This window comes from Malania oleifera, chromosome 5, assembly GCF_029873635.1.
Source record: "Malania oleifera isolate guangnan ecotype guangnan chromosome 5, ASM2987363v1, whole genome shotgun sequence".
NCBI lineage: Eukaryota > Viridiplantae > Streptophyta > Magnoliopsida > Santalales > Ximeniaceae > Malania > Malania oleifera.
This window is the reverse complement of record NC_080421.1, coordinates 98,066,951-98,139,039: the sequence shown is the minus strand read 5'-3', so window position 1 is coordinate 98,139,039 and position 72,089 is coordinate 98,066,951. Positions and strand designations below refer to the sequence as shown.

General features: G+C 36.6%; 1 protein-coding gene across 1 annotated transcript; it reads right to left on the bottom strand.

Moving 5' to 3' along the window:
- Positions 1 to 48,138: 48,138 nt before the first annotated feature.
- LOC131155717 (homeobox protein LUMINIDEPENDENS) lies at positions 48,139 to 71,566 on the bottom strand. Its single transcript, XM_058109067.1, has 13 exons — positions 71,099 to 71,566; positions 66,511 to 66,538; positions 65,752 to 65,882; positions 64,949 to 65,298; positions 64,768 to 64,861; positions 64,583 to 64,676; positions 60,558 to 60,687; positions 60,429 to 60,480; positions 60,303 to 60,346; positions 60,124 to 60,209; positions 52,926 to 53,357; positions 50,081 to 50,676; positions 48,139 to 49,574 (listed from the first exon to the last, which is right to left on the bottom strand). The coding sequence occupies exons 1-13, from the start codon at positions 71,273 to 71,275 to the stop codon at positions 48,600 to 48,602; spliced, it is 3,189 nt and encodes a 1,062-aa protein (XP_057965050.1). The 5' UTR covers positions 71,276 to 71,566; the 3' UTR covers positions 48,139 to 48,599.
- Positions 71,567 to 72,089: the final 523 nt, after the last annotated feature.

The following is a 72,089-nucleotide window of genomic DNA, read 5'->3' as shown; positions in this document are numbered from 1 at the left end:
GAGTTAGTGTGTGTAACAATGTGTTGTGTGTGTACTATTTGTGTTATTTCTTCTACAACATTTGATGCTGAATCCAGGACATTTTCAAACGGGTATGCTCAAGCAACCAAGCATGTCCATGACGCAGATCATCTGTGAACAACCAAGCACTTGCAACTCATTTTCAGACAACAAAAATACGATCATCACTTCATTTTTGAATTTGAATGTGAGATAAAGAAAACCCAAAAAATTCACATCATGTTCCTGAGAGAATATTTGCACTTGCAGAAGAAGTTTGGTATTTTGTGATGACCAGAGCTGTAAGTAACCACTTTTAAACGCATTAAAATAAAACCCATACCATTGAAATAAGAAAGCTAAGTGGTAGGAGATAACAAGTGTACAAAAAATGGGTGCAGTACACAAGGAACGGGGGTACATGCATACGAGTATTCCAAAAAAAAAAACCAATGCCAAACAACCTATATAAAGGCAGGCCTGGGCACACACATGGGGGGTCCTTTTCTTCACTATTCACTCGTCACCCCAGACAAACATTCTAGAGTTTTTTTCCTGATTTATCTTTTTAAAAATATATATATATATATATATATTAAATAATACCTTTTTGAGAAAATAATTACTGGAATGACTCTGACGTAATCTCGCTATTTAAATCTCGCTACTTTAAATAGCGAGACTTAAACAAATCTTGCTACTTCAAATAACGAGATTTAAACAAATCTCGCTACTTCAAGTAGCAAGATTTGCCACGTGTCACTCCGAAAATTATTCTCCTAAAAAAGATATTATTTAATATATATATATTTTTTAAAAATCGAGAAAAGATATTATTATTTAAAGTGCTTTTTGGAAAGTGCTTTCATGTGTTGCGTTAATGCACTTTGGCGTTTCCCGATGCAGGAGCAAGCCAGATTAGACCCTTCCACTCCCTTTGCCATCCCTATATGTCAGCCACCCCCAGGTGCATTGGGAAACGTCAAAGTGCATTAACTCTATACATGAAAGCACTTTCCAAAAAACACTTTAAATAATATCTTTTCCCCGATTTTTTTTAAATATATATATATATGTATATATATATATATATATATTAAATAATATCTTTTTTAGGAGAATAATTCTCAAAGTGACATGTGACAAATCTCGCTACTTGAAGTAACGAGATTTGTTTAAATCAAGTAACGAGATTACGTCAAAGTCATTCCGGGAATTATTTTCCCAAAAAAGGTATTATTTAATATATTTAAAAAAAAAGATAAATCACGAAAAAAACTCCAGAATGTCTGCCTGGGGTGATGAGTGAACAGTGAAGAAAAGAACCACCCTTGTGCGTGCCCAGGCCTGCCTTTATATAGGCTGTTTGGCATTGTTTTTTTTTTGGAATACTCGTATGCATGTACCCTTGTTCCTTGTGTACTACACCCATTTTTTGTACACTTGTTATCTCCTACCACTTAGCTTTCTTATTTACATGTATTTTAAAATTTTGTATTTTGGTATTTATTTTGTTTCTTATTTTTGTGTTTTCTTTGTTGTGATAATAATAATAATAATAATAATAATAATAATAATAATAATAATAATAATAATAATAATAATAATAGTAAACTAATAATAATAATAATAATAATAGCGCATTTGCCATATTTGGCCCAAACAAAATGGAGTGTCTACAAATAGTATCAACTTCAGTTTTATGAAAGTTCAAATTGCAAGATCTCCTTTCATTTCATATATCAATATATCAACATATCATTATATCATTCTCAATTTTGCTTATATCAACATATCATTATATCATTCTCAATTTATATCAACATATCATTTTATCATTCTCAATTTTACTTGCTTTGCAACTTTACTCGCAATTTTGCTAAATCCTTCTCCTCCTTTTGACATCAATCAAAAATAGAAAAGTAATAACAAGGTAAAGTCCAAAGTAGACACAAAAAGATATTCATATAGAACCATAGGTGTACATAGAGTCATAAGCAATCGTGAGATACATACCAAAACAAAACAAATGGAGATACAACCTGACACATAAACAAACAGAGTACATATAACAATGAGATGCACAACAAAAACTGATATATAACTGAAATACACATCATAGAAACAAAAGAAACGCCGTTGCTGCTCTCGGCCCTTCTGCCCTGCTGCGAAACCCCCTGAAATAACCACTTCGTAAGCCCTCGTCAAGGAAGAAGCCCTAAGGGCCGCTGCTGCCGCTGCAACCAAGCCCTTTGCCGCACGAGCGGTGCCCAACCGCCTCAGCTCTGCCATTTTCTACAATGGCGATGAGAGCAGAGTGGTTCTTTTAGGGGGTTTCACAACAAGGCAGAAGGGCCAAGAGCAGTAGCGGCGTTTCTTTCTGCCGCATCTCGTCTCTAGCATTTCTAGCAGTGGCATTCGTTTCCAGCGTTGCAGCAGCTCTCATTGGCGGCGGCGACGAAATCTGCAATGGCGAGGCAGTGCTCAGTTGTGGAGAAGCAAATAGGAGGGTTAGGGCTGCAAGAAACTGAGACAGTGACAACGACAAAGCTATGACGGTGAACTTGTGACGGCGACATATGGTGACGGTGAAGACGTAGTCCAACGGCGTTTAGTGAATTGTCGGGAAGCGACACCGCACGCTAAGGAGTTTGCAGGCGACATCTTTATCCACAAAAGGTTTGTTTTTGTATTTTTTATTTTTTGGTGTTCAATATGGAAAATAGGTAGCCGCTAGCCATGGCCGCGCCGTCTACGATAGCTATTACCGGAGAGTTGAAGGGAGGTGTCGACACTAGTTTATGGGTTGTTGGGAGTAGTTTTGGGGGATGATAAGGTCGAAAAGGAGGAAGGTTTCGCTGGGGGAAAATCATTTGTGAAAGCTTTGAAGAGGCCAATTCCATCTTCAAAATTCAAAATTCCTTTGAGGAAACCGGAACTGATTAATGGGGAATTAGGTTTTGTTTCCTCGGATGTGGAGATGGAAAAGGCTGCTGAGGATCTGAAGTTTGCGTTGGTGCTTAAATTTCTTTCTGCAAGGATGTTTATCGATGTCCTTTGGAGGCATATTATCCAATACTGGGGTCTCTCTAAAGTTCCAATGATAAGCTTTATGGACAACTATCATATTTTGTTGCATTTGGTAAATGAAAAAGACTACATTCATGCATAGGCACGAGAAGGAAGATGGGTGGCAGGGTGCCAATTTTGGCTATTTAACTGGTCCATGAATTTTGATGTCAACAAAGAGCCATCGATCGCACCTCAATGGATTTTATTACCAGGTCTGCCTTTACATTTATATAGAATGGACTGTTTACAGAGTTTGACCACTAGAATTAGTAGATTTTTGGGGACGGATAATGCCACATTATATAGAACACGAGCCACTAGTGCAAGATTATATGTTGAAGTGGATTTGCAGAAGGATCCTGTGGAGGGTTTTCCGTTGGTGGTAGGACAAAAGCAGAGTTGGCAAAGGGTAATAAATAAGAAGAGGGGTTTCTATTGGAATAAATGTTGTAGGCAAGGTCACACTGATGTGGTATGCCGGTTTGGAGTTAAGCCTAAAGATAAAAGGAAGGTAGGTATGAGGAAAGAGGGAGATGGGATTGTTTGGAAAGAAGTGGGTAGAAAAGAAAATATGATAGTTGAAAAGGAAGGTCCTGTTTTGCAGATTCAGGATTAGAAGGTGGAGGAGAAGAAGGATGGAGACATGAGTGGTCCTTTGAATGTGAATAAGAAAAATAAAGAAGTTGTGAATGAGGTTAGTAATGCGGGTACTCAAAAGGTGGATGAAGTTAATTTGGTAGAGAAGAATAGTGGAGAGAAATCCGAATGTTTTCAAGATCATAAGTCAGGGGTGTTAGGGGTGCAGGTAGAACTAGGAGGTTGTTCTAGTACTGCCTAGGAAATCCGAGTTGTTTATGAAGGGGGGGAGAAGTTGAAAAGGATAAGGATGAGGAGGTGTTTTTGTGGAGGAGGTGGATAAAAGAGAGGGGGATGAGGAGGGTATGGTGTGTAAGGATAATTATGGTGTGTTATTTGAGAGAGATGTGGAGGTTTGCATTCATACTCAAAAAGAATATTACTTTGATTCAGGTAATGTGACAGTGGGTGGATCGGAAGGAAGAAATAAAGATGATGGACAAGTGAGTAAGTCTAAGAGGGCTAAGGCAGTGCCTCAAAAATTGAACTTATGATTGACAAAGTTATGTTTTGGAATATAAGAGGGTTGGGCACGTCGAAGAGAAGATTGAAACAAATTATGAAAGATCAGAAAGTTTCAATTTTGGCTGTTTCTGAACCTTTTCAAGATGTAGAGAAGATACGAAGGTGGGCGGTGTATTTGCAATTTACTAACTTTTGTTCTAATGTAAAGGAAGGTGGGAAGATTTGGCTATTATGGAAACATGATGTTCAAGTTGATTGGGTGGGTGCTTCAAATCAATGTTTGACAGTTTTGTTAACTGAGGATAGAGGCTCTCTGCTTTTTACTTTTGTATATGCTAAATGTTATCATATTGAGAGAATAGAATTATAGGAACAACTTCAGGGTGGGAGGTTGACCTCGCTTGGGTTCGTCTATGGCTGAATTCAATGGTTGTATTGATAGATGTGGATTATTGGACCTTAGATTCGAAAGAAGTCAATTTTCATGGTGTAATGGCTATCAAGGATTAATGAGAAGTTGGGCAAAACTTGATAGGTTGCTGATTAATAATGCTTTTTCTGTAAAATACGGTGAAGCTAAGACATCATTGTTGAAAAGAAAAACTTTAGATCATTCTCCTATCATATTACAGCTGGGTGCAAGTATAGCGAGGTATGGGCCAGCGCCTTTTATATTTCTACACATGTGGACGTCGCATGGAGATTTTTTGAAAATGGTTGAATCATATTGGAGAGAACACATTGTGGCAGATTCAAGATTTTGTAAATTGGTGGGTAAATTGAAAGGCGAAAACAAAGGCTTAGGGTGTGGAATAAACAGACTTTTGGTCATGTTGGTGATATTATTCAAGAGTTGGAGAATATGGTGGAAAAATATGAGAATTTACTGTAGACAGAGTACTTAGAATCAGCTGAAGAAGAGTTCCTTGTTTCTAAGGCTAAATTGGAGGTATGGTATAGAAGGGAAGAGGCTAGGTTGGTGCAGCAAGCAAAGATGAAATGGTTGACTGATGGTGATCAGAATTCAAAGTTTTTTCATGTGGTGATTACACAAAGAAGGCATAACTGTTGTGTGAACTCAATGGTGCTTCCTGATCGTTCGACGTTGGAAAATATGCATATGGTCCATGACGAGGTTGTGAATTATTTTGAGCAATTCTTGAGGCAGAATAGTTCAGTGCAAAGGTCAAATCTGGACGGTATTATCCAATCAGTGGTTTTTGAGGATTCTATAGGACAGCTGAAGGAAGAACCGACTGAGGAGGAGGTTTATGCAGCTATTTCTTCTATTTTTGTGAACAGTAGCTCGGGAATGGATGGGTTTGGGTCTTCTTTCTATATTAACTGCTGGAAGATTATTAAAAATGATGTGATGGATGCGGTAAGGGAGTTCTTCAAAGGTGATATGTTACCTCGGTATTTTTGTTCATCTTACATAGTTCTTATTCCAAAAGTAAAGGATCCTCAATCTTTTGATAAATTTCGGCCGATAAGCCTTTGTAACGTAATTTATAAAATTTTCTCCAGAGTCCTTGTTGGCAAGCTTTCATTGGTGATGGGTGATTTAATATCTTTTGAGTAAGGTGCTTTTGTGAAAGGGAGATGTATTTTTGAAAATGTAACGCTTGCTCAAAAATGACAAAATTATTACATAAGCGGGTGAGAGGATGTAATATAATGCTAAAGCTTGACATGAGCAAAGCGTATGATTGAGTGGAGTGACAGGTGGTAGATCAGATTTTCCATGCTCTTGGTTTTCCAGATTGGTTTTGTAAGTTGATTCAAAATTGTATTTCTACTCCATGATTTTCTATTATGATGCATGACACTTACAGAGTTTTTTTCAAGTCAAAAAGGGGCTTGAAGCAAGGGGATCTGTTGTCGTCGTATATTTTCATCATCGTGGAAGAAGTTCTTCCTAAATTAATCCAAAAAAAAGTTGATTGAGAAGCAAATTTTACCGTTTGCGCATCCGAGTGGTGCACCTATTATATTGCATTTAATGTATGCGAATGATGTTGTTATATTTGCTAATGCTGGTAAAAACTCTGTTAGACAGTTGATGGAGGTGATTAAAGAGTATGAAAACTGGATTGACCAAAGGGTGAATAAAGATAAATTAGTTATTTTTTTTCTCAAAGAAGTTGGGTGCTTAGAGGAAGGGAGAAATTCTTCAAGAGACTGGTTTTATTGAAGGTAAATTTCTTTTTACGTATTTGGGTGTACCGATAATGAATGGTAAATTGGAGGGCTGTCATCTTGACCATTTAATTCAAAAAATCAGTAAAAGAGTTGAGGGCTGGAAAAGTAGACTATTGTCTCAAGGAGGTCGTCTAGTTTTGTTAAGACATGTGCTTTCGAGCGTGTCATTGCATTTGTTAGTTGTTCTAAATGTCCCTAAACTGGTGATAAAAAAGAAACAAGGTATGTTTGCTTCTTTTTTTTTGGGATTTAAGGATGGAAAAGAAAAAATGAAATGGAGGGCTTGGGAAGAAATTGTGTGTTCCTGTGAAGGAGGGGGGCATAAGAGTAAGACATTTCGGAAATGCAACGGTCTTTGTTCATGAAGTTTGGTTGGTAGTTATTAACATAAAATTCTTCATGGGTTAGATTTTTTAAAGCTAAATATGTTAAAGGAGGACATATTGCTCTTTGCCGACCACATGGATCGGATTTTTCTTTTGGAGGAAAGTTCTGCAGTGTATGTTTGAGCTGTTAAGTAAATCTAAATGGAAGGTTAGAGAAAGAGATGTAAAATTGTGGTATGATAAGTTTCTAGATTTGGGACCTTTGTTTTCAAAATGTCCAGATGGTGCACCACATATCAGATTAAAAGATTTGGTAATTAATAATGCATGGGATGTGGAAAATTTGCAAAGGGTTCTAGGATTTAATAAAGCGGAAGAAGTGATGGAAAGAGTTGGAAAACTTAGAAACTCTTCATACATACTACTATGGCTCCCGGAAAAGGATGGTTGCTTTAATACAAAGTTGGTATGGGATGTTACCAGAGTTAGAGCTCCAAAATTTGATTGGGCAAAGTGGGTTTGGAATAAATGGTTACCGAAGAAAATTATTATCTATATGTGGAAGGTTGCTTTTGAGTTCTTAAGCATTGATGAAAAGGTGAGAAAGGTGGGGGTATCACTTGCTTCGGCGTGTAATTGTTGTGAGATGAGGAAACCATAAGATATGGAGGACGTTTTAAATAAGGGAGATCTTGCTGCTGATGTATGGAGGAAGGTTTCGATGGAGGTAGGTGTATCTTTCTTTAAGCAACAAAGTTGGAAAGAAAGAGTCCAAATGTGGTTTAATAGGGCTTCCCGATACTTTGAATTGAGAACATTGATGGGTTTGATTCCTTATTTAGTAGTTTTGAGGTTGTGGAGAAGCATATGTGTGGCTAGAATGGAAGGAAAATTGGAGAGTAGGACAGATGTGTGGCTGTCCATTAAGTATTGGGTAGGGGTTTTGAGTAAGAACATGACAGAAATAACTCAGTTAAAGGATGCTGATGTTCGGATATTGCAGAATCTAGAAGTGCAAATTGTGAATAAAAGAAATAAAACTATGCAAGGTGTGAGATGGCTAAAATCGAGTCAAGGGAGGTTGAAACTATTTTTGGATAGGAGTAGCTTGGGGAACCTAGGGCTGGCGGGTGGTGGTGGCATCCTTAGAGACTGTACAAGTTCTTTTATTTTTGGTTTTTCAAAATATTTTGGTTCTTGTTCAAATAATGAAGCTGAATTTAGAGTTGTGATGGAAGGTGTTAGAATTGGTGCATTCCCAAGAGGGGGGTGAATTGGAATTTTAAAATTTCATCTCCTAGGTTAAACGAAATACCCGTATAATACAACCTAGGGTCTTTCTATGCAATTACAAATGCGTCAATAATATAATATGCGGAAATTTAAATCAAGCACATCATTCACACCATAACATACATGTGCGGTAAATATTAAGTGTAGAAATATAAACAAGCACACAATATGTTATCGAGGTTTGGCCAACTGTGCCTATATCCCCGCCTCTAGCTCGCAAGTTCGAGGATTCCACTAAAGGCTCACTTAACGGGTAGAGCGCCACCGATTACAACCAGGTCAATTAGCATAGGGTTGACCTCAACCTTTACACCTAGGTCAATTAGCGGGGCTGACCTCAACCTACACCTTAACAGGATGGTGCACCTAACTTTCCTAACCGGGTCTAAGCCAATCCGGGAATATTTCACATCGCTAGTCTTCCTCTTTAGGCCCGTGCTGGAAACACAATAGTATGTTGACAATCAACAAAATGGTAGAGTGATTATAATTTCAAGTAAAGCAGATGTATACCCAATTACGTGCAATTACATACACTACCAAATGATATAATATGTAAGCTCAATGTGGTTTAATATATCAACTCTCAAATATATATTTGCTATCAATGTAATCAGTGTGTGAGAGTGCAAACCAGTATGATCTTTGTATCACAATATGTATTCAATTTAAATGCTCAAACAAAGATATCAATCTACTCTCAAATATTTCAATCAGCAGAATATCTCAATTATATAAAGCTTAAGCAACGTATAAATTTGGTTTGCAAAAAGGGATTTAATCTTTGTGTTCAACAGAAGATATAACTCAGAGAATATTGCAACAAATATTTTTACCTCATAAACAAATATCTCTCCAAATATTTCTCAAGATAAAACACAATTGATATTTGAAAATGATTTAGAAAAGATTTTGCAACCAAAATGAAATACGAGCTTGTCAAGATATTGCAACGAATATGCAATCTCAAAAGATCAAATGAAAGTCTCCTTAGGAGAGACTTATTAGCAAAGTCCCCTAAGAATACTTAGGTTTGGCTCTCTAGAACAATTATATCAAACAATCACCAACCAAGTGAGAGCAAACCCTTTTAGAGCAAACAATCACTCAAAAAAACTTACAGAGGACTTAGGTAATAGTAGGAGGTAAGTTTGAGTGAATGGAGCTTAGATATGAGTATTATGGATATTGGGAATTTTAGAGAATTTCTTGTAATCAAAATTTCTAATCACTTGCTAATTATTTCAAATGAGGGGGTATTTATAGACATCCCCTAAATTATAACCGTTAGGGACATAGTTGGAACAATTAGAAAAGATATAATGATATTTAATTATTTTAACCCTATTTAACCGAGTTAACTGTGGTAAAAAAATAAGTCCAACCCGAGAGCATCGGTTGACCAGGATAAGTTTGATCAACCCAAGTTCTTGGGGTTCAGTCGACCGGGCCAAAAATGAACTGCTCGTTCGGTTGACTGGACATGTATGTCCGAGGGAGATTTTTCCAAATTTGCAAGGTTCGGTGGACCAGACCCAATTTGAACTAAATTGGTAGATCGACTAAACTATGGGTTCCCACATGTGGGAACTCGGTCGACCAGTTTGGTCGTATACAAAAAGTTCTCGGTCGACTAGGAAGTCAAAATGTTGACTTCCTAGGGAGTTCGATCGACCGAGGCCAATTGAACTACAAGAGTTCAGTCAATTGAGCCGTAGTCAACCAGTTGACCCGGACTAGGGTCTGTGTAATGCCCTGGAAATTTAAATAATTAGAAAATATAATGAATAGAATGGATTAAGGGATAATAAGGGGAAAAGGGATGATTTTTAAAAGGAACAGCAGGCCTCGTCAACGAATGTCCTGTCCTTGTCGATGAGTGTCCTTCTAAGCTCGTTGATGAATCCAGTTCCTCATCGACAAAGGAATCCTAAGAGAGTATATTTTGGAACTTTGAATTTCGTTGACGAAGGTATCTTCTCGTCGACGAAGTCTCTCTAGCGCCTCGTCGACGAATCAACGTGTCTCGTCGACGAAGTCCTGCCTATAAAAAGGTTGTTCTTCATTTTCAATGTATATTCATGAACTCCCTCTCTCCTCTTTCTTTCTTTCTCTCTCTCTCACACTCACTCTCTCTCTCTCTCTCTCTCTCTCTCTAAAATGGTTTTCCTACCTTCTCTCTTTGATTTTGGGCCGGATTTGACTCGATTTGATGATCTGGAACCGCCACGAGGTTCATAGGATCGTTCTCTGCAAGGTTGTAGGAGTTAATCGTTGGTTTGAGAGGTTTGGGAAACATCCCAAAATCATGGCAAGTGAATTATTTTGGGATTTCCTTAATGAATAATGTTGTATGGAGCCTAGGAAATAGTAAATAAATGTTTTCCTTAAAATTTGAGTTAATTGGAATTTATTTTAATTAAGTTAGGATTTTTGGATTCAGGGTCCAGGTGAACAATGTGGGTGTCGGTTTGGGGATCCTACAGGCGTAGTACGAATGTAAGGTAAAGGGGAAATTTATATATTAAATCAGATTTTTCATGAATTAAAAAGAATTATGTGTTTCTTACGTGTATATATATGCTTTTATGTGGGTTTAAAATGCCAACCATGAAATTTATGTTTTCTGAGCCTAGGATTGTTTATATAGGTACATGTGAAAGTAAACGAATAAAAGTCAAAGAAATTTTTTGAGGAATTAAGTAAGAAATGAAATGTATTTTTAGTACATAAATGTTAATTATGAGTTGGCTTATTTTGTAAGAATGTACATGAATTTTACTGTTAAATTGTGTGGCATAAGACTCTATGCAAATATATGTAAAATGTATGAGATTCAGGTTAAATAAGTAAGTATTGAGAATAAAATAAGATATGGACAATGTTGCTTGTGTATGCTAAATGCAACCAAGTAAATGTAAGACAACTGAAAGACAGCTATGTTAGCAGATTCTAGCGCAGTTCTATGTGGACTAACTGATGATAGCTAAAGACCAGTTGTAGTATGAAGGAATGAAATGAAAATGTTATGCAATGAAATGACAATAGAATGACAATGCAATGAAATGAAATGACAAATGTGAACGATACAAATGGGAAAGAGTCACTTAAAGTGAAATGAAATGCAATGTTTAAAGTTATGAACATGAACAAATGTGTATGAATGAATAATGACAGAAAGGAATAAAGTATTATGTTATTAAAAGTATTTATATACGTAGAACATGTTACGATTAGGCAAGGCAAACCCTTCGCTTGAGGGCTTACTGAGAAAGGTGAGTGCACTAGTAGCTTCAGATGTGGCAGTAGCTGCATAACGTACTAGGGCAAAGGGAACCTATTTGTACGGGCGGGTAGATTTCCTTATCCTTAGGGCCTTTTCCGGTAAACTATTGTTGAATGTGTGAGTACAAGATCAAGTTAACACTTGAGGGCTTACTGAGTAAGGTGAGGGCCCTGGTATGGTTTAGTTGTGACCGAAGGGTTTACCTATGTATCAGAGCAAAGGGGTGCTACTTGTATGGGCGGCTAATCACCCCTATCCTTGGGTAATCTCATGGGTTAAATACTTGCATGTGATTGTTTAGGTTTAGAAAACGATTTCAGTGTTATAATAATGATTTATAAATGTATTTAAAATGATATCTTTATACCTCATGTTAGCCACACATTGTTTTAATATGTATGCTTCTTCCCTTACTAAGATGTGTCTTACCCGAATATGATTATTTCTTTTTTAGGACATCCTCGAGGTCGAGCTTGAGGAGCTCGAGCGTATTTAGTTTTTTTTAGGAATATAAAGAAACAAGGTGTATGTTGATACTATTCTGGGGATGTAAATATTTATGTTTTATGTTTTATGCCGTTATGTTTTAAGGATGTTGTGAGAGAAATGGTTGTAAATATACTGAAATGTGTTGGAGATGTATGTAGCTATGGAAAATGCAGGTGATGGATAAATTTAATGGATTTCTAGTTAGGAGATAGTAAACTCTAGTATTATGGTATTGTGGCATTATTGTATTATGGATTATGGAGATTATGGTTATGTTTTTCGCTGCGTATGTTATGGTTTATGATTCATCAAGATTTTATCAAGTATAACACGCCAAATCCGAGTTTAAGGGTTTGGGGTCTTACATTTTGGCATCAGAGCAACACGCCAGATCCGAGTTTAAGGTATGAATGATTTATCTCAGAGTATAGGAATAAGTTAGGATGAAAAATAGGAGATGAATAGGTTAGGTATTGAGAAATAGGTTTGATGTAAGGAAGTATAGGATTGTGTTTTGTAATTTAGAGGCGAAAATACGTTGACGACTTCCTGTGATTTTTCTAAAGCAGTCGAAGGCCTCAAAAAAGCCACGGTAAACCTCATATGATTTTGTTTCTGAATTGTGAGTCTGGTCCTTATATGGACGTTTATGATTTTATTGGATTTAAGTTATGATTATGATATTTGGAATTTTGATATGGAAATCTTATCTCTTCTCTGTCCTATTTTCAGGATGGATTCTGGAGATGAGAATGTAGAGGCTGAAGGAAGGGAGGATTCAGTGACCTTTAGCGTAGAAGAAATAGATACCTCTAAGGTATCGTGGGGTATCGTTTGTCAGGTTAAAGCAGAAATGAAGAAGGATCCAAAGGAACAGAACTGTCCACCTACAGGACAGGGTTGCAGCATAAAAGAATTTATGAGGATGAACCCTCCAGCCTTTATAGGAGGACTTGATCCTGTGGTAGCAGAAAATTGGGTACAGGAGATAGAGGAGATCATGGCTGTGCTCAACTGCACGAATGAACAGAAGGTTTACTATGCCGCTTTTAAGATGATAGGAGAGGCGAAGCGTTGGTGGCTTTCTGTGAAGCTGCTAGAGGATCAAAGGGTCGTAAAGATTGCTCTTACCTAGGAAAGATTCAAGGAGCTGTTCTTTGACAGGTATTTTCCTCCCTCTGTTAGAGAGGAAAAGATTGAAGAGTTCACCAATCTGACCCAGGAGGATATGACAATTGTGGAATATGAGCTAAATTTGTAGAATTGTCGCGTTTTGCTCCATTTCTGGTCCCAAGTGAAGTAAGGAAAGCCAGGAAATTTGAGAAAAGCCTGAGGCGTAGGATCTACGAGCTGGTGGTTGGGTTTCAGGTCCAGAGCTTTTCAGAACTAGTTTATAAGGCCTCGGTGTTGGAAAAGAGTATCCAAAGCAGCACTAAGCCTTCAGAGCAGAAGAAGAGATTTGTACCATCTGGTTTTCAGTCTGAGGCCAGTCAGGGATCAGCAAAGAAAGGGAAGGAAGCAATGGGCTCTGTATGCCCGAAGTGTGATAAGAGGCATAGGGGGGAATGCTGGTATAGCACTCCGAATTGTTACAGGTGCGGTAAGCCAGGGCACCACAGGAAGGATTGTCAAGAACCCTTGCCTATGGTAGCTGCTCAGAATCAGGATTGAGGAAAGCAGCAGATACCACTTGGAAGAGGCAGTCCACCTCGGCTGTATACACTTCAAGCTAAGGAGGATGCCATCAGGGAAGCAGGTATGAATTTGTATATAAGATAGTGATGATTTAACTTAATGAATGATGATTGAATGATTTATATAATGAGATATATGTTGAATTCTTATGATGGTAGTTAGCAAATGAATTCAAGTAATGCGAAAGCATGATTAGTTAGTAAAATTTCTAGGATGAAATTTCTTAAGGAGGGGAGAACGTAATGACCTGGAAATTTAAACAATTAGAAAATATAATGAATAGAATGGATTAAAGGATAATAAGGGGAAAAGGAAGGATTTTTAGAAGGAACAGCAGGCCTTGTCGACGAATGTCTTGTCCTCGTCAACGAGTGTCCTTCTAAGCTCGTCGACGAATCTAGTTCCTCGTCGATGAAGGAATCCCGAGAGAGTATATTTTGGAACTCTGAATTTCATTGACGAAGGTATCTTCTCATCAACGAAGTCTCTATAGCGCCTCGTCGACGAATCAACGTGTCTCGTCGACGAAGCCCTGCCTATAAATAGGTTGTTCTTCATTTTCAACGTAAATTCATGAACTCTCTCTCTCTCTCTCTCTCTCTAAAACAATTTTCCTACCTTATCTCTTCAATTTCAGGTTGAATTTGACCCGATTTGATGATTCGAAACCGCCATGAGGTTCGTAGGATCGCTCTCTGTAAGGTTGTAGGAGCTTATCGTTGGTTTGAGAGGTTTGGGAAACAACCCAAAATCATGGCAAGTGAATTATTTTGGGATTTCCTTAATGACTAATATTGTATGGAGCCTAGGAAATAGTAAATAAGTGTTTTCCTTAAGATTTGAGTTAATTGGAATTTATTTTAATTAAGTTAGGATTTTTGGATTCAGGGTCTAGGTGAACGCTGTGGGTATCAGTTCGGGGATCCTACAGGCGTAGTTCGGAAGTAAAGTAAGGGAGAAATTTATATATTAAATCAGATTTTTCATGAATTAAAAAGAATTATGTGTTACTTACGTATATACATGCTTTTATGTGGGTTTAAAATGCCAACCATGAAATTTATGTTTTCTAAGCCTAGGATTGTTTATATAGTTATGTACATGTGAAAGTAAACGAATGAAAGTGAAAGGAATTTTTTGAGGAATTAAGTAAGAAATGAAATGTATTTTTCGTACATAAATGTTAATTATGAGTTGACTTATTTTGTAAGAATGTACATGAATTTTACTGTTAAATTGTGTGGCATGAGACTCATTGCAAATATATGTAAAATGTATGAGATTCAGGTTAAGTAAGTATTGAGAATAAAATATGATATGGATAATGTTTCTTGTGTATGTTAAATGCAACCATGTAAATGTAAGACAGCTGAAAGACAGTCATGTTAGCAGATTTTAGTGCATTTTTATGTGGACTAACTGTAGCAGATTCTAGCGCATTTCTATGTGGACTAACTGATGATGGCTAAAGACCAGGTGTGGTACGACAGAATGAAATGAAAATGTTATGCAATGAAATGACAATGGAATGACAATGCAATGAAATTAAATGACAAATGTGAATGATACAAATGGGAAAAGTCACTTAAAGTGAAATGGAATGTAATGTTTAAAACTATGAACATGAACAGATGTGTATGAATAAATAATGACAGAAAGGAATAAAGTATAATGTTATTAAAAGTACTTATGTACGTAGAACATGTTATGATTAGGCAAGGCGAACTCTTCGCTTGAGGGCTTGCTAAGAAAGGCAAGTGCACTAATAGCTTCAGATGTGGCAATAGCTGTATAATGTACTAGGGCAGAAGGAACCTATTTGTATGGGCAGGTAGATTTCCCTATCCTTAGGGCTTTTGCCGGTAAACTATTGTGGAATGCGTGAGTACGAGATCAAGTTAACACTTGAGGCTTATTTGCATGTGATTGTTTAGGTTCAGAAAACGATTTTAATGTTATGATAATGATTTGTAAATGTATTTAAAATGACATCTTTATACCTCATGTTAGCCACGCGCTGTTTTAATATGTATGTTTCTTCCCTTATTGAGATGTGTCTCACCCGAATATGATTATTTCTTTTTCAGGACATCCTCGAGGTTGGGCTTAAGGAGCTCGAGGGTATTTAGTATTTTTTAGGAATATAAAGAAACAGGGTATATGTTGATACTATTCTGGGGATGTAAATATTTATGTTTTATGTTTTATGTCATTATGTTTTAAGGATGTTATGAGAGAAGGTGCACATTTTGTGCATTTCGGCCCCGGGTTTAAGGGTTCGAGGCATTACACGGTTGATTGGAGGCAAAATGAACTTGAATTTTCGGTCGACCGAAGGTGCACATTTTGTGCATTTTGATCCTGTTTCATGCAACAAACACCCTATTCAAAAGTTTAACACATACAAGTGAGTGTGTGAGTGTCCTAGGGTCTTTTGAAAGTCCAGTTTTATTTATGATTTAGTTTGAGCTTACCTATCAGACCATGCATATGATGTGTGTGAGATTATTACAAACCAAAATCCCTAATTACTATTAAAGATCCTTTACATAAATAAAATATATTACAACATATAAAACATTGGATCTTCAATAGAATTTTTGTCTTCAATCTTCACTCTCTCCTTGTGCGTTATGATCTGTCAAATTAAGTTCCGATACGTAACCTCAAACACCCATTAAATATAATGAGTATTTGTCATTATCAAAACCAGGCGTGACCTATAAGATCAACAAAAGGAATAAAGATTTGCAAACATTTGGGACATACCAGTATTGATATTGAATGTGATTCAAATATTGTAGTAAACTGGATAAGATCTAGTAAGTGCTCCTTGTGGTATTTGTGGGATTTTTGGGAGCAGCTTATTGTTTTATTGGAGGGAGTAAAATTTTCTATAAATCATTTGTATAGAGAAGGGAATAAAGTGGCAGATGTTTTGGCTCGACAATGTGCTATGGGGAGGAATAGTTTGTTTACAAATAGTAGTCAACTTCCTAGAGTTATCAATGGTTTGTATAAACTGGATAAGATGGATATGACTTATATGAGGTATGTTTAGCTGGTTTTCTTTTGGTGTTGGTATATGTTTGCTTTTTTATTTTGTTTGGTTTGATGCGTGGGATGTTTTATTGGTTAGTAGGTCCTTGTTTAGATTTGTTTGGACTTGTAGTCCTGTTTTGGTTAGATGTTGGTGTTGTTTTTGGGAGACCTTTAAATTTTTGTTCTATATGTAATCTCCCATTGCTTGTCTTGTAACCACGGTATTCCTTCGCCAAAAGTGAGGGTATATCAATAAATAAATGGAGGTTTCGCCCTTCTTTAAAAAAAAAAAAAAAAAAGCATCATAGCAACATCAAGCATCAGCATCAGCTGCATTATCACTAGGATAATGTGAGGAACTAGCCTGATATTGTTCTAAACGGCTAAGTCTTTGATCGATTGAAGAAATACTAGACCGTAGTGAGGTATTACTTTCCTTAAAAGACTGAAGTCCTAAGCGTACGTCACTACTAAAAGTAGTAAACTGATGATGAAATGGTATGAACCACGAAGAAGCATCAATATGAGGTTCTGACTACTGATCAGGAGATGGAGCTTGCTCAGGAGCTGGCCTAGGTGGTCTTCTTCCTATCAGAAACCAACCCTGCTAATGTTTCTCATGTCCCATCTGCAAGTTGTGGAGTGTAAAAGATCATATCTAGCTCTCTTTATGATCAACTCATTTGGACTGATGATACTAAGATGAGAAAACAAGATATTGAGGATGCCTCCATATGGAAAAGTAACCTGTCATGCTTCCAATCTTGTCCACATCCATTTCAGAATCAAACTAGACAAGTCAAGTTTCTTTCTTTTGAAAATACACCACATGATGAAGCGGTCCACACATATGACATGTAATCGTGTGATCTGGCCTGGGATGTGATATTGTATGTTATGATTTTTTGAAGTATCTGTGCTTGAAGGTTCAACTGTGTATATTTAGGAGTCATAAATTGGTCTAGTACTTCTACCATAATTAATGGTAAAAATTCCTTGGGAGTGAATCCTTGGTCCATAATCCAAGTACGTGAGAATGCATGACACTCAAAAATCACCTTGGTCAATACAAAGAATGGGGGCCAAGGTTTGTGGTGTTAATGAAATTCTTTGTCCTCTTACTTCGGTAGTGAGTACTGCTTGACTTTGAACCATATTTGTATAAAATATCTTAACGAGATTTGGGTATAGGCCCTTTGCTCGATAAACCACAAGATTTTTCCAACCTATTTTTAATGACCTACCTAATTTACCAACTTAGTTTTTTTCTCCTGATAACATTCTATAAGAACTCGAACCATGATATAGGGGTTAATTATGTAAAAGAGTGGTAAAAATGGAATTTGCACAGACTTCGTCGACAAGGCCTAGTTCTTCGACGAAATTCAGAAGCTTGTCAATGAGTAAACGCCGAGAGGGCCAGGAAAATTTGGAATATCTAGCTCATTGATGAGGCCATCGACTCGTCAACGAGGCTAGTGGAGAATTCATCGACGAGGAGGCCATTTCGTCGACGAATCCACCTAGGTCAAAGTTCCTATAAAAGGATATTTTGGTTACTTTGGGGCTAAGTTTTCCCCCAAACTCCCTCTCTCTCTCTAGAACTCCCCCTACGCTCTCTCTCTCTCTCTCTAGTTTTCTTTGCCGATCGTTGCCTGATTCGCAAATCCAAAGTTACTGCAAGGATCAGTGAAGGATTCTCTACGTTTCTAGTGGATTGGAATCTCGTTTCAAACGATTTCGGGTTTCGGGTCAAAATCGAGGTAAGGCTCGGTTTTCATTTCTGATTCAGTATATGTGTAGTAGAAAGAGTTGTAAGCATGTACTGTTCTGTGGTTTGTAGGTTTTGGAGTCTCGGTTCATAGTTTTGAGGACCGTAGAGTTCGTAGTTGGAATTCGGGTTAAGGTAAAGGGATTCTATTTATATCACTTCATTTTCGAAATTAGGATCGGTAAGCCTGTAGGCTACGATCGTATGTATGTTTCGATAACTTATTTGGGAAAATCTATCGGGTAAAAATGCGGGATCTTCGGGTTATAGTTTTTCGAGAAAATTGGGAATTTCCGGTATCATCTCTATTTTGTTTGGAAAACTGTTGGTTGTGTTAAAATTGTATTATTGAGGTGATCGTAATCCATATTTGCATAAACTGTATACTTGAAATTGTAAATGATATGATTTTCCGTAAACCAAATAAGTGTGGTATATATGATTGTATGTAATTGTTCCAGGTATTTGTAAAACAGCTATGTGGCGGCTAATTACCGTATGCTAAAATGTATAGGAACGTGAGTTCCAAAAATGATTCTAGGGATTTGTAAAATAGCCATGTGTCAGTTAAGAACCGTGGGCGAGAGTGGCCGACTCTATATCCAGGGTGTGAAATATCACCAGTATGATCCGACTGGTCACCAAAGGGTGTGTTCTACACCGTATGTAGCAATGCAATCACTGTGGGCCTAGGTCGTTGCAGCGTAGTTGTGCATGTGGCAATGTAATCGTTGTGAGACTAGGTGACTTTGTGTAGTTACGTATGTAGCAATGTAATCACTATGGGCCTGAGTTGTCGCTTCGTAACTGCGTGTGTAGCAATGTAATCGCTATGAGACTAGGTGACCTTGTGTAGTTACGTATGGAGCAATGTAATCACTATTGGGCCTCAGTCGTCACAGCGTAGTTGCGTATGTAGCAATGTAATCACTGTGAGACGAGGTGACCTTGTGTAGTTGTGAACTAGTGTGACGACACTGACCGTATGTTTTGGGTATCATATGTACTGGAATGGTTTTTGTGGAAATAATGGAACTGTATGGATATGTATGAAACTGTATGTAAATTTTTCGAACTGTATCGTATTGTATAGTGTTATGAAGTATGTAAAATAACACTGGTATGCCACACACTGATATAACCTGTTTTCTCCTTTACTGAGAGGTGTCTCACCCCGAATGTATATACAATGTTTTTCAGGTCCCTCAAGTAGCCGTAAGTAGCATCCTAGCATCTAGGAGCAAGGGTGTTGTAGCTACTGCTAGTACCTACTAGGTACGAGTTTTGCTATCCAGGTTGTCAAGATGCTTTTGTAGACACCTGGGGTATGTTTTGTATTATGGGGATGCTTATCCTAGCTTGTATAGACTCTGGTATGATATTGTTTATATATAAAATACTGTATTTCGCTGCGTATTATGGATGAGTATGGATGTTTGTATGTATGTATGTGGGCATCCGTTCACCCCACGGGGTCGGACCCTCTATTCGTATTGTATCATGTACGTTTAAATTGATACAGAGACAAGTTAGGTTACTCAAATTCACACCTAGGACTCACCTGCAAGTTCGGGGCGTGACACATTCAATATAATAAACTTGTACTACTGAATAACATAATCATCCCGGACCCATGGGAATTAGGGATATCACCAAAATACAACTCAAATACCTAAACAGCAGGAAACGTAAATTACAACATATCATACAACCAACCACAATACCAAAGTCCTACTAAAATTGTTATATATATACAATCATCCACAAAAAGACTAAAAGTAGCCTAGGGTCACTTCTCAAAAATAAATCTAACCCTAGCTCATCAACTCACCCTTCTGATAGGGTAGCTCAATTGGACTCTACTGTCGCGGAGCTCTATCTGCTCCTCTACCTGGATTTCATGAAATGTTTGTATAGCCAGGGTGAGACACCTCTCAGTAAGGGAAATTAATTAATATTTGTGTGTAACAACATGAGTATTTCCATGTTATACATATAACAGTACATAAATCTTATCTAGCAAAAATGTCTATATCATATCTGTTTAAAACATAATTTATCATAACATGATATAACATGCTAAGTTTCTATACATGAAATCATCATATATAATCGTACATAAAATAATAACTGGTTGGTGTCATGTCTTACCCCCACATAACTAGGTTGTGCGGCCCAAAGGCGAGGCGTAGCAATGACTAGCCGACCACGCTAGATCAACATAAGTCTATAAGTATGATGGGTCTTCCCCTCCTGGTCTAAATGCCAGAGGGACGCTTGCACTAACATATACATGATCATGATCATATAGCTATGGTACCGTACTTCATGAAAGCCTAAACCAAGTCATCCAAGTTCTACTAATATATAGTATATTTCCAAATAATGATACATGGTTATTTCATAATAATATCTGTTATGATAATATTTCATAAAATTTTGCATAACATATCATATAAAATTCACGGCCCTTGCGCCGACATTTTGTATCTTGTAAATCACGACCCTTACACCGGTATATCATATAAAACTCATAGTTTGTAATCCTTGTACCCTTTTTAATATTTTCCTAAAAAACAATAATAATATGCTTATTCTGAAAACATAATATTCCAATATTACATAAAATCATAGAATTCCATACCCATGCCACACAAAAGTGAATATTGTTCCATTCATAAAATTTACACAAAAATATAATCCTTGTTGAATTGAGTTAAAATTGTTTTCTTGTTAACAACAGTATTTCCAAACTCAATTTTATAACATACATAATTTCTTTGAAAATAAAAGTTGAATATTAATGAATAATTTCATGGAAATTCTAGCTTAGTTTATCCCCTTACCTGACTTATGGAAAAGCCTATAAATTACTCCAAAATTACACTCGTGTGGTCCCCAGCTCAACACCCTGAAATTGATATTTTCCCAAAAAAACTTCAGTATTATCTTCCCTAACATATTCTCCTTAGTCCAGAAATACCAAAAACCTAACAAAACTGAAATTAACTAACTTACCTAAATTTTGGGATGGTTCCCAAGTTGGCCTGACCTACAAATCACTAGAGCAGATGTGAAGAGAATCTTCTCAGGAGTGACGTGGCAGCTTCGGATGGTCAAATCGGAAAAAATCCAACCCAAAATCCTAGAGAGAAGGGGTGGAGGACGAAGTAGAGAGAGAAAAGAGGTTAGGATGCCATTTTCTCGCTAAAAATCTGAGTTAAGCTATTTATACAACTGGCTTCGTCGACAAGGCCAAGTAGAGAGTTCGTCGATGAACATTTATTTATTGTCGACAAATTTCAGACCTTACAACAACCCTCGCGGTAATTTCTCATCGATGAGACACATGGCGTGCGACGAATCCAATAGGGAGTTCGTCGATGAAATCGGAGGGTTCTTCGATGAACCCTGCTTTTTCCTCTTTTTGAATTTTCATTTTTCTCTAATTTCTCTTATTATTTAATTTCTATAATTCATTGGATCTCTACACTATCGCCTAAACATTAGTAGAATATTCGGAAAATCTTCTGTGAAGAAAGTTGTATCTATGATCTTACCAAGTATTGGAACAGTTGCTCGAAGATGAATCCTATATCTTTGTTTGGCTTAAAGAGCGAAAAGTCAATGATCAACGTTGTCTTCTTCTTGTCCAGAGGTAGAACCTCGATTCGCTGCACATTTGGTTCATGAGGAACACACACAACAAAAAAACCCTAGAAATTCAAATGGGAAGATGATTTTCCACTCTTTGAAAGAAATATTTTGGGTAGAAGCAAGGGGAATAGAAGATAAAGAGTTCGGGTGAGTTGAGAAGCCAAGTCCAGTTGACTAGAATGAAAGAAATTAGGATTTCGTGCTCAAAATTTATAAATCCCCGATGATCCAGTCGACTGGGTCTTAGAAGTCAGTCGCATGACTAACAAAGACTTTGAATTCCTATAAGTCAGTGGCCTGTCAGTCGACTGGGATCACTGAACTCAGTCGCCTAACTTCTCAAAAATTTCAAATTTTCTTCTTTTCTCTTCTTATATTCTTTCTAAACCACTTCCCTATTGTATAATAGGCCAAGTTCTCTTCTTATTGATATAAACTTATCTTCTAGAAGAGGTTTTGTGAAAATGCCCACCCATTGGTCGTTTGTATTTATAAATTCTATTATGATGTCTTTTTTTTGCACATGATCTCTTAAAAAGTGATGTCTTATGTCTATGTACTTAGTTCTTGACAGTGATATTGGATTTTTAGAAATGTTTATCGCACTTGTATTATCACACATTATTGATATGGCGGAGTACTCTAAATTAAAGTCTTTTAATTATTGTTTCATGTAGAGAGTTTGTGCACAGCAACTACCTGCTGCCACATACTCAGCTTCAACGGTGGATAAAGCTATGGAATTTTGTTTCTTAGATAACCATGATACTAGAGATCGTACTAGAAAATGACATGTCCCCACTTGTACTTTTTCTATCGATCTTACAACCTGCATAGTCCCCATCTGAGTAACTAATCATTTCAAAATCAGTGCCCTTAGGATACCATAGTTGTAGTGACCCGAAGAATAATGGTATTTAAATGATAAAGAGAGAGGGAAATGGAAACAGAAGCAGAAGGAGGCAACAGGCTTTGTCGACGAACGCGCACTTTGGATGTAATAACTCAGAAAAAATTAGAAGGCTCCTCGTCGACGAACACAGGGGATTCGTCGATGAGGATATAAGAGGAGCTCGTCGACGAGGATAGGTTTCGTTGATGAGAAAGTACTGAGAGGGGTTCTTGGGGTAGTCTGAAATTCGTTGATGAGGGAGGAAGTACATCGATGAAATTCCTTAAGGACTCGTCGACGAGATGACGTGTCTCATCGATGAATCCAGCTCTATAAATAGTGAAAACTCATATTTTTGGATGAATTTTCAGTGCGAACTCTCCCTTTCTCTCTCTAAAACACACCTCAATCCTTCTCTCTTCGATCCTAGCTCCGTTTCTCGTCGAATTGAAGATCTGAGGCTACCACAATGCTCCTGGCAAAGTTCTCTACAAGTCTACCGAAGCTGATCGTTTGGGAAGTTGGTTTGGAATTCATCCCAATATCAGGGTAAGGTGTTTTATTCAGAATCTACTTGCCCTGCAACTATAGAAAATGTTATATGTAGAAAAATACTGATGATTTGTTCTGGGGGATTTCGTTTTCAAGGTGTTGAGTGGAGAACCCTACGGGTGTAGCGCCAGAGTCCAATGAGGGCTTTTCAGGAATTAGGTAAGGGAAATATGCTCTACTAGGAATTTTTATAATATTATCCGAGATTTTACACATATGTATATACCAGCTTATTACCCAGATTTACAGAATATGAGTTTTAAATGCTTGTGTGGCCTGAGTAGATATTTATATGATGAAGAACTTCTGTAGTTTTTATAGTATATCATATTATACATAATACATATATATGGACAGTATATCACAGATATTTATTTAGAACAGTATATTACAGTTTTACTCAGATCAGTATGTTATAGTTTTATACAGATCAATATATCATAGATATTTATCCAGAATATTATATTACAGTTTTACTCAGATCAGTATATTACAACTTCACTCAGAACAGCATATACAGTATTTACAGTATGCCATGTTACCTATTACCATAACATTTAGAGTATACAAACAGAGTATATAGACAGATATACAAAGATAGCATCAAGATGCTACAGCTACAGAATACAGAGATTACAGTATTTACATTACAAAAGATAGCATTATGGTAATTTTGGAAACGTGATGAAAAATAGTAAAAGAGTATATATGTATATATATAGTATCAGATCCCTGAGGAATGATTACAGACGGATACTGATAAAGAATACAGAGCATGGTACCGTTGCTATATACAAATAGAGTGCAACCACATATCTCAAATAGTGTGTGAGTACCGTCAACTGTGCTCAGAGAGTATGCAACTCCCCAATTCGCTAGTTTGAGGGGGCCAATTTGACGAGGTAGCAACTAGTCCCGCGCCTAGGAAAGTATGCAGTTTGGCCAAACTGAGGTAGTGTAGAGTATAGTGACTTACCTGGAGGGTCGACAGGCACAACCCTGTCATGAGGGGTCAAATCATGACATATAGAGTTCTAGGGATAAAAGCATACTTATGTATATGTATACAGTTTTACAGTATCTGATGAGTATAGTATGATATTAGCAGTATGAAAAGTAGAAAATACAGATGATACAGTTATATTTTAAATTGTGAAAAAAAAAAAAAGATATGCTTTACAGATTTACTATTGTATTATAGTTCAGTTGTTATTTAAACAGTATTCGTAACTTAGTAGCCACATACTAGTAATAGCATATTTCCACTTACTTAGCATCAGCTCACCCCATTACTTTATCTTTTTCAGGTGAGCCAACTAGGCGAGCAGATCAGGCTCGCGGATAGGGAGTTTATTTGATTACCCTAGTTGTAGGGTGAGTTTTTGATAGAGTTTTGTATTTTTGGGGTAGATGATACTGGAGGGAATTATTCTGTATGGCTATGGTTTGTATATACTAAATTCTGATATTGTATAGTATATGTGGTTATATGATTTATGTTTCTACTACGTAGGTATGAATACTGTATACAAGATTACCCCGGTGCCTGCTAAGGCCCGAGTTTCATAGCAGAGGGTATCAGAACAATATATATATATATATATATATATATATGTATATAATAGGGGGGAAATGATGATGATGATGTAAATTTTAAGGTCTTTACAATAGTCCTAGGTTAATAGTACCTATCAAGTATCTTAAAATCCTTTTGGCGGCTATATGATGAGATTCCTTAGGAGCTGATTGAAAACAGGCACACATGCATATGTTAAACATTATATCAGGTCTACTAGCTATCAAGTATAACAAATTTCCTATCATACCTCGATAATATTTCATACCTACTGGTTTTCCTTTTTCATCCTTATCAAGGCTTATGGAGGTACTCGTGGGAGTTCCTATGGGCTTGCTACTTTCCATGTCAAATTTTTTTAAGCATGTCTTTTATATATTTGGATCGATTTATAAAAGTGTCATTCTTGGCTGGCTTAATTTGTAGTCCTAGGAAGTAATTCAATTCTCCCATCATGCTCAGTTCAAATTCCTCTCGCATACACTTAGCAAATTCCTTACATAAATCAATATTTGTTGCACTAAATATGATATCATCCAAATAGATTTGGATAATAAGCATGTCTTCCTTCTTAGTTTTTATAAATAATGTGTAGAATAACAACACCAAGATCTATTTTGAAGAAACAATTGAAGAGATAATACACATTTTTATTACATCAATCGTATCACAACAATCTATCCAACCATGCACTCACTAAATGAGCTTCAATGGAGAAAGGACAACAAATAGAAAAACAAAAAAGGACACAACCTTGCAGTCGAGATGTGTGTGTTGCTCTGGTGGGGGGGGGTCTTTTTTTATAGCCTCTAGTCCATGGAAGAAGCACATGGGTGGCTCACCTACCATGGTAGGTGGTGATAACTCACCTACCATGGCCGACTTTGACATTAGTGGCCACTTTGACATTAGTGGCCGTTTTGACATTAGTGGTCGACTTTGACATTAGTAGTCGTTTTTGACATCAGTGGTCGTCTTTGACATTAGTAACCTTATTTGACATATTGTTCCCACCGTTCACACTAGATAGGCTATATTGTCTCAGGGGTCATTACCCCTCACACACCCCACTGAAGGCGCTGCCCCCATACCCCCCGTGTCTCAAAGGGAAATGTCTTCTATCTTTGTAGTACCATTGCGGTCTACCGCTTCAACCTTATCTGAACCATATGTCAGGTAACTGTGCCAATTAACTCGTGGGAGGTGGGCATTGGACACATATACACCAACACCCCACCCTTAATGTCCACTTACGCTCTTGAACCAATACCAAAAGCATCCTAATGCTTCTGGAAGTCGGAACTACCTAATGCTTTGGTGAAGATATCTGCATGATTATCTTCTGTTGGGCAATACTCCATTTCAACAACCTCATCCTCAATGAGTTCTCGCATGTAGTGATATTGAATCTTAATGTACTTGGTTCTTGCATGGAACATCGGGTTCTTACTGATAGCTATGCAACTTTGATTGTCACAGTGAATCGGAGTTGCATCATTTATCGTTATCCCAATATTAGTAAGAAGTCTTCTTATCCAGATAGCTTCACATGAGGTGAGACAAGTTGACTTGTACTCAGCTTCTGTGGATGACAATGACACCGTTGGCTACTTCTTGCTTGTCCATAAGATAATTCCATTCCCAAAAAGAAAACAATATCCGAAAACTGACTTTCTGGAATCAATATCTCCTACCCAATCGGAGTCACAATATCTAATTAGGGAGTTCCTTGATGTATAAGAGATGTCAAAATGAGGAGTCCCTTTTATATACTTGAGGACCCTCATTCCAACCTTCCAGTGAATTTCTCATGGCTTATTTGTAAATCTACTCAGAATACCAACTGCAAAACTGATATTGGGCCTTGTGTTGCATAGGTAGACCAAACTCCCAATTAGGCTTCTATACCTCTTTGTATCAACACGTGGAGAGGGATCTTCAATGGAGATCTTAATGTTTACCTTCATTGAAGTAACCATTGGAGTGCATTTTGTCATCCCAAATGCCTTCAATAACTCTTGAGCATATCGTTGCTGAGAAATAAATATTTCTCCTGGATACTGCCACACTTCAATGCCTAAGAAGAAGTGGAGTTACCCCAAGTCTGTCATCTTGAATTCTGAGCATAGGCATTCACGGATGTTACTGATCTTCTCCTCATGGTCACTTGTAAGCACAAGATCATCTGCATACAGTACAATTATTCATATATCCCATTCTCCTTCAGTACATACAAATTTGCAGCAGAGGTACTTCTACAAAATCCATAATTTGTGAAGAAAGAATCAATCCTCTAGTGCCAAGCTCTAGGGGCTTGTTTCAGCCCATACAAGGCTTTCTTCAACCTGCACACTTTGTTGTCTGAATTTGGCAATTCAAATCTAGGTCGTTGAATCACATAAACCTCCTCTTTAAGATTACCATTGAGGAATGCAGACATCACGTCCATTTGAAGTAGCACCCAGCTTCTGTGTGCAGTAGTAGCCAAAACCAGATGGATTGTTTCCATGCGAGCTATTGGTGCAAAGGTTTCAGTAACATCAAAACCTTCCACCTGAGAAAATCTTTATGCAACAAGTCGTGCTTTGTACTTCTCTAAAGTACCATCAGCTTTATATTTTACCTTCCATATCCACTTCGTGCCGATTATCTTCCTATGAGGGGGACGATCCACAATCTCCCATGATACTTTCATATTCAGCTTCCATAGCCGTTCTCCACTTTGGATCAGCCAATGCTTCATCTAGGCTACTTGGTTCCTTAATTGTACTGATTATATCAGCTATTAAGGTCATATTTACCAAGTGTTCTACTGATCGTTGTTGTTCCTTTATTCTCTTCGACCTTCGAGGTCCATCAGGTTGTGAACTTTGATTCACGGGTTCTGGATTGCCTTCATCAAAGAGCTATTGTACCCACCTGAGGTATGGCTTCTGAACAGGTGCTACTGGTAATAGGCTGGTTTTGAATTTCTTCATCATTCACCTTAATCTGCTGCTCTAAGTTAGGCACGTGGTGGGTTACTTTATCGGTTGATGATAAACTAGGCCGATCTCTATCTCCCACTAAGTGTGATCCTTTATCAAATACCACATCTCGTCTTGTGATGATCTTCTTTGCCTCTACATCATACAAACTATATGCCTTTGATTTTGTATTGTATCCCAAGAAGATGCACTTTCGACTCTTGTCATCTAACTTCCTTCGATTGTCATCTGGAACATGCACAAAACATCTGCAACCAAATGTTCTAAGATGAGAAATTGAGGGTTTCTTACCAAAGTAAGGCTCGTGAGGTGTTTTGTTCCCCAAAGCTTTAGTGAAGCATCGGTTGAGGATATACACTGTTGTATTAACAGCTTCTGCCCAAAATGATTTTGGAAGGTCTTGTGCCTTCATCATTGCTCTGGCCATCTCCATCACAGTGCGATTTCGCCATTCTACAACGCCATTCTGTTGTGTAGTTTTTGGTGCCAATAATTGGCCTTGATGCCAAATGCACTGCAATAATTGTTGAACTCCCCTAATGTGAAATCACCTCCTTGATTTGTTCAAAGTTTCTTTAACTGCAAACCTGTCTCATTTTCAACAAGTTTATGCCGCACTTTAAATTTTACAAAAGCCTCAGCCTTATCACGAAGAAAGTACACCCACATCTTTCTACTATAATAGTCGACTAACAGCATAAACTAGAAAGATCCTCCTAGTGCAGCAGTAGTCATTTTACCACAGAGATCTGCATGTACCAGCTCTATAGGAAGCTTTGATTGTTGTTGCTCTCTTGTGGAAATGACATACAATGTTGCTTGCTCAGCATGCAAGCTTCACAAGGCTCTGCAGTATCAACTACTATAGGCAGATCAACCACTATTTCCTTTCTCTACATCTCCTTCAAAACTACATAGGAGATGTGTCCAAACCTTTCATGCCAAAGTCTGCTTATTGTATTTCTAGTTGTTGCGGAAAGTGCCACAAACTCATACAAGCTATTCTTTCGAATACCTTCGCCCATAATGCTACCATTGCTATCAATGATCTCAGCTTTTGTTTTCATAAATCATACTTCATAGTCACAATCAGTGATAGCAGCTACAGATAAAAGATCCCTCTTAATTTAAGGAATATAAAGGACATCTGAAAGAGTTTTACCTTCACCATTCGTGGTTTTTAAGGAAATGGATCCAGTGCCCTCTACTGGACACTTTGCATTATTTTCAACAACCACATTCATAGGTTCATGTAGAGGCTTAAGGAAACCATACCAATCCTTTTTTCTGGTCATGTGTCGAGAAGCTCCACTGTCAAGTACCCATGATTAATCTCCTGGTACTGTTTGAGCAGTTGAGCACATTTCTTTTTGTAACCATGAAAAGATTTAATTCTAGTTCAGCACAATTTGCTACCTATCTGACATTCCACGTAGGCTTCAACGTGCCATTCTTTTCATCGTGTATACGTTTTCTGCAATCCTTGGTTGCATGCCCCTTTTTGTTGCAGTAGTAGCACGTACCAAAAAATCTCTTCTTGTTCTTTCCCTTCTTATTTTCAACATTATTGTCCTTGCCTTTGATTTGCACGGTGAAAGCACTATTGCTTTCATTTTCTCTGGTTCTTAGCCTCATCTCCTCTTCTAGCAGTAAAGCACATAATTCCTCAAAGGTTAGTGCAAGAGTTCTAATCTTCATGTTAAGAGCAGTTACCAGACTGTCATATTTTGATGGTAGCATTCAAATACATCTTCAAGCTAACTCCTCACTTGTCTTTGCTATGCCCACTGACGCCATCTAATCACACAAATTTTTTATTTTGGTGATGAATACTTCTGCCAATTCTCCATCATGTAGCTTTTCTGCAGCAAGTTGATTCTCCAAGTTCTGAATGCGTGTCTGGTTCCTTGTTTCATATTGATTCTTCAGACCATTCCAAGCATCTGCAGCCTTGGATGCATGTTGGATCAACATAAGTATAGAATCGGATACACTTGTGACAATAGCACAAAGTGCATCTACATTCCGCATTTTCCATGCTTTGACGAGGGCAACATCTGGAGGGATGGTTACCTTAGGATCGGTGGGATCAAGCGTGCTAATTGGTTTTGGATCCATACCTTGAGTTGTATCAAGTAGTTCATATGAATCCGGAATAGCACTCATCTTGAACTTCCACAAAGTGTAGTTTGTGCCTTCTAGCTTTCCTTCTATGAATGAAGGTGGACATATCCAAAGTACTGATGGAGATGCAGTAGCGGAAGATGAAGTTCCTGCCATTGCAACGTCTCAACAATTATAGTTGTTTCTTCTTAGTAGCCTTCAGCTCTGATACCATGTACAATAACAGCACCAAGATCTATTTTTAAGAAATGATTGAAAAGATAACACAAAGTTTTATTACAACAATCGGATTACAATAATTTGTCCAACCATGCACTCACTAAATGAGCTTCAATGGCGAAAGGACAACAAATAGAAAAACAAAAGAGGACACAACCTTGCAGTTGAGATGTGTGTGTTGCTCGGGTGGGGGGTCTTATTTATAGCCTTTGGTCCATGGAAGAAGCACATGGGTGGCTCACCTACCATGGTAGGTGGTGGTAGCTCAGTTACCATGGCCGACTTTGACATTAGTGGCCGACTTTGACATTAGTGGTCGTATTTGACATTAGTGGCCAACTTTGACATTAGTGGTCGTCTTTGATATTAGTGTTCGTCTTTGACATTAGTAGTCGTCTTTGACATACCGTACCCACCGTTCACACTGGATAGGCCATACCGTCTCGGGGGGCATTGCCCCCCCATACCCCCCACTGAGGGCGCTACCCCTAGACCCCTGTGTCTCGAAGGGGAACGTCTTCTATCTTCGCAGTACCATTGCGGTCTACCACTTCGACCTCATCTGAACCATACATAAGGTAAGTGTGTCAATTAACTCGTGGGAGGTGGAAATTGCACACATATACACCAACATAATATGCTATCTACCTTTCCTCTAAAAAATCCCTTTTCTAGTAAGAATCCACTTAACCTTTCATACCAAGCCCGAGGGGCTTGTTTCAATCCATACAAGGTCTTTGTTAATTTAAACATATAATTAGGATTTTGAATATCCTCAAAGCCTGGTGGTTGTGCTACATATACTTCTTCATTTATAAAATCATTTGGGAATGCACTCTTCACATCTATTTGATAAAATTTGAATTCTTTGTGAGATGCATTTGCTAATAGCATTCTTATGACTTCCATTCTAGCTATTGGAGTAAAGGTCTCATCATAGTCTATTTCTTCTTCTTGGTTATATCCTTGAGCCATAAGTCTAGCTTTATTTCTTACCACAATTCCATTTTCATCGTTTTTATTTCTAAATACCCACTTTGTTCCAATAATTGAATAGTCGTCCAGTTTAGGAACTAATTTCCATACTTTATTTCTTTCAAATTGATTTAATTCTTCTTGCATAGCCACTATCCATGAATCATCACTTAGAGCTTCTTCAACGTTCTTAGGTTCATCTTGAGATAATAATGCACAATGATTACATAGATTTTTCAATGAAGAAATAGTAGATACACCTCATGATGGTTCTCCTATGATTTTATCTCTAGGATGATTTCTTACAAATTTCCATTTTTTGGGTAACTTAGAATTTTCTATAGCATCATCATTTGAAGTTAATTCATTTTTCTCTTCTTTCACTTCTATAATTTCTAAGTCTTCTGGCTTTTGAGTGGTTTGAACTTCTTCAACATTTATTGTTTTATTAAATGGATTTTCCTCTTCAAATGTTACATAAATTGATTCAACAATTGTAAGAGTTCTTTTATTATAGATTCTAAAAACTTTACGCTTTAATGCATATCCTAAGAATATTCCTTCACCATCTTTTGCATCAAATTTACCTAAATCATCTTTATCATTTAATACAAAACATTTGCATCCAAAAACATGAAAGTAAGATATGTTAGGCCTTCTACCTTTCCATAGTTCATAGGAAGTTTTATTTAAATTTGATCTTACCGATACTCTTTATCACATAGCATGCGGTATTTACCACCTCAGCCCAAAAATACTTTGGTAGCTTATTTTCATTGGGCATTGTTCTTGCCATTTCTGAAGAGTTCTATTCTTTCTTTCAACAACTCCATTTTGTTGTGGAGTTCTAGGTGCTGAAAAATTATGACTTATTCCATGTTCATTATAGAATTTTTCAACTTCTTTGTTGTTGAATTCTCTTCCTTGATCACTCCTAATATTTGAGATGTCGTATCCTTTTTCATCCTTGGAGGCTAAAAAGAGTACCCAGGTAAACCTGGGTAGTCATCAACTATGACACAAGCATATTGCTTTCCTCCTATACTTTCCTCCAAACAGGTCTAAATGAATAAGTTTTAGGGGTCTACTAGTAGAAATATGTTTCTTCTTTTTAAAGCTTGTTTTAATTTGCTTCCCAAGTTGGCAAGCATCACAAATTTTATCTTTTATGAATTTTGTGCTTGGTAAACCTTTGACTAACTTCTTTCTAGATAAACTTGATAATAAATCCATGCTTGCATGTCCTAGTCTTCTATGCCAAAGCCAACTAGCTTTATTCATGGTAGCCAAGCATGTTACTTCTTGAGAGATTAGGTTTTCAAGATTTATGCAATATACATTATTGACTCTATAAGTTGTAAATAGAACTTCATGTTTTCTTGGATTTTGAACTATCCACTTATCTTGCTTAAAGACTATGTCAAATCCCTTATCACAAAGTTGACTTACGCTTAAAAAAATTATTCTATAACCCATCCACTAGTAAAACATCATCTATTGTTAATGAGGATTCATTACCTATTTTTTCAATTCCAATGATTATACCTTTAGCGTTGTCGCCGAAGGTGACATACCCGCCATATTTTTGAACTAGTGGGGTGAACTTGGTTTTATTTTCGATCATGTGTCTTGAACACTCGCTTTCCAAGTACCACTTTTCTTTTGATAGAGTGGTCCTAAAGCATACCTACAAGGGAGGATTCAAGGTGTTACTTTTGGAACCCAAACCTTCGTAATTCTTTTTAAGCCATAACTATTTTTAGTGTTTACTTTCCATTCATTTTTTATTTTTTCATACTTCTTTTTAAGTGGACAGTTAAACTTTATGTGCCCGTTATTCCTACACAAGAAGCAATTAGTGTGTTCATGAATATTTGTAAAAGATGTACTAGCATAGTATTTTGCTTCTTTTACAAAATATCCCATGAATAGATTCTTCTTCTTTTTGTTTTCAATTCCGTTGTATCCAATTCCTTCTTTATCACTAATCATCCTTTGTTATCCAACCATCTTTTCAAAATTCTCTTTTCCTCTAGTAAAATTGTAAATGATCTTGTCTTTATCTTCAATTTTACTTTTAAGGTTACTTATTTCTAAGCCTTTCTTGCTTTCACCATTTACTTGTAGCTTTACCAAATCTTGAGACATGTCATTTATTTTCTTCATGAGATTATCAATATGAGAGTCTTTTTCTTTTTTAGCTGATTTAGAAGATTCTAGCTGATTTTTCAAATTTTCATTTTGTTCTTTCAAAGCTATATTCCTTTTAGATACTTTAATGAACCTATTGTGTAAGACAAATAATTCAGCCTGGATTTCTTTGTATGAAGGCATACTATCACATGAATCATTACATGACTATTCACTAGACTCTTCCGATGAACTATAATAGGAGTTTACATCATCATTATGAGCCATGAAGCATATGTTGGCAACTTCTTGTTCACTTGATTCGTTCTTTGATTTGCTTGAGCTTGTATCATCCCATGTAGCCTTCATTGCCTTCGTTTTCTTTTTCTTTTTCTTTTTCTTATCTTTCTTCAGTTGTGGACAATCAGGTTTAATATGTCCAACCTTTTTGCAGTTATAACACGTAGGAGGTTTATTCTTAATTTCATTTTTGTTTGTTTCTCCTTTGTCAGTTTTTTATCCTTTAAACTTCCAAGGAAACTTCCTATTCTTTCTGAAAAACTTTCCAAGTCTTTTAGTAATGAAGGCTTGTTCTTCATCATCTAATTCATTATCTTCGTCTTCATCACTTGAGCTTTCTTTGGCAGCCTTAAGGGCTATTGATTTCTTATTTTTATTGTTATTCACAGAATTTCTTTCATTTATTGTCATCTCATATGTGAGAAGGGATCCAATTAACTCATCAAGAGAAGTATTTTTTAGGTTTCTTCCTTCCGTGATCGTTGTGGCCTTAGGTTCCCATATCGAAGGAAGTCCTCTAAGGATTTTTCGAATCATTTCATATGTTGAGTAATTTTTTCCTAAAGCATTTAAGGAGTTTATTATGTGAGTAAACCTAGTATACATGCTAGTGATAGTTTCATCCAAGTTCATCCTAAAGGCCTCATACTCGCTTGTGAGCATGTCGATTCTACTATCTATAACATTGACTATTCCTTCATAGGTTACCTCTAACTTATCCCAAATTTCTTCAGTTGACTTACATGCAATGACCCTATTAAACTCATTTACATCCAGAGCACAATATAGTGCATTCATGGCACTTGAATTAACTTGCAACATCTTAAAATCATTATTAGTCATGTCTTTTTCCTCTTTAGGTACTTCTTTACCATCAACTAATTTAGTGGGGATGTGGTCACCATGTGTGACAACTTTCCATGTTTTACAATCCATGGTTTGTAGATAGATTCTCATTCTTTGTTTCCAAAAAGTGTAGTTTACACCACAGAAAATAGGAGGTCTAGTTAAGGATTGACCTACATATGCCAAGGAGATCTTTATATAGCTTCTAATTAAGATTTGTTATAACCTCTCTTTGATATCAATTGAAAAGTAAGATGTATTCCCAAAAGGGGAGGTGAATTAGGATTTTAAATTTTTTTTTTTTACTTTATTTAATTAATTCCTTTTAAGTTCAGCAACCACACATACAAAGTTGATTTACAATCACAAGTTCAACGAAAAATTAATTTAGTTAAAACCTTTATGAATGAATATACCAATTTGAATATCCTTTTCAGCAATTTAATTTAATCCAACCAAGATAACCAAAAACAAGATTTACAATAAGGAATGATTCCAGCAATGCTTCCAAGATTTAGCAATTGAGTAACTGAAAGTAGAGTTTAAGTATGTAGCTGATAAAAGTCCTTGTATTAATAAATTTGATTTCTCAATATGAAGCACAATTGAAATTTTCAACACTCTTCCAAAACTCAGAACTTAAATAAACTTTTGATTAATGATTCTTGGGTGTTAATCAATCAACGTACTCCCTTATGATTTCCGCAATAAGTATTGATCAACCAACGTACTCCCTTTTTTATTTCTGTAATCCCAAAGTCACATTAATTTCAGTTTATTTAATATCCAATCCACATAGTTTATATGAGCAAAAAATTAAAATCCAACCACGCAGTTTATATGGGCAAAAAATTAAATGAGAGTAGGGAAGAGAGTGACACCACGAGTTTTACGAGGCTCGGCTATACCCGCCTACGTCCTCGCCTTAGGCAACACACCTAAGGATTCCATTATACTACTCCTTTAATGGTAGGAGCAACCTTACATACTCCTTTACGGGCAACAGCGACCTTACAATCTTTCCCTTCAATGGGCTAGAGTTCGCCTCTCTAAACAATACCCCTCATTTGGTCCAACAACGATTCAAAGACTTGAACCATCTACAAAAACAAGAAAAAATTTGGTGTACAAAGACACTCTCAACAAGAGCTGATTAGTACAACAATAAAGCACAACTATATACTTCAAATCAAAATAATAATAGAAAGAATTTGAAGCCTTAGAAGTACATCACCATGAGCTTTCTTTCTTGATTGAAAGAATTCATAATATGCTCAGAAATTCGTAAAAGTTTCACAGCAAAACTCAGTAGGGAACTATAGAGAGTTTGAGACCAAGAGAGCTTTGATAGTTTTGAGAGCAAAAGAGCTTTGATTGTTGTGTATTACTTGGTGTTTTGAATTCTTAGCCTTTGGAGGTATTTATAGATGTTTAGAAATGAGTATTTTTTGTTCCCCAAGTGACTTGGAGTGTTTCCCAAGTTTTCATAACGTTTAGAATTCAAAAACTCAATTTTGGAAACTTCCCGTTATTTTTAAAATTTGAATTCCCAAAGAGTCAGTCGACTGGGTACGAGGAGTCAGTCACCTGGATCATTAAATCACCAAGAATTTCAAAAGTCATATAAAGTCAGTCGACTGGGTCGTTACAAGTCAATCGCATGTGTTGGCCTACATGGCTTTTCAATCTTGTTTTGATGATAATAAATGAAGAATATCTTAACATGTGTTGTTAAGTGATAATGTTTCAGGATTGAACAATCAAAGTGCTCACATGGTTATCACAGGAGGAATCTTAATAATATAAGCCAATCAAATGAAAGCTCAAAGCCTATTGGGACTTGAAGCTGAACGTCGGGAGATGGAAAAGAGCTTGAAAACTTAGTTCTAAATGATTTCATGTTTAGAAAGTCATTTGTAAGTACTTCAATTCAATATTATTTAGAAATATGAAGCTCATTAGGATGCAACAAAAACTTAGAGACCAGTTTTTAAAAACCTTGGAAAATATTTTTGAAAAATCACATTTAAGTTTTTCAAATAACAAAAGGTTTAAAATCTTAAAAAATAAAAGTTTTTGAAAAAATTGACTGGTCAGTCTGCTAACCAAAATGCTCTAAAATTTCTCAAGCGACTGACAAATATAATAGTTGAATAACTACCCAACCGACTGACCATTTTCACCTATGATCAGTTAGCTGACTGACAATTTAATGGAATTAATTTCTGGCAAACAAAAAGGTTTCAGCCGCCTGTCTAGCCGACTGACCTGTACAAAAACTGGTCAAGTCGAGTGACTCAGCTAACTGACCCATGGAGATTTGAAATTCGAACTTCAATGGGAAAATTTCAAAAAATTAGGTTTTCAAATTTAAATGTTGGGGGACACTCCAAACAATTAGGGCAACAAGGAAACTCACTCTAAAAACTCTATAAATACCCCATTAACCCAATGAATTAGCATGTACCAAGCATACAATCAAGCAATCAAGCATCCTACTTTCAATCTCTCACAAAGCCCACTCTTTCAAACACTCTTGCTAGGAGAACTCTACTGAATTGCTGCTGATTCATAAGCCTACGGTTCTAATCTACAATTAAGTTTCCTCAATTTCTAAAGAACCTCTGGTGATATCTAATCTTGAGCTTCATACTTTCTATCTTAATATTTGATTGAAGTATATTTAGTGCTTTAACTTGTATAAACTTGCTCTGTTTTGAGAGTGTTCTTGTACACAAATTCTTATTCTCTTCTTGTCGTACTTTGACGGTTCAAGGCTGATTTGGATCGTTGAACTAAGCGTGGGTTGATGGCTTGAAGAGGTTTCTCTTCCTGAAAAGGAGGGTTTTTGTAAATGGTTTGCTCCACCCGGAAAGGAGTGTTCATAATGGAATTATTTGGTAGTATTGGCCAAAGGTGAGGACGTAGTTTGGGGATAAGCCAAACCTTGTAAAATCGTGGTGTTCTTCTTTCCCTACTCTTTTAAATTTCAACACTTTTTATATTGTGTGTGTGTATGCTAAGTGCAGGCTGCAAGGATCATTGCTAAATTAAATAGAAGACTCTTAAAACAAAGAGAGTACATTTCAATTAACTATTTGCGGAAACCCACAAAGGAGTACATTGGCTAATTTGCGGAAATCTTGATTAAGAGAGCGCAATAAGTTTATTCCAAAAACAGGGCTTACATATCATTTACAGGGCTGCTAAAATTGCACAAAGTATTGCAACATTGTGGTTGATTGATTGTTTATTTTAAGTTAAATTGTTTGGTTAAGTTTTTGTTAACTAGTGATGTAAGAATCCGAACCATGATATATGAATTAAATAAATAAAAGAAAGGTAAAACGGTAATTGAGCAGGCTTCGTCGATGAAGTCAGAGTTCGTTGACGAAGGCCCTTCCGATGTTCGGTGACAAAATGCAGGTGCTCGTCAATGAGGAGAAGCTGAGAGGTTTCGAGAATCCTAAAATCGCAGGCTCGTTGACGAGGTCACTGCTTCGTCGATGAATTGTCTACATTAACTCGTCGATGAGGTTGGCTGAGTCAAAGGGTTATAAATATCGTTTCCATTGCTTCTTAGCTAAGAAGTCAAAATTCCCTTTCTCTCTCTCTCTCTCTAAGAACTCGAACCTCACTCTCTCTCTCTCTGGATTTCTTCATCATACGTTGCTAAAATCGACGATCCGACGTTACTAGAGGATCAAGGAAGGATTCTCTTCGGGATTTGTGGAAAAGATTTTCGTTCCGAGCATTCTCGGGTATTCAATTCCGTTTTGGTAGTTCTATAGGGATTGGAATTGTGAGCATGTTGTGTACTATGATTTATAGGTTTTGGGAACTTAGTTCGCTGTTTAGGGACCGTAGAGTTCAGGTTTGGCTATTTGCGGAAAGGTAAGGGGATTCTGTTTATGTCAGTTATTTTTGAAATCAAACTCGGTGGAACTGTGGTTCACGATCTTGTGTGTGTTTTGGCTACTCATTTGGGGAAATCTAGTAAGTGGAAACTATGGGTTTTTCATGTTATAGTTTTGGGAAAAGGGGGCATTGGGTTGCATCTCTGGTTTCGTTGGAAAACCGTGAATATATTGTGATATATATTATGTTATGGGGATGGTCGTGCCTTGACTTGTTTAAACTGTATTTTGTTGGAAAATCATGATTTTTAGATTACCAAATGGGTGTGGATTGTTTGGTTATGAACATGCATGAGTTGTGTTTTTCTGAAATAAAATAGGAATGGGGTTCCGAATTGTTCCAGGTGTGATATCCGGATTTTGCCGAAGAGTGCACAATACCACTAGATCGGCCGATTTTTACCAAAGAGTATGAAAACACCAAATCTGCACTGGTTCAATGTTGTGGGCTTATGCTATGCCATGTTACTGGGGGCACTGGCTTTTGCCAAAGGGTGTCAAATATCACCAGACAGTCCAACTTCGGTCGAAGGGTGTGACAACACCAAATCGTATTGCTTTTTTTGTCAAAATATTGGAACTGTTTAAACTGTGTATGTTTTTATGTCATGATAACACTCATATGCCACACACCGATATAACCTGATTCTTCCTTACTGAGAGGTGTCTCACCTCTATCGTGCGTACATGTTTTCAGGTCCTTCGAGTAATCGGAACTAGCGTCCTTGTGTTGGGAGCGTAGTGGTCGGTGTACTGCGGAAAGTACTTTTGTAAGTACTAGGACTTTGTCAGGTTGTCATTTTGGGGTTTTGGTTAGCACTTGGGTTATGTTTTGTATTATGAAGTTTAGACTCCTTTTGTATAGACTCTGGTATGGTACCAAGTATGTATAGAAAGAATAATTTTCGTTGTGTATATGCCATGTATATGAATGTGTATAGGGTGTATGGGAACCCTATGGGGTCGGACCCTCATTCATTATTGTATCGTTAGTGTTTTGTATGATACAGGGATAGGTTAGGTTACTAATTCATCCCTAGGTCCCATTACCGAGTTCGGGGCGTGACAAGTGATGTGTTTTAGTTTTGGTTTGTGAATTGATAAAGTTGTGTGTTTAATAAAACAAGAAACTTAATAATCATTAAAAGGAACCATAATTTTTTTTAATAACCCAATTCACTCCCCCTCTTGGGTTACTATTCCACTTTCAGCCTGGGTCCTCTTAGGTTCTCTTAAAATCATTCTGTTTATTTGTCAGTCACCTGGATCAACACTATCAAGTGCCTAGACAGACCAAAAAATTGAATTTTCATTTTATTTCTAAATTCTTTTTGCTCTTTTACTTTCCCCAAAATAATCTAAGACTTTTGAAAAATATTTTTCAGGGTTTTTCAAAATATGTTTTCTAAGTCAATGAGTTTCTTAAAAAAGCTTCAAATCCAATCATATCATCATTTGAATGGAGTACTTACACAGAGACTCTCTTAAGACTTTAAACATATTCTAAGCTTGGAGTCTTCATGCTTGTCATTTGCTTATTCCATCTTGCCTTTGAACTTCAATTCTCTAAGCTTCTTCAATTCTCTAAGATTTCATCATGTCATCTTTGGAATTTATGCTTTCATGTCCTTTAAGCTTTTATTCCCTTTTGTAGTCTTGTAATGAGCTTCATGATTAAAGACCTGATTACTGAAGTATTATCACTTTCACCAAAACATGTTAAATTACCTTTGATTTGTTACCATAGAAATAAGATTAGTAAGTCATGTTAGGCCAACAATATATTATATACATATAACTATATCTTCTCACTCTCTCTCTTTCTTCCTCCATTCATCAACCACTTTTGTTGACTTTTTTTTTCTTATGATATGGACATCCATCATACATACATACGTACATATATACATACATATATATATATATATAATATTATATTATATTATATTATTAAATGAAATCATGTATGGATGATGGGGTTACTGATGAGAAAGGATCGGGTAATGTGATGGGGATGGGGCTCCTTTGTCTTTCCATTTTATTGAATGAAGACCTAAATTGGGAAGGAGAATTGATGGGAGCTGACAGCTTCTGTCTCCTTCTCTCCTTTATTATTATTTGTACAAAATATTTTATATATATATATATATATATATATATATTATTATTATTATTATTATTATTATTATTATTATTATATGTAAATGAAATCATGCATGCATGTGGGTGATTGGCTACAAGTAAGGAAATGATGGGATGGGCTCCGTCCTCATCCCATTTATTATTAAATTATATTGTATATATTTATATATCATAAATGTCATTATTTATATATATTTATATATGTATACATATGCAGATAAGTGTGAACGGAGGAATAAGCACAGTAAAAGTCACTATTATTTGGATTATTTTATTATTTATTATGAAGTGTGCTGGATGAAATCACGAGGCGGCTTAATGTATTACATAATAATTATATATTTGCATGCAAGTGGGAATGGGTATAGTGATGCATGAGATGGCTACTTATATTACGAAATTCATGAAGTGCATGTAAAGATACCTATATTATTATTATTATTATTATTATTATTATTATTATTATTATTATTATTATTATTACTTTATCATATATTTCTACAATGCATGTCGGTCAAAAATATTATTTTGTATATATGTACTTATATATGTTCACCAAATGTATCTACTCTATTTATCCTATGAAATTTCATTTTAACCAGGCCGATCTCTAGGGAACAACTGAGTCGCAATGGTCTCTGAGCACTCGCTTAAATAAGGTCTTTCTTAGGCATCAAATATGTAACACCCCAACCTGGGTCTGCCAGGGAACACTGCGTCTCTCCTCCTCTACCTGGACCAGACAACAGGGGGCGACTTTATCGGACTAATGACTGGCCCCACAGACCAACACATGTTATTTTCAGTGTGTTTTGGTCCTCACTCACACACTTCCTGAGAAAACTTCCCAAAAGGTCACCCATCCCAAGATTACTCCAGGCCAAGCATGCTTAACCGTGGAGTTCTTATGGGAAGACTCCCGAAAATAAAATGCACCTTGTTGATATGGGTAGTAACATCTAATCCGTTTAAGCCTTTCTTCCACAGGATATCATATTCTCCCCCACTTACAGAACGCAGCGTCCTCGTTGTGACCCACATTTTCAAACCCAGGTGATGTGAATCTCATCACATTTCCGGCTAGGTAATGACTCTTATACCATTATGTAACGCCTCAACTTAGGTTTGCTAGGGAGCATTGCATCTCTCCTCCTCCACCTAGACCAGACAATAGGGGGTGGGCCCTATCGGACAAATGACTAGCCCCACAGACCAACACGTGTCATTTTCAGTGTGTTTTGTCCTCACTCACACACTTCCTGAGAAAACTTCCCAGAAGGTCACGCAGCGTCCTCGTTGTGACCCGCATTTCCAAACTCAGGCGATGTGAATCTCATCACATTTCCGGCTGGGTAATGGCTCTAATACCATTATGTAACGCCCCGACCCAGGTTTGCTAGGGAGCACTGCGTCTCTCCTCCTCCACCTGGACCAGGCAACAGGGGATGGGCCTTATCGAACTAATAACTGGCCCCACATTTCCAAACTCAGGCGATGTGAATCTCATCACATTTTCGGCCGGGTAATGGCTCTAATACCACATTATGTAACGCCTCGACCCGGGTTTGCTAGGGAGCACTACGTCTCTCCTCCTCCACCTGGACCAGGCAATAGGGGGTGGGCCTTATCGAACTAATGACTGGCCCCACAGACCAACATGTATCATTTTTTAGTGTGTTTTGTCCTCATCACACACTTCTTGAGAAAACTTCCCAAAAGGTCACCCATCCTAAGATTACTCCGAGCCAAGCACACTTAACTGTGGAATTCTTATGAGAAGGCTCCCGAAAAGAAATGTGCACCTTGTTGATATGGGTAGTAACATCTAATCATTTTAAGTCTTTCTTCCATGGGGTATTACAAAATATGGAATCAAGAATCCTAACAGAAAAACATCTTCGTATTGACACTAACGTAATGACTATCTTTATTATTTTATTATTTTTCTTTAACAATGTGTGGAGTGAAGCTTTCAATCAAACATATATACTATACGTTTATAATTGAAGTGGATAGGGTGGCTGGCATTATTGGATGAAGGGGAAGCAAAGGATTGTATAATTGATGGATTGATGGGTCAGCAGGCGGCCCACGTGTTTTATTTTATTATTATTTTTATTTTATTTTTTGGTCATCACAATTCAAGTGTCCAATTCGAGCATACGAGGTCCGAACCGAGTGGGGTTAGTCCCGACACGTCCATGACATTAAGCTCGACATGTCGGAACTTACAGAGCCCAAAAATTCATCCCTGATTGAATAGTATGTGCTTAGAGGCGAACTTAGTAAACTTAGTTCATTTTAAGCATCCAGGTGTCCAATTTAGCGATATGAGGTCCAAACTAAGTGGGCTCAGTCCTAACATATCTGTCACATGGACCTAGATGTACCGAAGCTAACGATGCCCAAAAACTCCTCCTCGGGAGCTTTTTGCCCACTTAGAAGCAAAGTTAGAATACAAACAAACTTAATAAACATAGTTCATTTTAAGCACTCAGGTGTTCAATTCAGGCATACAAGGTCCAAATTGAGTGGAGTTGGTCCCAACACGTCCGTGACATTCAGCTCGATGTGTTGGAGCTGATGGTTCCCAAAAATTCATCCACGATTGAAAAGTATGCACTTAGAGGCGAATTTAGTAAACTTAGTTTATTTTAAGTACTCAGGTGTCCAATTCGGGAATACGAAGTCCAAACTGAGTGGGATCAGTCCTGACACATCTACCACATTGACCTGGACATGCCGGAGCTGATGGTGCCCAAAAACTCCTCCTCGAGAACTTTTTGCGCACTTAGAAGCAAAGTAAGAATACAAACAAACTTAGCAAACTTAGTGGATTTTAACACTCATGTGTCCAAGTCAAGCATACGAGGTTCAAACCAAGTGGGTTCAGTCCTAAAACATCTGTGACATCGAGCTTGACGTTCCGGAGCTGACAGTGCCCAAAAATTCCTCCCCGATTGAAAATTATACGCTTATAGGCGAACTTAATAAACTTAGTTCATTTTAAGCACTCAGGTGTCCAATTCGGGCATACGAGGTCCAAACTAAGTGGGGTCAATCCTGACACGTTCATCACATTGACTTGGACATGGTGGAGCTGACAATGCTAAAAAACTCCTCCTCGGAAGCTTTTTACCCACTTAGAAGTAAAGTTAGAATACAAACAAACTTAGGAAACTTAGTTCATTTTAAGCACTCAGGTTTTCAAGTCAGGCATACGAGGTCAAAACCGAGTGGGGTCATTCCTGACACGTCCATGACATTGTGCTCAATGTGCCGGAGTTGACGGTGCCCAAAAATTCATCGCCAATTGAAAATTATGCACTTAAAGGTGAACTTAGTAAACTTAGTTCATTTTAAGAACCCACATGTTCGATTCGAGCATATGAGGCCCAAATTGAGTGGATTCAGTCTGTACACGTCCTTCACATTGGCCTGGATGTGCTGGAGCTAACGGTGCCCGAAAACTCCTCCCCGAGAGCTTTTTGCGCACTTAGAAGTAAAGTAAGAATACAAACAAACTTAGCAAACTTAGTGGATTTTAGCACTCTGGTATCCAAGTCGTGCATACGAGGTCCAAGCAGAGGGCGGTCAGTCCTGACACGTTCGTGACATTGATCTCGACGTGCCGGAGCTAACAGTGTCAAAAAATTCCTCCCCGATTGAAAAGTATGCGCTTATAGGCGAACTTAGTAAACTTAGTTTATTTTAAGCACTCGGGTGTCCAATTCCGACATACGAGGTCCAAATTGAGTGGGGTCAGTCCCGACACGTTCGTCACATTGACCTGGACATGTTGAAGCTGACGGTACCCGAAAACTCCTCCCTGGGAGCTTTTTGCGAACTTAGAAGTAAATTAAGAATACAAACAAACTTAACAAACTTAGTGAATTTTAGCACACAGGTGTCCAAGCCGGGCATACGAGGTCAAAACCGAGTGGGGTGAATTTCGAATGATCAAACTTAGCTATTTAAAATTGTATCATTTTTTTAACTATGTCCAAATGTCCAATCATTTTGCTATCAAATCATTTATATTTATAGTACATATACATATATGTTAAAAAAATTATATACTATTTTTTTGTATAATTATTACTTTATAGGGTTTGCGGCTATCACAACATCAAGACGATGTCAGACACTATAGTCGAACGCAGCTTCAGTTTGGACTTTTTTTGTATATTTTATTATCCGAATAGAATAAATTTTTGTATTTTAATTTGAATTTTTATTTGTATTTGTATTTTTATTTTGAAAAATTTATATTTTAATTTTGAATAATTTATGAATTTTTTAGTAATTCTGGTTTAATGATATGTATGTTTTATGTAATTATAGGTTTTTGCAGGAATTAATGAATGAAATAAAAAAAAAATATTTATTTTAAAGTATTAGTGACGATTTGAAAACCGTCACTAATAACCCATCACTAATTCCATGCCTATTAGTAACGGTTTGAAAAACGTTACCAATAATAAACTATTAGTGATGGTTTGAAAAACGTTACTAATAATGGACTATTATTGACAGTTTGGAAACTGTCACTAATACTGTGTGGTGAAACTATTAGTCCATTATTAGTAACATTTTTCAAACCATCACTAATAGCTACTCCCCTAAACATTAGTGACGGTTTCAAAAATATTACTAATAATGGACTATTGGTAACGATTTTGAGTCAAGAAAATGTAGAATTTATAGTGACAATTGTAGGATATTAGTGATGGTTTTAAATCGTCACTAATACTCCACTATTAGTGACGGTCGTAGGATATTAGTGACGATTTTAAACATTGCTAATACTCTACTACTAGTGATGATTTTTAGAATTCGTCATTAATAAGTATTAGTCACCGCAGATGCAGCGACAAATTGGAAACCGTCCCTAATAATCACGACACCATCACTAATAAGTATTAGTGACGGTTTTGGATTGTTAGTGATGATTTAAAACCATCACTAATAACCTTGTTTTTTTGTAGTGAATGCTAAACCGATCACCAGTACACTGTTGGCGAATCTAAGTAAGCAGTCTACTGCTCAGTACTTGGGGACGAACGGTGATATTCGGGTCGTGTCAAAGGTTTCCTACGTCAGTGCAGCTAGGTACTTCGGCGGGCAACAGAGGGATCCGTCAGTTGAGAGGTTCACAAATAGAGGCTGTGCAGGGGACTTGGAAGACAGGAGGCTTGCAACGGGGTATATTATGGGAAGGCCTAATTGTTGGAAGTCCAGGGTATAGTCTTAGGGTGCGATGGTTACAACTGGATCGGAGTTCTTGGCAGAGGCTGAGACTGCCAAGGTAGCATTGTGGTTCAAAGGATCTTTTAAGGAGCTGGGTGTTCAGTTAGGTAAAGTTCCTATTACCATGATCAAGTTCAAGTGTGGTTTGGACTTGGTTTCCGTCTCCAGGTGTTAGAGGGGAGGCGAGTCCTAATATACTGGCTCAAGTGGAGCAGCGGGTGGGATTGTGCTTTTGGATTTCTCCTAAGTGGTGAATATTCACCAAGCTGGAAATTGTTGGGGATGTGGCTCATATTCTGAGTGGAACGAATGTACCGGGGAAAGCACTGTGAAATAAGGAACCAAGAGAGAGATGCAGGGTGCAGCCATAAATGCAAACCGTCAACGGTTTGGGATGTAACCGTAGACGATTTCAAGTAATAGTCGCAAGGTGTTTCTTTCTGCTCCAAATCGTCAACGGTTTCAGTGGGCACAAGTTACGGATTTTTGAATCTGAGATCAGTAGATTGGGCTAATCTGAGAGATTTCCTCCAAGGGATTGCTACAGAAGTGTTTTAAATCAACAATAGGTCTTTTGTACGCATTAGATTGTTATATAATGATTATTATGTAACCTTAGTAGGGATTAAGTTTTGTGCAAGCTTCATTGGTAGTGAAAACAGTCGCTACTCCCGTAGACGTAGGAAAAATTGCCGAACCACTTAAATTCTTGTGTTTTATTGTTGCTTTCATTGATTCTCATTGTTAAGTGATTGCTAGTTTTGTATAGTTCATTATCAAGTGCTTACTTGCTTGTTTCATTGATCGTTTCAAGGAGAGTTTGTGAGAGGTCTTCCGTTGCGCATACTCAGCGTCGACAATTGGTTTCTAAGGGCTAATTGTTGAGAACAATGATCGGTATCAGACTCGGGTGATTGTTGGTGTGTTGCACAACAAGGTTGAAACCTTCAACGATTATCTCCCAAGGGTAAACCATCGACCAAACTATCGACAGTTTATTTGGTTTCGATTTCGGTCTTAGAAAATGTAAATTTTTTATTTCAGTTTCAGTTTCAATTTTCAAAATATAACCGAACCAAAAAATTGAAAAAAACTTATTTATAAAATCGGTTAAAAAAAATCATAACCAAATCGCTGAATGTTCGGTTCTCCAGGGGATAATAAATTCCGTTCAATTCGGTTTTCGGTTTGGTCCATAACTGAACCATAATAAACTAATTACACCCCTAATTGTATGTATAGTATGAACGAGTTTAAGTTTAATAATTTTGAAATCGATTAAGTTTGAGTTGAGTTTCAAATTTAACATTTTTGAATCAAGTTGAGTTCGAGTATTTTACTATATTGACTCGACTCGACTCGATTCCAACACACTCCAACTAATACTAATGAGATAAGTCTCTTTAATACCATCCTCCTCTCCCAGTATCACTAAATCTGCCACCAGTAATATATAGATAGCAATTTTCTTGTCATAAATTGACTGCCAGAAATACTTTACAATTCCTACACCTAAAATTTACAATTCTCCGATCATAAAGTGTTGTGTTATATTTCGGACGCACTAGAATAGTGATGGAATAGAAAGGACTTGGAACCCAGATTAAAGCATGTGAATTACTTTATATAGATTTATTTGCTGACATAACATCATATTGTAAAGGGATATCTCTCGTAACTATTTTTCATAATTATTTATCTTAAAACAAAATTATAACTCAGTCCTTCAATTATTAAGAGAAACTTATATAAATCCTTATACTTCTAATCAATACAGAAACGACATGTCTTTTGAGTGTGTGCACGCACTTACACGCCACATTTTGAGAAAAATAGGAAGAAAATGTTTCAACCATGAAGGTATTAACCTTCCCTACAAAACTTTTTTTTTTTTTTTGTAAAATATAAAGAGAAATTTGTGTCTTTTTAATAAACCTCATGAAGTCATTATTTTTTTAACAAACTTCATAAAATAATGTAAAGTCTTTCCTGAGTATGTGGAATTTAGATTAACACATTTTGTAGACAAGTTCTCTCAAGTGTACGCCCTCATACAATTCACAAAAGAAACCCCAAAAAAAAACAAGAAAAAAATCCCAAAGTATAGAAATTCCTTAGAAAATTCTCGAACAGAAATGTTTAGTTCAAGCTTAAATATAAAATATAACCAAAAAATAGAGATGTCATAGGTTTCGGCACGATGATTTTTTTTTTTTTTTTTTTTTTTTATTTTAATATAATTCAGCATTCAGAGGAAAAAGTAAAAATTCAAAAAATTTCATCGCAAGTTAACAGGATCTAACTCTTAGCTCAGAGTGTATGCTGTCTTTTATTATTGTTATTGCTATTTTTATTGTTGCTATTTGGGTTCAGTGAAGAAGCTTTAAAAAAGTCCAATACTTCAGCCCATGCTCCAGCCCAAGAAAGGCCCGCTATATGCTTTTCCTCGGAAATGAAACAAGAAGAAGAAGAAGATGAAGATGAAGATGAAGATGAATGGCAGCTCTCTGACCCTCTCAACCCCACTAGAATGTGCAGAAGTTGTCTACATTCTGAAAATCTCAAGCGCATTTATGCAAGATCAAAAAAATCACTAACGGTCAGCTCATCCCAAAACCCATTTCAAATTTGAAATTACCACCTCCACCTATAGACTCCAAACACCTCACCACCCTATTGGAACCCCAATATTCACAACGCCATTCTATCAGGTCATCAGCCAATTGGGCTGCCGTCAATGGCAAAGCAACACCATTCACCGCCTCCAGCCCCGATCCCGGCGGTCGCGGTCACGGTCACGGTCACGGTCACGGTCACGGTCACGCCACCTGTTTCCCTGCCTACCATAATCCCAGTACCCAGAAGAGCTCCGATGCCTTGCCCTATCGGGCCTATAGCTCCGCCCAGAGTGCATTTCGTGCGGCGAAAAATTCCTTCCAGGCATATAATTGGAAGACCTATATGGACTACCCTCCGGACTCCATGTTTCAAAATCTGCTTCATTCGCAAATTCGGTTCTTTCCCATGGAGGACCCGGTAGCGCTGGAGGCTGAACAGATTCCCCAACCAATGGGTTATGGTCATATGGATTAGCTTCAAGAGAACGATTTGAAGCCAAACCCTGCCTACTTCTCCAGGAATCAGAGACGGAGCCTGATTTTCCAAATGGCCTGGTGGGTTGAAATGGCATGTCAGGCTGAGTCTCAGCTAAGCCGGGATGTTGCTGATGAGAATGCATTTGTGACCGTGATTGGACAGTCAATAAGGCTTGCGGGAGGGGAAACGATACGGCTGATCTCTCCGGTGTATTCAATACCGGTGTGGGTTTAAAGTTTGCTAGGGTCTCAACTTGTGCAGCCGTTGGGTTTAGGAAGGATGTACTGGAAACGGAGAAACTATTCATGTTTACAACCGCTTCTGGGACTAGCGAGTGCAAAATTGGAGAATTGGTCTGGTTGCTGTGATGTACAGAATAGCCTAGAGAGGGCAGCCTATTTTCGGGTACCATAGGATTTTGATGTAGTGAGAATGCAGATGCAGGGGAAGCAGCTGGGAGCTGTTGTGACAATGGCAGGGCTTCAGTAATTTGCAGGGGCACCATGCCAGTTGGTGGATGTTTTTCCAAAGCAGGGATGGAGATAGCAGCTCCGGGAGAGGCATATGCAACTCTGTTTGCCATTGAACCTTGCTGTGAAAAAGGATTCTTGGCAACCTCAGGCCTCCATCCACTCTGCAAATTTCAAAATATATATAATCAAACATTAATAATAATAATAATAATAATAATAATAATAACAACAACAACAAAATTTGTCCGACTGCTATTATTGTCACTCTCTGCATGCAACAAATGCATGGGAGACTTGGTGATTACCATTTTTAGGAATAATCCACCAACACAAAGCTTTGAATGAACTTTTCCTACTTTTATTGTATAATAATGTTATCTAAAGTTGCTTCCTTGGAATTTTGCGTACATGACAATTGGATGGGACACAAGACCTTTAAGGGACATTGTCACATTGATACCCCCACCATGGGACACCATTAGCTATCCCATGAAAAACCACAGCCGTCCCAGGCAAAAGCATAGAACACTATTTTTGGGCCCTCATTTTTTATTTTTATTTTTTTTAAAATATATTTATAATTTTATTTTATTTTTTAAAAAAAAGGGAAACTCTGACGATCCCCTGATTTATGGCAAGTGCTGCAGGATGAGGGTGTTTCACGCACCGTGGAAGGATTGCTTGATGATGGAGTTGGGGAAGGAAGAGAAACTTCAACCCTCTCCACTGTTCTTACACTTAACCCATTTACCATTCCCGGTGAGCCAACCCCACCAGCCTTTATCATGTCAAGCAGCCTCACAGTGTCCTCACTTGATAAGCCACCTCCCTGGCCGGAAGTCAGAGCAAATACCAACTCTGGGTTTTTGAGCAGTACAGCCAGCAACTCGAGATCGGGCTCGGGAGCACTCGAATTACTGGTCTGGGATGAGGTAGCCGCCGGAGCTGCTACACTGTTTCCATCCACCCAAGTAGTTACATTGCTTCCATCCGGCGAAGTTGATAAGGTGTCTCCATCCTCACAGGGAGGAGAAACCCCTGTTTCTGTGCCATCGACATCTGGCAGCTGCACCGTTGGGATTTCGGGGGTCAAGCTGTCATCGTAATCCATTTCGAGGTCCCAAGGTTCTCGGGGCTCCGGGGGAATCTCCTGAAAAGTTTGGTAGATAATTTCCTTCTCACGGTGGATTCTATTCTTTTGAACTTCAACTTCTTTGCTATTCTCGCCAGCACTAACTCTCCAAGGACCATCCATCCTGATTTCTGCAGACAGGACAAAGTCCAGAAAGAAAAAAGGGCTGAAATCCACAGAATATGTCACTGAACACCGAAGAGGTGCCTTCACGAACAAAAAGATGTAAATAGCAATAAAGGCAGATACAGGGGAGGAAGACAAACATCAACGCAGAAAACTCATATTGCGTTATTGATTAGTTTAATACTTTCAATAACATGGAAGTCTTTCAATTCTCATGTAAGGATTAGACACTGCCGCAGGTTAGGGAACAGACGGAATTCATTGAAGTTGAATGAAAAATGATGATTGAATTGGCATTGAAGCTTAACTTATACCTCGGCTAGTTCATGATCCCAGTTCAAATAGTGAACCTGCTTTATGGCCGTACGTTCATTGCTCTTACCCAATTTTAAAATAAATAAATGAAATAATAATCTAATAAATGTTGGCTGAATGAACAACCCACCCCCCCCCCCCCCCGGGGCCCTTTTTATTAATTTACATGCCCGTTTACAGTGAATGAAAAAGTAAAAAAATTTCAGTTATGTGGTAGCTGCAGTGACTGCATATCCAACAACCAGATTTGGATTTTCAACCCAATAATATGGTATGTAGTTTGTTGTCTTTTTTTTTCCCTTTTTTTAGTTCAAATCGATTTCAGCACATCCAATTTCCCCCAAATAATCCCCCTATTTCTGGTTCAGACCTAAAAATAAGTGCAAATCAGATAACCTTATTGTGAGTTAAACCCTGCTTCCAAATTACAGCACCAGTTTCTGGCCTCACTTTTTAGAGAATATTAATCCCCTTCCCTAAGAATCTGTGGAGAGAAATTATTTTACAATAATAATAATAATAATAATAATAATAATAATAATAATAGTGGCATCATAATCATTAAAAACTGCTCCAACCAAACTTCAGAACCAAAACAGGGATGAAATTGGCCAGCCATAAAATGACGGCAGCTCTCAGGAGGGCATTGAATAGCAAGCTTTTGGGGCATTCAGACACCATGTGGAATTGAAATATTAAATTTTGCTTTCCATAGCATTTGAAAATTGAGAAAAAGTTGCCATCAAAGACCTTTCATGATAATTCAAGCCAGTATGATCATTTATTCTATTTTTGGGTACAGATCAGATATCTTCATTTGGAAGACTAAATATACAAGTCCTCTGGCACTCAACTTCACCTTTCTCCAATCAACAGATATATGACCGACTGATTTAAATGCTATGAAAAACAAAAGAAAATATTCCCAATTTCATGTGACATATAAATACCCTCGACATCTTCTGCCTCCAGGCAAGGCACCATCCTTTCAAGTTAGCCCCAGATGATCCTATACAAGCAACAGTCTCCTTTCCAAACGAAGTTTCGCTCCACATCAATTCATTGGACATCCATGGTTAATAAAAAAATGGATCAAGAAAATTACAGTCCCTAAACAATTATAATACATTAGCAATATAGAAATTGGAATTTTGACATAATGATGAGAAATAGATTTGTTCAAAACTCTTTTCCTTGATAGGATGAATTAAGACCTGATATTTCATATTCATCCTTTTTTTTTTTGGTTTCCTTTGTTGAAATCTTTCACATTCATCTAATGCTGGTGTATAATTTTTATAAAAAATTATTGGAAAAACCTGTGATCCCATTATTTGAAGGGTTCCATTATAGGGTAGTGAAACCTAAAACATTGCCAGTCACCTGGAAATTTTGCCCTAAAAAAAGAAAAAAAGAGGGCAGCCTGGTGCACAAAGCTCCCGTGTAAGCAGGGTCTGGGAAAAGGGCGGACCATGATCGGTCTATAGTACACAGCCTTTCCTTACATTTTTGCAAGAGACTATTTCTATGCCTCAAACCTGTTAAATTTTGCCCTAACGGGCCTAATATCTTTATTTTTAAGGGCACATTTTTTATATAATATTGATTGGTTTGACAATTGCCCAGCAGTGCAATCATATTTTAGGACTGAACCAATGTGTCACTTTTCCACGTGAAAAAGAATTCAGGGCTTCATTTGCATCCTATTCATTGAAGAAAATGGAAGAAAACTTCAAAGGGGGCAGAAAGAAATTAGAATATGTGGTTGATGGATACAGTTTACATTCGTGTTTTTAATGCTTCCCTAAATGGCACATCATCTTTTCCCTAAAAATTCTAAATTTCTAACAAGGCCTTTTCTTCTGTAAAGTTATCGACACGAAAACTAAATTGACAAACAGTAAAAGGAGCCATTAACAAAGTACCAAAGCAAATGTACCTGGCGGAGTGTGCCATGGGATCTGGACCATTTTGCATTTCTCCCATGCAGATTCTTTTGGGTCCAAACTCTGTTTAGGATCAAGACGAGCCTCAATCTGATTAGAAATTCTAGAGGGAACTGTTGGAGGTTTTTTAGGTTCCTCATTTTTGGGTTGAACATTAGCTCTAGATGCTGAAAGCAAACTGTTGTTTGGAGAAGATGAAGTTTTGTTTAGACCTTCAGTCTTCACTATACGACTTTCACCAGAACAACCAATTTTTCCATACTTGCTTTGCATAAACTGCGCACGCATTTTAGCCTTTTGGATATCATCAGCTGACATTGGACGGCTTTGACTCACAGGCACTGCTCTTGTTGCCTGCACACTCCTGCCAGGGCCTTTTTGACCTGGTTGTTCAACCAGCTGAACTTTTCTGCGTTCTCTGGTTTCTGTAACTAGTCAAGGCAATGAACTCTATCCTCTTCCACACATAACAAAAAATCGAAAAGAGCATGCACCAAATTCAGAAACCTTTAAGCCACTTACATATAAACATAAAGCACAAGGGAAGAATTGCTAAAAGAACCACAAAACAAAATCAACAGCTAGCATGAATTTCTGAACATTGATGCCACTTTTATCAACAACCCAATGAAATAAACCGCCCTATATGTGAGGGGAGTCAAAGTTCAGGACACAATAGACTCTTACCAAGCTGCCCGATAAATAGATAAAACTTTAGAACTGTAAATGATTTGATCTTTTAGTGTTATATGCAGATACAAAACCAATCCGTAGATCTAAATAAAGTCAGGGATAATACCTTTTCTCTCTCATATTGATTTTTTCAACATCTTCAAACATGTCTAGTTTATAAAATAAATTCAAATTAGTTATAGAGGTTAATCAAAAAACCAGGGGAAAAAAAAAAGAAAAAGAAAAATAAAATACTAATTATGGCTTGAAAGAACACGTAAAAAGCTGATTTATAAAATTCTCCAGATAAACTTGAAAGCTATTAATATCCAATCCCAAATGTCAAGTTGTGCTACAAGCAGTCACAAATTTTTCAGGAAATCTCACAACTTTCAACACTATGTAAATTTATGGTGCTACAAGTTTAGAATGCCTTAAGATTGGCATGATACCAACACAGCCCAAAAAAAAACAAACAAGCTCAAGATAAGCAATCCAGATTCAATGTCTTAGTGATTTTAATTTTTAAGGTGATTCAAATGATATTTCCCTTCTCTCATAGATAACTTAAAATGCCTTTAGATTGGCATGATTCCTACACAACCCCAAAAGAGACCAAGCAAGCTCTAGGTAAGCTATTCAGATCACACAACTTTCATTTTAATTCCTCATGTAAGTAATACACAATGACCATTCAGGTCACCATATCAAATTCTAAGAGGATTTTTCAACAGAAAACAGAAACTTAGCAGGGAAAAAAAAATTTCAAAAAAAAGAAAAAAGAAAACCTTTCAAAGTTAATTCTCCACCCATGATCGCCATGTATTTATCAAAATCCATAGATTCAAGTTTCATATTAATTGACATGTATTTATCAAAATCCACAGATTGAAGTTTCAGAGGCTGATTTAAGAATTTCTCACACCCAATCCGCCTGTCAGTCCTTTAATTTGTGATGATTTCCCTAATTTTCCCAATGTGAGAGAGTCTTTAAAAGAGCAGAAGGCTCAAACCCAAACATCTATGCCTCATGAAAAGTACTATATGCTTCACATGCAAAACAGCAAGCATATCATTGATTATTTCTCCATAGTGAAGGGCCCTTTATTAGAATATATCCTTTTGTCTTTTAGCCCATTGGAAGTCTCAAACTTAAGACCCAAACCCAAACCCACCCCTCCCTACCACAGATCAAGGCTTTGGTAGCTATACTATATATCTAAATAAAGTGAAATGCATCATCTAAGCCAGTCAACATCAATGATCAGCATTTTTTGTGTAGACTGTTTTTGATTCAAAACCTAATGCCTTGGGTAAGTTCTAAGAGTTATGTACAAAGAATTTTCCATATGTACAAAGAATTTTCCATCAAACTCATGTTCAAGGAAATTCACGGAATTTGCCCACTAAACAACATTCTAATGAGAATATTCAAAACTAGTTTGGCAGGTTTTGCCTTCCTACACAAGAAAAAGTATTATTGTTTCTAATAGGTTTCTTGCAATGGATTTGTCACCCTCATGTGTGTTGATGTACTTCAACTCCTGTATCTTCAAATTAGAACAGCAGAAATACTGCAAAAAGGGATTTCTTATGCAAAGAAATGTCACACTCTCTTTACAATGAAAAAAATTATTTTTTGTTGTATTTTTGTACCTTTTTTGTATGCACATGATCAATTTATTCTGCTATTCTTTAAATACAAAGTCACTTCCCTTACTAGAACAGACCAAAGAGAAAACAATGATTTGTCCTCTGGGAATGAGTTTACACACAGATTTCAACTTTGGATATCCAAGTTTATTTCTTTTATCCTTATCTAGGGTCCAATAACGTGCTTTTTGTGCGCAAAGGTTGCACTGTTACAGAGCTTACTAATACCTTATGGCACAAGCTGTTTGCACTTATAGGTCTGAGAAGAGGCTAAATTTTATACTCTTACCTTACACCTTACATCTGATTTGGGAAAGAAGCATATTTATACTCTTCTCCCGCTCTGTCCCTCCTAGTTTTCTTCTTCTTCTTCTTCTTCTTCTTCTTCTTCTTCTTCTTCTTCTTCAAATATCTCCATTCTCAATTGCAAGTTTGCAGCACCATGCACTATCGTTTTCCCAGCCAGGGTTGCAGATGAGGCGCCATGCAGTTGCAAACATATGTCAATCTTCTCAAGGAATGGCGATGGCTTTTTTTCATTGGGGGGAAGGTGACACATAATGGGGACAGATCTTGGCTGAATATTCAATATGATCATCAATTTTACCTCATGTCAAAGCCCAATCAGCTTTGGAATAAAAAATAATCATCCCCAACACTCAGTCCCCAAGAACAATCAAATTTGGGATCAATGAATCAACACATGCATGTTTGAGCTTCAAAATGTTGCATTATGCAATTAGGCAACCACAATTCAAGAGCATTAAAGCGAGCCAGATCCTGTTAAACATCCAACAATTCAAGAACCCATCAAATAATTTTTGAACCTTTGAGGAGAGTATCTAGATCACACCATTATAGTTTAAGCGAACATTTCTTGTCCCGAATTTAATTTTGGTTGATGGTTTGGTTGTATTGAATTTTTCTGTTTTGTGAATTTGACACAAAGATACTAGAAGAATGTGGGAAATGACAGAAATTTCATTTGGTTATTTTACTTTTTTATTGTTCACATAAAGAAAATATTGGTTGTAAAATTTAATATTTTTTGTTTATACTTTATATAGTCACCATTTGAGTTTGATCATCAGGTAAATGAAAGAACTAAGAAAATCCTTTTCCTAATTGGTTTTTGATTCAGCAAAAAAAAAAAAAGCTTAAAATAGGAAAAATACATGTTTAGATGCTCAAAATTCAATTATCAAACAAAAAACTAATGATTCAATGTTTAGATTTGGTATTTGGAAATGGTTAACTGATTCGAGATTTCAAAAGTCGATTCACTGCAAGGAACTTACTCCCCCCCCCCCCCCCCCCACAAACCAAAAAAAAGGTCCAAAGACAGTTGTTTAACTCGAGGTTTCCTGGAACCACTAACTTTAAAAATGGAGACGTTTAATGTGTAGAAGTGAAAGAATATAACCAAAGGCAACCTTTATTTTAAGAACAATTGAAAAATATATCGCTAGTCGCATCTGTGAAACTGGATGCAGCAACAAAATCATCCGCCACTGATTCTCCACCGTGCATTGGCTACAGGACACTCTCTTCATTAAATTCAGTAACTGCCTGTATTGACCTATAATTAGCAATATTGAGTGGTAGTGTACTTGCATTCTTAGTATAAGACTCAACAGTACTTTTTCCTCAAGGAATTTGTTGTGTGTTTGATATATAAGAATAGAATGGAACGGAATGGAATAGAATGAGATGGAACAAACCCAAATTTTTCATGTGATTTCTTAATCCTCTCCATTCAAAATTTCATTTCATTTCATTCCGTAAACCAAACGTGAAATTAATGTCATCTTTCATTCCCTAGGAATCCTGTTTGCACAACAAAGGAAATGAAATCAGAAACCCCAGGACTATAAAGTAAGAAGAAATGACAATGTCCAATAACCAGCAGCTACAGCAGCAAAGGGAAGCATCTGATAAAGAAAATCCCATATTTGAAAGAGGATAAGCAAAGAAGTACAAGAATCATACAAGTCCTTTCAATGCTGAACATATCCAATGTCATTGAATCAGCACACTTTTGTTAAGAGAACTAGATTCATATTATATGCAATTTAGACTCCATATGGCAAAAAAAAATTTTGCAACACTTGTAGAACTCATTTGCAAATCCTTAATTTTCTTTATCTGGACATAATGCATCATCGAATTAAAATCCCAAACAAACAAAATCATGGAATTGATTCCTCTTAGTACAAATCCAATCCCAAATGGAAGGATTTGGAAATGAAATCAACAAAATGGGGGTGAAAAACACTTTTGCTCAATTTCCCCAACAAATCTTGATCTAAACATGATACTTAAGTTGAATTCTACAATTTCATATGGCAGGCCAAACACAAAAATTCATTACAAAATAAGTGCAAAATTTATTTGGAAATAAAAGTAAAATTAATTCTACTTTCATTTACAGTCCAAACAAATGTTAGGGATTTTGAAAGTTGAGATTTAACATTACGTTTAACAGCAAACCTGGATTTATCTTATCAACATTATCAATGATATTTTACCATTTGTGAAGTTTTTAATGGAAAATGCAATGTTATTCTCAACAGAGTATTTAATCACTTGACAAAAAGTGTTGATTTCCTAATGCAGAAAGCACAAATCAAACCCTAACACTGCATTTGGAAGTATAGATTTCAGGTCTTGAATTTGAATTTAGGTGAATTCAAACAAAACTCATTCAAATTCATACAAATCCAAATCCAAAACCTCTCGTGCGGTAAATTGGCCTTTTGGGATTCTCTCCCCACCTCTTAAATCTTAATTGTAATGTCAAACAGTCAAAAGACAAAAAGAATTACTAAGTGCCCCAGATAATCTCACCAGATTTGCACTCTCAGGATACCTTGCTCATTAAAAGTTGGGGAGGGAGAAAAGTAGCTGCTGTTTTAGCTGGGAAACATTAGAAATTCCTTTGGGAAAAAAGACAACGGGTGTTCATGGATAAGTTACCATTCTAATAGCTACAGGTGCCATTAAATGAAAAATTGTATTTTGTTCACACTCAGCACTATCTGTTGGCTGAAGGCTGAAGGTGTAATGTTGATGGTCTTTAACTTCCATGAAATTATCAAAATTTCCACCAAAATTTCTGCATCCCGCCACAATATCCTATTTTGATATTAAGAATTTGTCCAAATTTCTACAGAACTTTTGAAATTTGTCAAAATCCCAAATTTTGGATGAAACTTTTGTCAAAAATTTGACAATGTAACGAAATTTTATTGACATAAAAATTTGAGACTCAACCCTACTTAAATAATTTTCTATAGATAAAAAACAATTATATAAGAAGAGTATGACAGAGTTTCAAATTTTTATTCATTTGCTACAACATTTTCTTTCACCATCTATGCCGAACTTGCTTATAATTGCATAATAACCAATATTTAACTGATTTTGCAAGCCAATCTTGGAATTTCTTGTTGCACTCTCTTTTTGTTTTTAATATGTTGTTTTACCTTTTTCAAAAGAAATACTGATATTTAACTGATACATGAATTTCATATATATAATTGTTTAGACATGTTTGATATGATTATTATGTTATCTTATTGACGCATTTTACTTTATCACATATTTTTTTTATCCTATAAATAGTTTCTAAAGTCTTTAACAAAAAAATTCCACCTCTTACAGTTACTTTCCATCATTGAGAAAAAAAAAAAAATTGGGGAACTCTAAATTGGAAACTACAGTGAAATCTCTGCACTTATGTAACATAAAAAATTTAGCCACAATTAAATTTAAAACCCTGGTAATCCTTCATCAGATGACTGACCAGTTCCAGATCAAATATAGTCAGCAGTAACGTTAGAATTTCACACCTGGCTGTTCAGCTTAAAATACTTTTGTTCTAAATCTTGCAATAGTTGACCAAGTCTCATTTAAAAAAAACGTTTCACATCCTACAATTATTCTTCATCACTTTTTTTTTAATTGAAATATACACTGAAATTTCTGTACTTTGGGAAGCTTGAAATTTTAGAACAAACCAAACTTTAAGAGTCTGCTAAAGGTTATATTCGCTCAAACACCCATAAATTTTAGGGTAAAAGACGTACCTCTCTTGATATTTGACAAAAAGATAAAAACCTCCACACTCATAAATTTTAGGACAATTAGTCAAAGACCTCTCATGAGATGTAACCAAAGAAAGCTTTGACAATTAGACAAAGACCTCCTGAGGTTTTAAAAATATCACAATCCTTCCATAAGATTTGCCAAAAAGACACATAGCTGCACTCAAAACTTCTCTTTTTACAAAATATTAAAAAAAAAAAAAATTGTGCTTTTCTTGACAAACCTCAAGGAAGGTCTCTTAAAATTTTCAAACCTTAGGAGAGATCAACATCTTTTTAACCTAAATTTTAAATCCTCATATATGTAGAAATGAGTTTGTGAATGGTATCACAATGTTTATCTTTTTGCCCATCCCAACAAATTTTTTTTATATAGAATTTCTTTCGAAATCTGCAGATTCGTAATTACACAGAATGTGGCTCGAAATTTGTTAAACGTTAATGCTGCGCTTCCAAAAGATTAGAAAGCCATTTAGCAATTTCATCAATCACACTGCGATAAAAAAAAAAAAAGAACTGGCATTATCATCTTTAGTCTTGGTCTTGTGGCATTTGAGCCCATGTCACACTCCAAAGTAATTACGGACTTCATCACTTAACTAATTTTTTAAGATAATCATTCTCTCCCTCAACTAATCGACCTCAAGTCTAAAGTGAATATAATTTACCATTATATTTTCTTTTGAAGGCTTGTATTTGTAATTTACTAACCATGTTTCAAGAAAAAAATAATAATAACATAAAGTTATCCTAAGGATACGGGTTGAAGATACACCTCGACCATGCTTCCTGTTTGAATCATCTGGAGCTGACAACAGTTTCAGTGCCTGTTGGGGTTCCAATTTCCTGGACAACAAATTTATGCTTAATACCTCCACAAGAAGCAAAAACAATCCCTATCAGGTTACATATATGTCTGACTGGAATATATATTCAGACCTGAAACTTTCTGAACTTTCGCATGAGGGAGCAAGAATCCCTTCCTATACAGAAGGAAGATTAGGCACATCCCACAGCATAAATATGCTTCTAAAGACATATATTTAGTCTATGGAAATTACTTACAGGTAAATCAATTTTTGACTGCCATGATTCATCACCCATTATTTCACCAATGCTGCACAAAATTAAAGACTAACGGTAAGAAAAAAATTGAACAAATTATGAGTACAGGAGGTCAAGATATCGGCTTGCCTCCGCTTCAGCAACATCTCATTCTCTGCATCACTTGAAGACTTTGTGGCATTGGATTTCTTAACAGCTTGGCTCCTTGCAAATAATTTGCTCCATCTTGACAACAGAACCCTTGCCCTGTTTGATATGTCTGATCTTCAAATCAGATAAATGAGTTTCAAAAATATCACAAAGAGCATTAAAAAAAAAAAAAAACATTACATCACACATCATACAGGAAAGTTTGAAGTTCTATAAATGGAAAATGTTTCAAAATGTTAACCCAGCCAATGCCAATAAATTAGTCTATTAATGACCAATACTTATTTGTACAGTTGATGATTTTGCTTACTGAGGATTACCCTGAGGAATCCAACTCAGTAACCAGTGGTGGTGATAAAAGGGAACAAAAAAATGCCAACAAGGCACATGAAAACACCAGGTACCATGAAAGCCCTAGTGAAACTTCCATTATTTGCATTAGATAACCTCCACAATAAAACCAAGAAAAAAAATAAAGAAAAATAAGGGTAACTTAATAAAAACTAACTACATTGTGTCACTTTGTGTCACTTAAGGGTGCAAAAATTTACCAAAATACTGAAAACTGCACCAGAACCAGAAAAAATTGAGCTTTGGTTCAGTCTTTTGGTTTCAGTTAAGATTTTTATTTTTTTTATTTTTTTATTTTTTGATAATAAAAGAAAGTATATTAGATAGGGAGAAAAGAAGGTACAAAATGCGGGGACAAGGAGTCCACCAAAAAAACAGAAAAGAAAGAAAGGGAAAAACAAAAAAACAAAAAACAAAATCACACCATGAAACAACATAAAATTAAGCAAGAAAAACCCTTTTCAGACCCTTTTCATCATAATTTACCAAGCTCTTCAAATTCACCAATTCTCTTTGAGCCTTCATTTACAGCTTTTGCCACCATCCAAGCAAACCTCCTCATTTTCTCCAATATCACTCAACTTTAAATCCAACTAATCCAAAAGATCTTGAGCTTCTAAGTCCTCCTTGGGAATCCCCTTCGGGAGTAGGCAATCTTCCATCCCTATGCTGTAAATTGTCGAAAATGCACTCCCTCCAAACCTTCCAAGGGGGGAGGATGAACATAAAATAAATCCCCTACTTTGTCGCAAGAATCATAAAAAATGTACCCTTATTGTTTTCAAATCCCATTCAACAACAACCCCCCACCCAATCAAATTCACTCAAATCATCAATTTCTGAATCTGGAAATACCCCCCATTTCTTAACCTTCTTTCCTTTCCTTTCCCCATTTGCTACACCCAACTCCTCCTTTGTAAGAGAGTCTTCCACTATGCTAAGTTCTCTTCTAGCCATAAAAACTTTGTCCCTGTCGCACCAGAACTTTCTCTCTTCTCATCAAACACCTTCCCCATAGTGGCACACATACGAGCTGCCTTCTGACGAGCATACACTTTAAAAATTACAACCCTCAAATCTGTCAAAATTCAGACACAAGGTATCATCAATCTCCCCCATAACTGCTCCTAGTTTTTTACACCTTACCTCTCCATTTTTTTATCTCTTCCATGCTAGTTTCATTTTTCATTCCAGTGTAATTCTAGTTCTGACTATTATAATACTGGGCATGTTCCAGAATTCGATCAGCCCAATTTGAAGTTTGGAGTGCTGGAAAGTGGGTGTAAAGTCAAACCTCCTCCTTCAGACTACTCACTTCCTCAGCTCTATGGACTGAAATCTTGTTTTTCCCATTCTTGAAATTAGGCACTTATCTGATTCCCCGTTTCACCATCTAGCATCCTGACTTTGGCCATTTACTTTCTGAATAGTGCCCAAGGAATGAGGGACCCCTTAGACTCCTCATTAGAGCCCAACTCAGATAAACCTAAGACTTGGGCTTGCTCAAGTATATGGCCCAGTTTATTAAAGAAAATAAATATCCTTCTATCAATTAGTTGGGCCAGGTCCAAAACTAGAAACATACTTCCCAGCCCATGTCTCTTCCCATCCTCCCCGCTGAGTGCAGCCCTAGCAACCTCTGAGAAGAGCGTATTCTCTGTTGGACCCTAACTATCTTCTCAGGCAAATCCAACTGGTTGGCAGTGATTGTAGTCTTCGAAAGTCCAGCATTCTTCATCTGAACCCTAGCCTCCTTCTCAGACAGGTCTGGCTGATTAATGAGGACTGCTGACATTGAAAGCTCGGCCTTGTTTTGCCTGAAACACACCACCACACCTACAGCATCTCTCTTCCTTTTCAGCCCCCATACCTCAATCTTCAGAGAGGGTTTGGTGATCAAGACCCTCACCTCCATTTTATTTGCCTTTCAGCACAACCTGCCTCCACGATCTGAAACATGGATGACCATCTTTGACTACACCACCCAAATATTTCTGTAACTCCTTCGCTAGGTCACAAAAAACACTCACGAAGCTTCACCATCCATCAGCTTTTGCGCCATCAGGAATGAACACAGAAAACCTCCTATGTTTCCAACCCAACCCGAACTCCAGGAACTTTCCCACCATCGTCCACCTGATCAACAGCCAGTAGTTTGTAGCACCCTTGCGAAAGCTCCAAAAACCCCTCTCCATCTAACCAAAAACTGACAACTCATCAATGAACCACAATACAGCCTCTTCCAAAAACATAACCCACCTGTTTCAAATGGCATTCTTCTCGACCACGAGCAAATATGAACTCCCCTTGCCCTTGTCCAAATGCAGATCAAAGGATTTTCCTCTGATCTGAATTGCTCGGCTCATCATAACCTACACCAGCCTTCATCAGTGTGCGCACGAGAGAGGGAGAAGAACTGTTTCACAAAAGGGAGAGAGGAAGAGAGACGAATAGGGCCATCAGCGTCACAACTTTACTCTTTTTTATCCCTTTTTATTTAAAGAAAATGAAATGGATTTTAGCTTTGGTTTTGGTTTTGGTCTTGGATTTTGGATAAAACCAAACAAGGAAACACCAAAATATATGTTTATTCAACTAAAAAAAATTTACAATAAACTATCTTAACTTCTCACTGGCATTCAGAAAACATTTTATTTAGCCATTTTGCTAATTAGTTAATATTTCATTTTGTTACTAGTTAAATGAAATGGTTTTTCTGGGAAAATCAGTCAATCTGCCTACTATCCCATTACATTGAAAAACTAAAGGGGGGAACGGGGGATTTATGTAAGAGGGGAGACCCAATCCCTCTTCTGTCTTCTACTGTGAAACATGTTATTGGGGGAGACATCCAGTTAAGCTACTTAGCTCACTCAACTGCACACTTGGGAGAATTCTATCCCACATCAGAAATGCAGCAGAATGCCAGCCTCCCAACAAATTAAATAAACCCATTGCCCCATTTCACTACCTACCGATGTCCACCCACATGCCTCTGAGCCTGCTTATACACGGGCGTTAGTAAATCGGCTCTGATGGGCCTCTTTATATGATTTCCCGAATAAATGAGCTCAGGCTGGGAAGAACTAGAATTGTTCTTTTGACATCTAAAGTTTGAATTTTCTAAGTAATGTGGGTACTCAAAAAAGCTTCAACTGGTTTAAGAACCAAACTTGGAAAAAAAAAAATGTCAGCTTCAGTTTAGTATTGATTTTTTATTTTCAAAAATGGCCTTGTTCGATTTGGTTTTTGATATGGATCAAACTGAACCAAATTGAACTAATTACACCCCCAATATCAGTACAAACAAATCCCAGTCACATTTATTTACTCGTCCGCAAGCAGACACTCATAAGGGAATCACGTGATGATGAAGCATAAGTTTTCCGACACTGAAATATACATCAGATACCATCATTTGCACATTTAGAAATTCTTTCATTTTTTGGTACGTCAACTTTAAGACCTACACCAGTTGCATAACTAGCATCTAAAAAAATGTATTTAAAAGAAGAGGCAGGAGGGAGGGGGAGAAAGAGAGAGATTCACAGTTGACCAGGTAAGTCACTTGTCAATTAAAGCAGTATAATAGGTGTGCTCAAATTCTCAAGTTATCATAAAGCAACAGATATCTATCTGCAACAAAATCACACCTGATGTCCTGTAAAAACGGAGTCTGTTAACACTTTGGAGTATGGCCGACATATGTACAGGGAGAGCTTTATGTAGTGGCAGGTGACAAAGAACCTGCATGGTAACCAATTTATTATCAAAATCAGGAACAACATATATGCAGCATAGAATGTAGTATTGCAACACTATGGAGGAAGTATAACACCTTAAGAACGACAAGAAGAACACTTGTTTGTTCTTCAGTCGCTGCTTGACTTAACCAGGTGGCTAAAATCATCACACCACCTTTAGATAAAAACCTGCAGTTCAAAGGAGAATGGTTTGGTCAGAGAAGAGCATCCACACTTTGATGCATCAGCATGCTCAAACAGTGTTCGAGCTAGTACCAATAAAGTGCTGAAGAATTTTGTATCTTCAGGATCCACTCCATCAGTTTCACTTGCCCAGAGAATGTTTCTTCTTTTCGCATTAAATTAAAAATATTATCAATGAAATGTTTATCTGAATCATCTACGTCAAGTAGAGCTTCATCTAGCGTCGAGCTAGAAGGTGCATCTCCAATGCTGGCAGGACCCAAAGAGTTCAATGGTACAGGATCAATAGGTATGGTAGGATCAGAGCTTAAGAGGACCCCATCTTGGGGTTGTTTACATGCATTAGATAAAACAGCCTTCTCCCTCGACATTCGGACAAACTTTCTCACTCTTGAGCGTTGACTAGCAAAAAAATCACGAACCTATAAATCAGAAATTCCAATGGGTAAGGAACCATATAAAGTTACAGCAGTTTGTGGAGAATAATTCCAACAAAATCTTCCATTTAGATAGATGATTATGGGAATGCCATGTTGAAAGGAAAAACAGAATGACAAAATATCAAATTTTCGTATCCCCTCTTAATATTGTTTCCCTCTTTCTCATGCATGGTTAGGCAAAATACAGAAAAAGAAATTTCATTAAGAGATAAAAGATGTACTATGCAGATGATAAGGTATCCTCCTAAGACATGAGGAAAACAATTAAACGTCATAACAACCAGAAGAAAAAGACCAAACAGAAGCAAGGAATCCAACTCCATCCCAAAGCAAAGGTCCAGCTTTCTAAAATATATTTCATCAGGGATATAATTTTGAAATAAAGAAAGAACTGATACTAAAATAAATAGACAATAAGTTTAAGTAAAAGAAAACCTGTGTGACTGTAACACCAAAACGAGCACTGATCTCACGAGATTCCTTCTTGCTAATTGCATCTTTAACAGAAAAAACTGATTGCATATACTTTACAGCCTTAGGGTTTAGCAAATCTCTGGGTCTTTTTCCTGTGGAATACAATATGCTAGTTAGCAACCACACAGATTCATAATACTGCGAGTTAAAACTTGCTGTGGGACAAAATCCACTCCACCCTCCAAACAAGAGAGAAAAAAAAATGCAAACCATACCCAAAAATTCTTGTAGCTCAAAAAATCACAAAGGACAAAAGTTTCAATAAGAGTGTGCTTAATTAGCCTAGAAAGAAGATAGTTCAGTCAAATGCACAAAACAAAGAAGTCCACAGTAATTGAACACTCTAATCATGCATTAAATACCATCCAAAACCCAACAGTAATTCTTTTGTCCAATTATACAGCAAAAAAAAAAAATCATTGTAGCAAGTTCTAAAATGAGAATGTGTTCATGATTTTGAAAAAACACAGTTGACTGGAAATCATATGAGAAAACACCAAATTTCAATAAGCTCAGCAAATAAGTTTCCAAGAAATGAAATGTAAAACTCAAACATACAAATTAAGATTGAACCGATAAAGTAATTCTAAAGAAAAGTAATCAATGAATAAGCCCCAAAACATCCCTTGAGCTTTCAAAATTATACATAATGTAGTATGAATTTGTAAAGCACATCATTTAAACATTATCAGCATCTATCATTCAAACAACAAAACTTACCAATTTTTATAGACAAAGCACCAGCCGCCTGCGAATAAAGGAAAATATATGGATCAGTTGTCATTTTAATATATCATAGCTTTTTCCATAAGACAAAATTTATATAAAGAATTATATAAGATCATATCCAGGTTATACAAGACATCCAATCTACTAACACAAAGAATAGAAATGAAAGAAAATACCTAAAGAAGAAAATTGACAAGGGTCTCCCTAAGCTTCCCATATGAATGCTCCTAGCATCAAAATTCTAAAGTCCTTTCCTTTCAAATGTGCCAAAGAAGGGATGCAGGGGAATTTTTTTTTGCAAATTATGTTGTTTTCCTTCATTTGATCTCAACCCACAAACTATTCAAAAGATTAAATCTCATTGTCTTAGGTATTACTCAACCAAGTTCAGTTAGTATGAAAAAGAAAGCTCAAAAATCAGAGGCTAGATCACACTTGGGAGAGCAGGCAGTCCACCCCGCTTTTTGTAAGTGCAATACCAGTTTTGTATCATTGATCCCCTTCTAATTATATAATCCATCATGTGAGCTAGTTTCTAGTCACCATACAAACAAAAACACAAAAAATAAAAGACTTCTTCAAGGGGCAGCCAAACTCCAAACAGCTTGCCAGAAAATTCCCAACATTCTCTTCCAAGGATAGACAAGCATAAAAAACTATTAAAAATTACTATTGGAGCTTGCTCTCTCGACAATATCATCCTCCCCACCCTCCTTTCCCCTTAACATGGAGGAAGCATAGAAGCTTTCGAAGAAGGGGCAAAACTGCCTCTCATTCCCAATCTAGAAAGTGAGCTGTAACCCAACCCAAATAAAACAAGAAACTGAACGTAAATTTTGATTATTTGGCACAATTCTAGTCCTACTATTCTAAAAAGTCAAGGACCAAACAGATCTGGTTCGGTCCTTGGTTCAGCCAATGAAACTAAACCGAATCAATCCACAATGCAATCTGAACCAATGCAGTTTTGGAACCAAACCAAGCTGAGCCAAACAAGCCTAGAAAAGTCAACCAAACCAAAATTTTTGCAATAAAATTACCCTGTCTTTGTTAAAAAATTTTAAAAACTGGAATTTGAACTCCTACCTAAAGTTCAAAATTTAAATATAAAATTAATTGTGCCAAATGTATTTTGTAATAAGTTTTGAATAATATAATATATTCAATATCATCATTAAAGTTCAAGTTAAAATATTAGGAAATGGGAATAAACCACTGATCTGAAATACAGGCTTCCCCATCAGGTTTGATCTACATATCCACAGTGGCACAAATAAACAATCCTCCCTGTTGGCCCTTTTTTTTGTTTTTTTTAAAAACCAACCCACTGCCTCACATACTAACAACAATCATGCCATCAAGGAGTTGGTACCTAGAATTGGAGCAAGAGCAGGGGCAAAAGAGGCTATTTCAAAAATACAAGGCACGCCAGCATGTTCCCAGAGCTTTAATAAATTTAATATATTTTATTTATGTACAACACATTACAATAAATTATGGTCTAGTTAAGTTAATATACTATTATTTGGATGACGAATATTCCAACAAATCCTTTGGTCCAAATGGTACCAACAGTCAGCATGCATTGATGGGTAAGGCCATGAGGAGTACGAGTATCCTTAGATTTTGTTTTTTTTTTCTCGTTTTTATGCAATATAACCATAGAATATTAGCCTGATTTCCACAATTTGCAATTGCTTGCAAGTTCATGAGCCTAGCCATTGAATTAGGTATGCTAGTCAGGCCATGAACACCCATCACTTTACATCTTTTTTTGTTTGTTTTCAGTCGCATTAGCATTTAACTAATGAGTTTCTTGCAACCTATTAAAATTGTTTTACCATTTAAATGTTATCTCAAGGGAAAACACTTAGGGGCGTTTGTTTTGTGGAATCTTTCAAGATTCTCGGAAATGTGATGCCCATGCATCTCATTCCCACATTTGTTTTGAGCATGAGAATTTGACGTAGCAGGCATATTCACGTCCGTACGAATATAAGGATTCTCATGAAACATGTGCATCCTATTCTCACCTCCTCCCATAGGTAAGTTTCATGGGAATCCTACTTATTGGACCAAATTACCCTCACTATTTTTGCTTTTGGACAATAATGCCCCTATAATATAATATAATCACACTATATTATTAGATTTAAAATAATAAAATACTAATAGACTAAAAGTAAAAATTTTAAATTAGCATAAATATTAACTATTTTAATTAAAATATATAATTCTAATTAAAAATATTAATTACAAAAATTTCATTAAAATTTAATTAATCATTAATTAGAAAATATTTAAAATATTCATTAAAATTGTTAATTAACATAAATTTTAGTTAATTTTTTAATTAAAAATATTAAAAATTTTAGTTACAAATATTAATAAGAAAATTATAATTAATTTTTTAACAGGACAATATTTAAAATATATATTAAACTGTTAATATTTATGCTAATTAACATTTTAATTGACATTTGCAATCTATTAAATAAAAGTAATATTATTGTTTTATAAAAATTTAATATAATATTTGATATTTAGACGATACATTGCCGCAAACCAAACAACCCCTTAGGTATTTCCATCTAATGTCTTAACTCTAAAATGCCTTAAATTAGCCCTTTAAAGTTATAACAATAAAAGATGTATGGGTGATATTGTAAAAACATACAATTTTAAAAGGAACTTTTTCATCAATAATTTTAAAACAAGCTTCCTATAAGTGTCACTACAAAAGTTTCCTTCCCTTGCTCCATCATTTTCTCCCCTCAACCACATAGTGTATGCCAGTGCAGCTAAATCAAATGAAAAAAATATAGGAATTTTTTATCCTATTAGGATAACCATGTCTAAAATTGATATTTTATAATGGGCCAATTTGTGCTGGGAGTTCCAATTAACTTCCAGTTGATGCAGTTCCAACTAGATTTGGGTTTGGTTCCGATTTCAAGAAACAACTATATTCAATTCAATTCAAAAATTTTCTTTGTGACCTGAACAGGCCTATTTCCTTCCCTACTTGAAAGGAACTCAGAGCGATTGAATTCCAATGCATACTTTCTCCTCCCCACACCAGATAATCTCCAATCCAAGCATCTTTCTCTACAACAATATTGTAAAATCCAGGAACTCCACCTTCAAACTAGCTTAATTCATCATATATCATGAAGATTTGTCTTCTCCTTATTCCTACTTAGAATCTCACCCAGTCAAAAAAAAAAATAAGGCATGCTTACCATAGTAGCTTTCCAAACCATGCATGAATACTCCTCAACCCCTTCAAAATTAGATTATTTAATAGAATATATCTTATAAAATTAAAGAAGTCATAATTTGCAGCTTTAAATGTGTATTAAGTACCTTATCACATCACACTATTATCAGAATTAAGTTCAATTATAGACTATGCACTACAGAACACATCTCAGCGCAGAATCAACTGCACGAATTTTCTAAATTGTGTTAAAATGTCATTTTCATAATGCATGGCATCATGTAGACTGTTCAGCATTCAATATCAGAAAGAATTTTGAAGGTACCAGATATTTCAGCACTTTGAAGGTTTATGATATAAACCCATTTTCAGCCTACAGCTGGGCCCATTTAAAAACTTAAATTTAAGAAAAGTAATAATGCTCATTTCACCTACTTCAGAATCTAAATAGATGAAGAAATCATATATAAAAGATTATAGGGATCATCTATAATTAGTTAAAATGAAAACCAAGGAATCATTCGACGCTCAATGTTTTGCAATAGATAGTTAAATGTAAACATAGGTCATTCACAAACATTCAGACAGCACGAGCAATGTAACTACCCATGTATGCATCGAGTTCATGGAAATTTTATTAAATTTCATATGTAAAAATTCTTTTGTACTCTATCACCTCTCCAAGAACTTTCAAATTCATGAAAATCAAAATCTCTTTTGATTAGCATTTCTTTTAGGAGATATTAACAGTTAAGACTCTACTCTCTGCACAATTATGTAAACCCCTCCCAACAAAAAATGAGTTATAATTAGCTAACTTTGTCAAGAAATATGTATATTATGAGAACATCAGAAGGAAACACTTCAAACTCAAGAAATAAACTTTGATTGCCAGCCAGTAGTCAAGTGCCATCCAAAGTATACAGGCTGATGTTCATTTTTAAGATCTGTATTTACTTCATTACTCTGCTTAATTAACAACTCTGACAATCATGAGCTGCAAGCCGTTGTCCAACACGGGCTTGAGGAATAAAAAATCTCTAGATACCTTGTTTAAAAAAGAAATGCAGTAATTTGTCGTATAAACATAAGACTTTATAAATCATCTAGGACAATTACGGGTTACAGGGACTACGCATATAAGACATAAAATAGCGTTGCCAATCTCCGTCGGCTCGCCGAGGACTGAGGAAAGGAAAAGAAACTTTCGATTTTGAACAACTCGGAGTGAAAACTATCACTTTTCCGGGATGAGAAAAAATTAAAAACAAACAAACAAAAAAACCCTAAGATTCAAACTGTGACCTTCTTTATCTTTCCCAACCTATCTTGGAACCCAAACAGGGAAAGAACACGCACCATTTCTTGAGAAAGAGGGTTTACGCCGGTGAGTTTGCACTGCATGACTACTATGTTCTGGAGCTGGTCCACCTGGCTGTGGAAGAGCTGCCTCTGCGAATCCAAGAACTTCTGAAACGACTCCGTGGTGGTGCCCATGTCGAACTCTGATGGACCCTCCGCCGACATCTCCATCATCGAGCACAGATACTGAAGTTCCCGAGCCCGATAAAGCAGATCGACTCAATCCGCACATTAGAGATCAGAATCAATTTAAAAAAAAAAAAAAAAAAACAATTGGCAAACCAGATGAATCAAGTTAAGAACTGAAGAAATTATATCAATCTCCAGATCGACAAGTACGTCGTGGTTAGGGTTTGGGAAGAGAAGCAGAGAACGACGAATTGCAAATGAGGAGAAACGGGAATCAGATGGCGACGGTGCGCAGGGAAGCAGAGTCCAGACCCGCTTGCGTGCAGAGTCGGTATGAAATTTAGGACTTAAAAAACATACTTCCATGAAATTTAACAAAAATTGGGGGCCGCCTTAAAATTTAACAAACATGGGGGACCTCGATTGAAAATTTCACAAAAAAAATATCCTTCAATTTGAATTAAGAAACATTCACATCCCATTTGTTTTTTAGGCACTGTTTAAATGCCAGAAAATTTAGATTAGAGTAGATTTGAACAAATTTTAATATAATTTTATATATTAAAGTTTTTAAAGCTTATAAAATTCATGTCTTTTATATATTATAAAAGCTCAAATCATTTTGTCTATGATAATAATATTATAAAGTAACGCTAAGTCTATTGTTTGTTTGCTATTGTTGAAAATTGAAATGACAATTATACTTCTTAATTTTTTCAAATAAAATGATTAATTTGCTCTATATTTTTGCCTTTTTTACTTGTAAAGTAAAACTCGAAAAAGATAAAGTTGTCATCTAATACCTGAATAAAAATAAATTTAGAGTGTCAATGGCGTTCTTTAAAGTATCAATAGTGTC

What these genes read in the sequence shown, in the direction of transcription:
- LOC131155717 (XM_058109067.1), bottom strand. Translation starts at nt 71,275, where the DNA reads ATGATGGAGATGTCGGCGGAGGGTCCATCAGAGTTCGACATGGGCACC. An exon ending in TTCTTCTTGTCGTTCTTAAG is followed by an intron (nt 64,677 to 64,767) that starts GTGTTATACTTC and finishes GTTACCATGCAG; the next exon opens with GTTCTTTGTCACCTGCCACT. An exon ending in GAGATGTTGCTGAAGCGGAG is followed by an intron (nt 60,481 to 60,557) that starts GCAAGCCGATAT and finishes AATTTTGTGCAG; the next exon opens with CATTGGTGAAATAATGGGTG.